The sequence below is a fragment of the Lissotriton vulgaris genome, chromosome 2_1 (assembly GCF_964263255.1).
Source record: "Lissotriton vulgaris chromosome 2_1, aLisVul1.2, whole genome shotgun sequence".
Taxonomy (NCBI): Eukaryota; Metazoa; Chordata; class Amphibia; order Caudata; family Salamandridae; genus Lissotriton; species Lissotriton vulgaris.
Window position 1 is genome coordinate 1,706,628,413 of NC_141687.1, and position 72,089 is coordinate 1,706,700,501.

The window sequence follows — 72,089 nt, forward strand, 5'->3', positions numbered from 1 at the left end:
ATCTAACTGCACTGATTTCAACAATGTTCTTCTTTCCTCTTTTACTGTCTTGCACGTGCACATTTGATGGTACAGGCTTTCTGTGTGGTACCTACATAGGCGGCATGTCATTTCTTGCTGTTTACTTTTCCATGTCGGAATCAGGTCTTTTGAGCAATGATCGCCCAGTCTGTATGCCATGAATTTCATTTTTAGCGATAGCCGGAAGTGAGCTTCAAGATAAAATTGCGGTTTTAATCTTTTATATGAAGTGATTACAGTCAATGCATGACGGCGTTTGGCCAAAATCCTTTTGTCTTCTACCAAGGATAGTAACTTTGCATTTAGTTTACAAATTTTGTTAAATGCTGTTTGTTCCAAATGGCTGTTCCAAATTTCCTCGATGTTTAGTATTTCCAATGCAGTTCGCAAGTAATCACCCCTAGTGATTGGTTCTTTTTGGTCATATTGTTTCTTAATTTCCACCCAACATAGCTTATTCAATGATCCTGTTTCTGATGCTCTAAGTTTCCAGCACCATTTTGCGAAGACAGCTTTCCTTTGGTAGACTTGGTTTTGTAGACCAAATTCCAGGCGTATTTGCGCTGGGGATGATCCTTTAAAAAGATTGAACACAGATTTATTTACTTTTGTCTGTAATTTATTTAGGATGTCAATTTCTTTCCCGTGCCATATTTCCAACCCGTAAGACAAGGTTGGTAGCAGTTGGGCTGCCATTACTTTTAAAAGGTGACCATATGAGGGGCATTGTAGTTTCTTTTGAAGCAGTTTGTAGGCGAAGGTGAGCGATTGGGCTTTAGCTGTGATTTCCCGTTTTTGATCCACCAGGGACATGTTTCTGCTCAGTTTAATACCCAAATATTTGTATGTAGTTATCTCCTCAATTTGTGTATTTTTTGCATACCATTTGAATGTTCCTCGGCTTGGGCCCGCCGTTCTCACTATCTTTGTTTTTTTATTATTCAGTTCCAGGCCTTCTAGGTCGAAATAATCGGTTAATTTGTTTATGACCCTTTGTAGGCCTATCGAGGTTTGACTTAATACCACAATGTCATCGGCATATTGTAGAAACTGAATTGATTTGTTTGCCAGTTTTGGTGGATGTCCGTTTACATGTTGCAGGTGACTATTTAAATCTGCTAGGTATACGTTAACCCCTTCAGTGCTGGTGACAAAGCAAGCTCGTCATGGGCGTTTGTAACGCCCATGACGAGCTGACTTTGTCACGTAACGCGCGATTTTCACATTTTCAGCGCGCAGCGGGAAAACCGCTAGCGCGCATGCGGTTAAATAGGCTTGGAGAGAGCACGCAGCCCTGTTTTAGGCCATTTCTTATGTTTGTTTGTGATGATATCCTTCTCCCATCTCTAAGCTTTACTTTGGCCCATGTTTCACTATATAAAGCTATTATAATATCTATTCGTTTCTGCAGGAGGCCCCATGATTCTAGTTTTTTCCACAGACTGTATCTTGGAACTCTATCGAAGGCGGATTTTAAATCAATATAGCATGCCAGTAAACCTGCCTTCTTTTTTTCTGCTCTTTCTATTAATAGCGCCAGTACTGAAAGATTTGGGGTGCAACCCATGCCTTCCCTAAAACCCGTTTGGAACTCCGGAACTATTTTGTTTTTGTTTATCCATTCCTGTAGATGACGTAATATGCAAGATGCGAAAAGCTTTGCCTCTACATCGATGAGGGCTATCAGCCTGTAGTTCCCGGGTTCCATTCTGCTCCCATTTTTATAAATAGGGTGGAAGATGTTGCCATACCAGGACCGTGGGATCTTACTGTCAATAAACAGTTGGTTAAAAAATGGAGTGAGATAGTTTGCTCAGAAGTCAGGATCTTGTTTAAATAGGGCATTTAGTAGCCCGTTTGGACCTGCGGCGCCTTCTGCTTTCAATTTTTATATCAGAAAGGTTGTTTGTTTCACTGTTGTTAATGGGAATAGGTCTTCAGGTTCCCCACTAGTTGTATCTTCTTCCCGTTCTTCTTTTTCATGTGTGATTACTACACTTCCCAATACTGTTCCTTTTGCTGTATTGTTGTTTAATTCTTTGCACAGGAATTGGTACGTGTGGGTATTGTACAGGCTGTCGATATATTGTAGCCATGTTGTTTCACTTATTCCTATATTTTGCTGCGCTCCTGTTCCTTTAGATAATTTATTGATTATGCCCAAAAATTCCCTGCTGTTTGGTAGTTTACTTGTCCATAGCAGATCTTCCTATATTTTCCCAGTATGGAGCCTTTTTGCCTTTCTACATTCTTCTTTGTATTCTTTTCTCATTTTCTTTATCTCACTATTTTCTATATCTTTTCCCAGTCCGTTTGTTGCAGCCTTTAATCTTAATATTTTAGCAATTTACCTTTTTTTTTAATCTCTTAGCTTTGTGGTATACCATGGCTCTTTGTTGGAATCATATGTAAGTTTCACTACTGGCTTTGCCGGAAATTTTTCTAGCACAAGGGTGTGTAAGTTCTCCCAGTTTTTTGCGAATGAATGGGATTCCAGGGCCGCCGTGTTGTCTGCGTGCATAAACACTGTTTCCATTATCTCATTAATTATGGGGCCTCTCCAGTTGAGTTTCCTTAGATTATATATTTCCGGGATTATAGCTAGTGACGCGGTACTCGCTTTTTGTTGGATGTTTAAGCTTAGTATAGTTTCTTGCTGGAAATGGTCGCTTTCCGGTCGTGTTACAATGCCGAAGTGATTGACCAGCTGTATGAGGTCTTTGCTAATTAATGTGAAATCTATTATGGAGTTTTTGTTTCCACATGAAAAGGTGATTCTTGCAGGTTGATCGCCCTTCGTGTTTCCATTTAGAGTCACTAGTCCCAAAGATTCCAGATCGTTCCATATTATTTGGATTTTGCTTTTATTACCTTTGACTCTTGTCAGGTTACTATTGAAATCACCTGTGATTAGCATCCCATGAAATTGGTGTGTTGTTTAATGTTTTTATTAGGTTTGTTAGCTCTAACAGTTTTTTGATTTTTGTAGACTTCTCAGGGTGGATGTATAAGTTTAAAACCAGTAGCTTCAACCCTACTCCATTTATAGGTTGTTTATTTTCTAGTTTTGTGACTTGTATCCAATTTACCCCTGACTCCATTACCTCTGTCGTCCAATTGAGTTAATTTGTTATGTATGTAGATAATCCCCCACTTGGGTGTCCATACTTTGCGATTTTTTCCGCCATTACGTGATGTTCTTCGTATCCCGCAATTTGTCTGGGGGTGACATTCCATGTTTCCTGCAAGAGAATTATGTCGAATTTACTCAGGAAGGAAATAGTCTTTTGGTCTTGTTCCATTTCTTTGAAACCATGGACGTTCCAAGAGCAAATTCTTATTTTTCTCTCCAGTTTCTTGCGTTCCTCGATGTTTCGCACTTGCTCTTTGCGGTATGAATCGCTTCCATCAGGATCAATGAGAATTCAATACTTGTGGCATCCAGGACCAGTCCTGATCTCCCTCCGGCTGATGGTTTAGTTGTCCTGTTTTCGTACTGTTAAACGCGGGTTCCCTCCTTATTTGTTGGTTGATTGTCTTATTTCTTGCTCCTATTAAAATGGAGAATGTTTTTCCTTTTGTGTTTGTAGATTGAGGTACCACACTGTTTAATAGTGGGTATGGATACTTTATGGGCGTAGGATTCACCATGCAGCAAAGTCTGCTCTTGTGGAGAAGATGAGCTGAGTTAACTCTTTTCATGCCCATGTAGTGCTACTTATTTCCCAGTCTGTCTCTTTATTCATTTGAACAAATTCTACTGCTATGAGGTCATTTGATGTTATTCCCCTTAATTTCGGAATCTCTCCAAATAGCCTCAGTATGTTCCCCCGGTTCAGCGTGTCCATTTTGCCTTTTGTCGGGTATTCTGGCTTAAATAGTAGTTTACAGCCTGTCTCTATAGAAACCGTTTGGAATTTCTGATTCTGACTGAATTCACTTTTTTCCTCTGTTTGATCCCGAGGGTTATTTTGTCTTAGGCGTTTGCCAATGGATACTTCTGATGGATTGGACCCTAATAATGTTGTTGCTTCTCTGTAATACCATATTTCTGGCTCAACGGATCTGTGACTCGTAGTTGGCCTCTCAAAATCCCTTTGTGTGATTCCCGGGGTTGCGTTACATATCCTTCCTTTATTTCCTACTGTGATTGTAAAATGGGTTTTCATACTCATGGATTGATCTGCTTGGGCCTTGCAACTCATTTCTTTTTTAGTTTGATTTGCTTGTTTTTCGTCGTTTCACCCTGTGATCAATTTTATCTGATCTTGCGCCATTAAATCGCATTGGGTTTTTTGTGTTTGGACATTTACCTTCGGTTTTTGCTGTTTGTGGGCTGATCCTCTTTGATTATTTACTGGATCGTCCACTATACTTGTTATTTTATTTGTTGATTTTATTTCTCCGTTCTCTTCATTTTTTGATTTCCTTTGTGTATTTGACGTTGTCGTCTTATGCCTTGAATTTTCCGATGGCTCTGTATTTCCTTCTATGTTTGCCTCTTGGTTGTTTGATTCTATTGTGTCAGATTCTTCTCTCTGATTAATTATACTCTTGTTCCTCTTTTGTGCAAATATGGCATAATTTTGACTGTCTTGTTTGGTTTTAGTGGCGTTCTTCCTTGCTTTCCGTGCCCGTTTACGTTGTCTTTTGGTTTGAGTTTCTATTGTGCCAAGTGACAAGAGTGCTTTGTTTTCGACCTGTCCTCTTTTGTTTATTTCGCTTACTTCAGCTAAGTTTATGACTTTTTCCTTCTCAATGATTGAACTTGTTCTATTTTACTTTTTGATCTTTGAGGCCTCGCCCTTATTTTCTTGGTGGGGGGTTCCTTCGAGTGTCCTTGTTGTACATGTCACACGTAGGATTTCTGACAATATTTCTGATAATGAGGCCAGTTTATCTATTATCTTCCCACAAACGCAATTTTGTTCCATTGATTTAGTTTTTGATTGGTTTTCTTTTTTTGTTTCTTTTGAGATATGGGCTGAAATTGTATCCAATTTTGTATTTATTCCCGCTATATGTGTTGCGATTAGATTCATTAAATCCACCTGCACATCTAGTTTGTCAGATTGGAAGTTTAGGACGTTGATTGCTTGCTGTAAACTTCTTAGTAATGATTCACTCCAGGGGACAGGCTGTATGTTTATTGGTTGCATCGGGGCCCCTGTGGTAGAATCAAAACCGCTGGCGGAGGAAATTGTTATTGGCGAGTGATTTTTTGTGTTTCCTTGTGGGTGGCCACTTTTCTCATTTTTATTTTCCATCCATCGGATAGGGCTAGATGTAAGTTTTTTGGGGGTTAAGATAGCTTTCCGTGTTCTCCTTTTTCTCTTATTTCCAGTGGCTCTGTGTCTTTATTTTCCACTTGCCTGTTTTCCCCCGATTTCTCTGCATTTTGTATATTTACTTCTAGCATCTTCAGGAGTTCATCTTCCTCAAAGATTGAGATGGATCTTGTCCAGTCTATCTTTTGTACCTTTCCTTGGGATTTTGTTTGACACTCAATTTGACTTTGATTGTTTTTTAAAGTTAGATTTTTTTCATTTTCTTCGTTGTTTGCCTTGTCCGGTGTGGACATGAGTTGGCAGATTGGTGCATGAATCTGTGCTGTAGTTTTTAGTAACCAATTTTTGATCGTTGATTTTTCTTGGGTCAGTATGCTTGTGCTGCCTTCTAATTCATTACTTTTTTTGTATTGTGGCTGTAGTCGTGATTGTTGTTCTTGTTTTTCTCTCAATGGATCCCGCTCTGCCTGGCCATTTCCTTCCTGTTTGTTCCGTGTGATTAAATTTATTGGTTTTATTGGGCTTTGTAAGCTTTTTGCTTCTTCAGTTGTTGCATAGATTGCCGCCATTTGGTCTTTTAAAAAATGGAATTTGTGCCTTAAGTTTTTCTTCCCGAACTTAAATCGTTCTGGCGTAGGGACTGGAATTAGGCTCTTTTGCTTCTTACCGGCAATCTCCTTTGTTTTGTTTTGTTTGCTTGCTTGATTTGATCTTTTGTAGCCGCTCTTCTCTTGTTTTTATATATAGGTACTTGTCAGATTTTTCCTGACCGCATGGTCTTAGTTCAGTTATTCGATCTGGTTGCCTACTAGTGGTCTGCCTCGGGCTACCAATTTCTCAAAATATTACGGATGTTCCAACGATGTTCAGAAGCCTCCTGCTGGTGTGAATGATAATACAGCTCTCTCTGGCGTTCTGGTGGACTGTCCTAAAATGCTGATTATCTCAAGTGACTCCCTGTATTTATACTATTTTCGATGCCTCCTGTTGGTTAGACAACATTAGACAAATGTTTGTGACTCACTCTGACCTTCTGACGATGATACGGTCCACTCCCACTTCCACTCCACTCCTGCATCCTATGGCTCCCCAAAATGTCCTGTGGGCAGGGGGCTTAGGAGACTGGGGAGTTAAGGGCTGGGGTATCAGAGGTCTGAGTGTCTAAAACATGTGTACTTAATCAGCCAATTATTCTATCTGTTTTTGGTTAGTACCCATGACCAACCGTACTATTTCTCCACCTCCCCAGCCTGTGTGCACTTTTTTCCTGCAGACTCAGTATTGGACCACCAGCACCGCTCGGTCACCTGATCTTATATGATCACCAACACGGCTCAGCACCAATCACAAGCAGCACATCGCGGGTTAGTGGCGGCGGCGTGAAATTCCGATGAAATTCAAGTGTCAAACCCCCGAGTACTGCAGGTACTGGGAGCACCATCCGTCGGGGTCTAGCAGTGAAGATCAGTAGGGGACATACAGGTAGGTGTAAAGGCAGCCCCCACTATATAATGGCTCGATCAGCAGTGCATTGCAGTTGAAATGTCCTGGTCCCCTTCTTGAATGAATGCCTTCCTTATGGCATTGAGGTCTTGTTTAGTATGTCTACTGTGTTACCCGTTCCTCCCTTTCGCCCCTTGTATATCCCCACGACATAAGAGAGTAGTTGCTCACCTCTGCCGGGGTCAGGGGTCTACTGTCTGCTGTCTGCTGTCTCTCCGGACCGCCCCTCTGAAGTTCCTCTGTCAAATGGTGATCTCCAGTAATCTGCAGTGATCACCAGGCTCTAAGCACCTGGATGTCCCCGGCGATTCTCGCGGCACCTGTGCCTCTGGGGTAACCCTGGTGCCTTTTGTTGGTTGTATGATGATTTTTGCCAGCTGCCTGGGGCCTGAGGTCTTTCTGCTCGCCAAAATGCCAAATGGTCCTTGTAGCAGGACCTTGTAGCTGTAGCAGCCTTGCCGGTATGCTCGCTGTTACTCCCAATGTGCTCCCGCTTGCCACCGTCAAGTGTCCTGCGGCTCCGCGGCCCCCGCCGAGAGCCTCTCAGCAGGTCCCGCCTCCACTTGGTCGTCCCCCAGTCGCTTCCGTGTTTGGCCGCGGTCAGGCGAGAAACCACACCGAGGTACTTAGGAACGGGGGGGGGGTCCGGCTCGGAGCAGCAAGCACGAAGCAGGTCAGGAGCAGAGGGTTCGCAGGCTCTCTCCCGGCTTCAAACGCCTCAAGCGCCTCAAAAACAGCTCAAGCGGAGCACAGGAGGTTCCGCTCCTCCTCGTAGGTTTGTCCTGCACAGTGCATAGTGACGGCTGCTCGCGGCGGCGGCTCGTGTCTATGTCTCCCTGCCTATGTCTCCCTCTGTCTGTCTGTCTCTGTCTGTCTCTGTCTGTCTCCCGTTATCTGTCTGTCTCCCTCTGTCTGTCTGTCTCCCTCTGCCTGTCTCGGTCTGTCTGTCTTCATCTATCTGTCTGTCTCCCTCTGTCTGTTTCTGTCTGTCTCCCTCTGCGTGTCTCTCTGTCTGTCTCCCTCTGTCTGTCTCCTTCTGTCTGTCTACCTCCCTCCCTCTGTCTGTCTTGCTTCCTCTGTCTTCCTCTCTCTCTCTCTGTCTCCCTTCCTCTGTCTACCTCCCTCTCTCTGCGTATGCCTCCCTCTGTCTGTCTCTGTCTGTCTGTCTCTCTCTATCTGTCCGTCTCCCTCTGTCTCTGTCTGTCTGTCTCCTTCTGCCTGTCTCTGTTTGTCTGTCTCCCTCTGTCTGTCTATCTCCCTCCCTCTGTCTGTCTCGCTTCCTCTGTCTTCCTCCCTCTCTCTCTGTCTCCCTCCCTCTCTCTGCCTATGTCTCCCTCTGTCTGTCTGTCTCCCTATGTCTGTCCCTGTCTGTCTGTCTCTCTCTATCTGTCTCTCTTTGTCTGTCTCCCTCTGCCTGTCCCTGTCTGTCTCCCTCTGTCTGTCTACCTCCCTACCTCTGTCTGTCTCGCTTCATCTGTCTCCCTCCCTCTGTCTGTCTGCCACCCTCTGTCTCCCTGCCTCTGTCTCCCTCCCTCTGTCTCCCACCCTCTGTCTCCCACCCTCTGTCTCCCACTGTAACTGTCTCCCTCCCTCTGTCTCTCCCCTCTCCCTATGTCTCCCTCCCTCTCTCTCCCAATGTCTTCCTCCCTCTCTTTCCCTCTGTCTCCCTCCTTTTTTCTCCCTCCCTCTCTCTGCCTATGTTTCCCTCTGTCTGTCTGTCTCTGTCTGTCTCTGTCTGTCTGTCTCCCTCTGTCTGTCTGTTTCCCTCTGTCTGACTCTGTCTGTCTCCCTCAGCCTGTCTCGGTCTGTCTGTCTCCCTCTATCTGTCTGTCTCCCTCTGTCTGTCTCTGTCTGTCTCCCTCTGCGTGTCTCTCTGTCTGTCTCCCTCTGCCTGTCTCTGTCTGTCTCCCTCTGTCTGTCTCTGTCTGTCTCCCTCTGTCTGTCTACCTCCCTCCCTCTGTCTGTCTCGCTTCCTCTGTCTTCCTCTCTCTCTCTCTGTCTCCCACCCTCTGTCTCCTCCCTCTCTCTGCGTATGTCTCCCTCTGCCTGCCTCTGTCTGTCTGTCTCCCTCTGTCTGTCTCTGTCTGTCTGTCTCCCTCTATCTGTCCGTCTCCCTCTGTCTCTGTCTGTTTGTCTCCCTCTGCCTGTCTCTGATTGTCTGTCTCCCACTGTCTGTCCACCTCTCTCCCTCTGTCTGTCTCGCTTTCTCTGTCTTCCTCCCTCTCTCTCTGTCTCCCTCCCTATGTCTCATCCCTCTCTCTGCTATGTCTTCCTCTGTCTGTCTCTGTCTGTCTGTCTCCCTTTGTCTGTCTCTGTCTGTCTGTCTCCCTCTATCTGTCTCTCTCTGTCTGTCTCCCTCCCTCTGCCTGTCTCTGTCTGTCTGTCTCCCTCCCTACCTCTGTCTGTCTCGCTTCCTCTGTCTCCCTCCCTCTGTCTGTCTGTCACCCTCTGTCTCCCTCCCTCTGTCTCCCTCCCTCTGTCTACCTCCCTCTGTCTCCCACCCTCTGTCTCCCACCCTCTGTCTCCCACCCTCTGTCTCCCAATCTCTGTCTCCCACTCTCTGTCTCCCTATGTTTGCGTCCCTTTGTCTCCCTCCCTCTACATCCGTTCTGAAAAAAAAAGCAACACAATAAGCCAGGTAGCAAAAAAGCCTCTTGGTTCAATGACAACCTCAAGAACTCCAAAAAGAACTGCCGCACCCTCGAGAAAGCCTGGCGAAGAAACCCAACCACAGACAACATGACCGCCCTCAAGGAGGCCACCCGCAAACACCACCAGCTGATCCGATCCACCAAGAAATCAGCATTCAAGGAGCGACTCGACAAGAACGCCCACAACAGCAAGGAACTCTTCAGCATCGTCAAAGAGCTTACCAATCCCAGCGCCGACACCAACGACATCACTCCCTATCAAGGCCTCTGCGACTCTCTAGCCTCGTTCTTCCACAGTAAAATCGCTGACATACATAACAGCTTCGGCGACCAGTCCACCCCCCTTACCACCGAACTGAAGCCCCCCACCACCACCCTTGACGCCTGGAGCCCGATCAGCACCGAAGGCACCATCCGCTTGACGAACTCCATTCACTCCGGATCACCAACCGACCCATGCCCCCACCACATCTTCAACAAGGCCGACTCCATCATCGCACCCCACCTCCGGAATATCATCAACTGCTCCCTCAACACCGCTACCTTCCCGGAAAGCTGGAAACATGCCGAACTCAGTGCCCTCCTGAAGAAACCTACATCAGACCCCACTGAACTTAAGAACTACCGCCCCATCTCGCTCCTCTCTTTCCCTGCCAAAGTCATAGAGAAGGCCGTCAACAATCAGCTCGCCGCCTTCCTCGAGTCTAACGGCTTCCTCGACCCCTCACAGTCCGGTTTCCGAGCCAAACACAGCACTGAGACCGCCCTCATCGCAGCCACAGACGACATACGATCACTACTCGACAACGGGGAAACAGCTGCCCTCATCCTCCTGGACCTCTCCGCAGCGTTTGACACGGTCTGTCATAGCACCCTTGTACAACGCCTCAACAACATCGGAATACAAGGAAAAGCATTGGATTGGATCATATCGTTCCTCGCCGGAAGAACCCAGAGAGTCCGCCTCCCCCCTTTCAGATCAGAGGCCACCGAAGTAGGTATGGGCGGATTTTGCGGATCCTCGATCCGCGGATTTTGCGGATTTGCGGATCGTAGACACGAGTGGGAGTCCATGTACAAAATACCCAACCCTCCACCTGGACGTCCCACTCTATCCTGTCTAGCTAGGGTATAACCATCTGGCACTGCCTCTACCAGATCCGGCCCAGAAGAATCTTTAGCCCACGTTTCGGTAATAAAGACCCAAGAGGGTCTACTGTCCAGAACAAAGTCCTTAAAGGAGACATTGTTCTTAACTTGAGATCTCCCTTTGATCAAAAAGCCATGGTCTCGTCTAGTCCGACTTACAGATTTATCTGAGGAACCTACGTTAGGGGACCGGGGAGATAGCGCAGTTCCTGCGCAACTTAATCTAGAGCATCGGCAAGGGGGCGAGTTTTGGATAGCCTCGGGGGTGGACGAGTAGTGGCAAGGTAACCAGGAAGGTTTAAGATCCACCAGGACCTGGTGAGAATACCTGATACAACCGCAGCCACTATCGAAAAAGCTGAGCCCACCCTCGTCCAGCTCGTCCTTAGCGCGGATGGGCGCAGACGGGCGCAGACGGGCGCAGACGGGCTGGACTCTGGCGTGACTCCGGCGTTACTGTGGCACACTCGCCCTGCGCATGCACCGTGCGCTAGGATGCTCATGATGAAGTAGAGCTCAAGCCAGCCAACCTGCCTGCTGGAGCGCTAACCTACTATGGCATCCAGCGTCCCTTTCGGACCCCTAAGACGGCGTGTAGGCTGCCGAGGAGCGCACAGGAGAGCCGCTGAAATCGCGGCGTGGCCACAATTTAAGGTGCAAGAGTGTGGAAGTACGTTAAAAACAGGGCATACAATTAAAATAAAATATTAACTCAAATACAAAACGGGATAATTAAAATACAGCACAGCGCTTTAATCAGAAGCATTACACGCAGCAGTGGGTTGCCTTATCAAGGCTGACTTACCCTTTGTTCAGTCTTTAACCCCTTCCATGCTCATGACGAGCTCAGCTCGTCATGAGGTAGCCTGGAGCTGTGCTCATGACGAGCTGAGCTTGTCATGACACCAGCAAAATGGCAATTCCCAGCACAGGAGGGGAATTGCCTTAGCAGCCATAGTGTTCTTCGCGCTCACCTCGCCTCAAGCCAGTCAACCTGCCTGCTGGAGCGCTAACCTACTATGGCATCCAGAGTCCCTTTCGGACCCCTAAGATGGCATGTAGGCTGCCGAGGAGCGCACAGGAGAGCCGCTGAAACCGCGGTGTGGCCACAATTTAAGGTGCAAGAGTGTGGAAGTACGTTAAAAACAGGGCATACAATTAAAATAAAATATTAACTCAAATACAAAACTGGATAATTAAAATACATCACAGCGCTTTAATCAGAAACGTTACACGCAGCAGTGGGTTGCCTTATCCCTCTCTGTCTCCCTCTGTCTCCGTCCCTCTGTATCCGTCCCTCTGTCTCCCTCCCTCTCTCTGTCTCCCCCCTCTATCTTCCTCCCTCTAGCTCACTGTCTCCCTCCCTATGCCTGTCACCCTCTGCCTGTCACCATCTGCCTGTCACGCTCTGTCACCTCAGCCCAGCTTCCCGGGCACACACAGCTGCACCCGAGTACTTCACAGGTCTTTAAAGGACCCTTTACTTGTTAATGGGGCTTTGTTGTGAATCTCCCAGCCCCCCTAGAGCAAAGTGTCTCGGAATCTGCGCTGCTGTGGCTGACTCCGAGACAGTCTTTCTAAGGAATGCCTCCTAATTAACAGTTATGTGCTAAGTGCCTCATCCAGGGACACACCCACCACTTGCAGGCGACACAGTAGAGTGTCGGGACACACAGTTTGGAAAGCTCTGCCTTAGATGTTAAAGGGGCAATACTTTACTACATTGAAAGAACAAAATCCTTTGGGAAAACCAAACAACTTTTTGTAGCTTTCTCCCCACCTCATAAAGGCAATCCTATATCCAAAACAGGAATTGCAAGGTGGATTGTAAGATGCATACAGATATACTACCTTAACCATTCCCCCTAGAGCTCATTCACACGCAAACTAGGGGCCTCTATGGCATTCTTAGGGAACATTCCCCTAGATGACATATGTAAGGCAGCAACTACGGCCACACCACACACCTTCACAAAACATTATTGTGTAGATTTGTAGGCAAAACAGCAAGCTAGTGTGGGCTAGGCTGTATTAAAAACACTTTCAAGGGGCGTGGCCAAGATGGCGGCGGAGTAGGACATGTAGCAAAGTCCCTCCGGCGCTGCCACCTGCTTAGCCTTGTTAAAGCCCCTTGAGAGGCTCGCTATTGCCGCCCTACCTGCCCGCTGTGAGTCTTAAGGCAGTGGGGCAGGGTCCGGTGGCGCAATTTGACCCCCCGGAGCACTGTGGCTGCGGAATCTGGCCGCGCGGCCTGCAGCGTGGTGAGGCCCTGGGATCCCCGGCCTGGGCTGGTGGGAGTGGCTGACTCTTGAGAGCTGCTGGGAAAGGAGCGGAGACCGGCAGCGAGCCCGGCAGCGGCACGGACCGGGGACTCGCCGGCGAAGTAGCTGCTCTGCCGCGCTGCTTCCTCCCGACATTTGCTGGCGGCATTGCCTTCCTGCCTCACGGCCTCGTGGATCGTTACGGGATAACCCGAGGTGAGCGGGACCGCTCGGAGACTGGCAATTGAGGCTGGGGATCGGCGGCCTACAGAAGACGGTCGGGGGGATATCGCACTCCCCCCTCGCCCCCTCGAACAGAACACTGCTCTGGCATAGGGAACGCCTTGCTGTGGAGGGGCTCGGCGCTCGACCCGAGGCCTGTGAGCGGCCTGCATCTGCGGGGGGGCCGGGTTTGGGGAACCCCCGTGGTGAATCGGAGGAGGCGAGACCTGCCCGGCGGTGCCGATCGTAGTGGGGGACTGCGCCTCGCCGCTGCCTTGTTCGGGGACGGCACTGGGAGTAGCGTTGAACCGCTGGCATGGAAGATGTGGCCTCCAGAGGACGTATATTGAACCCTGAACCCTGGCTACTTGCGAGGGCCTAATCGAGCGGGTCCCAGGAGCTTGGTGCGGCTGGTGGCTGCGGGGGCCCCCGGGCCTGGTTCCGGGGCTAGTGGCGGCTGACACCCGTGGGGTGAGCCTCCGAGGGGTGCTGCAGGCGGGTCGATCCCTGCCCAGAGGCCCTTACGCACCGGCGGCACTGCGGGAGCACTAGAGGGCCACCTGGCCTAGAAAGGAAGGAGCAGCAGCGGGTTGCTTACACAAAACAGCAAGCTAGTGTGGGCTAGGCTGTATTAAAAACACTTTCAAGGGGCGTGGCCAAGATGGCGGCGGAGTAGGACATGTAGCAAAGTCCCTCCGGCGCTGCCACCTGCTTAGCCTTGTTAAAGCCCCTTGAGAGGCTCGCTATTGCCGCCCTACCTGCCCGCTGTGAGTCTTAAGGCAGTGGGGCAGGGTCCGGTGGCGCAATTTGACCCCCCGGAGCACTGTGGCTGCGGAATCTGGCCGCGCGGCCTGCAGCGTGGTGAGGCCCTGGGATCCCCGGCCTGGGCTGGTGGGAGTGGCTGACTCTTGAGAGCTGCTGGGAAAGGAGCGGAGACCGGCAGCGAGCCCGGCAGCGGCACGGACCGGGGACTCGCCGGCGAAGTAGCTGCTCTGCCGCGCTGCTTCCTCCCGACATTTGCTGGCGGCATTGCCTTCCTGCCTCACGGCCTCGTGGATCGTTACGGGATAACCCGAGGTGAGCGGGACCGCTCGGAGACTGGCAATTGAGGCCGGGGATCGGCGGCCTACAGAAGACGGTCGGGGGGATATCGCACTCCCCCCTCGCCCCCTCGAACAGAACACTGCTCTGGCATAGGGAACGCCTTGCTGTGGAGGGGCTCGGCGCTCGACCCGAGGCCTGTGAGCGGCCTGCATCTGCGGGGGGGCCGGGTTTGGGGAACCCCCGTGGTGAATCGGAGGAGGCGAGACCTGCCCGGCGGTGCCGATCGTAGTGGGGGACTGCGCCTCGCCGCTGCCTTGTTCGGGGACGGCACTGGGAGTAGCGTTGAACCGCTGGCATGGAAGATGTGGCCTCCAGAGGACGTATATTGAACCCTGAACCCTGGCTACTTGCGAGGGCCTAATCGAGCGGGTCCCAGGAGCTTGGTGCGGCTGGTGGCTGCGGGGGCCCCCGGGCCTGGTTCCGGGGCTAGTGGCGGCTGACACCCGTGGGGTGAGCCTCCGAGGGGTGCTGCAGGCGGGTCGATCCCTGCCCAGAGGCCCTTACGCACCGGCGGCACTGCGGGAGCACTAGAGGGCCACCTGGCCTAGAAAGGAAGGAGCAGCAGCGGGTTGCTTACACCGCGTGAGGAGTGCAGTGAGATGGAAAAGACCGCTAAGAGCTAACCTCCTGCTCCCGGGCCATTGTGGGGGAAGACGTGGAGAGGTTGGCTTCGGGGACGGAACATTTGTGGCCTGCGGTGGCCCCTGGGCCTGGCACCAGCTCCTGGACATATATATTGGTAGCGACTGGCATTGCCTGGCCACACCACCTGGATCTGTCTGCCCTGCACCGGCGTGTGCTCCTATAGACGCCACGGTGGCGGCAGCGCCCCGGGGCGACCTGTGGAGCCCCACGGCGACGGTGAAGAGTCATCTTTGACGCACCATCAGGAAAGGGTTCAGCCGGCGGAGGGGTAATGTCTACCAAACAGCCTAAGGAGAAGCCGGGCAAGGACCCCCCTCCGAAGGGGAACCAGCAGACAACGTCCCCCGGCCCCAGTGTCTCACCTAAGCGGAAGGACGATGAGGCGCCCGCCACTAAAGCTTTTATGCTTGAACGTTTTGCCGCCATTAAGGAGGACATCTCTGAGCTCCGCTCCCAGCTGGCTTCGGACCTTCGTGAGGTGAGGAGAGATGTGGATGGCATCGGAGAACGAGTGGCTACCTTAGAGGAACATGACCTGGGTGTGGCTGGCTATGTGCACCAGCTCCAGCAGGACGTGATCCGGCTCACCGAGCAGAATCTAGACCTCCAGGCCCATGCGGAAGACTTGGAGAACCGGTCACGTCGGAACAACATCCGCATCTGGGCCGTGCCCTGGGACGGGGAGGCTGGACACTTGAGGGGATATGTGGAGGCCCTCCTCTTGCAGGTCCTGGGTGAGGAGGACGTAAGCGAGATACGGATGGACAGGGTCCATGGGGTCGGATTGCCACGACGCGGAGGGGGCCCTCCCCCAGATATTCTGGTTTGCATCCATGACTTCCAACTGAAGGAACACATACTTCGAAAGGCCCGGGAGACCCCATCCTGCAATTCCGGAACCATCATCCTCAACTGTTCCAGGACCTGGCGGCATCAACACTACAAAAAAGGTGTGAGTTTCGCCCTGTGACCACCTTCTTGCGTGAACAAAATGTGTACTACTCCTGGGGTCATCCCTTTCGGCTCATCTTCAGATGGCAGAACAGGTTGGTTCAAGTCAGATCCCTGCAGGCGGCCAAGGACCTTTTGGGCCTGGGGGACACTGCCCCCACCCCGAGCGCTGGAAGCTCCCCATCGAGACGGAGACGGCGATCCCTGTCCTGGCAAAGAGTGGGACGAGAGGCTATGCCGAGGAGACCTGATCTTTCAACTAGCCTGCAGGAGAGAGGTGCAGCAGTGGCCTCCGTGGCGTCGATGACGGTGGCACCATCGCAGGATAGCTCTGGGGCGGCCTAAGCCCATGGGTGGACGTTTGAATGGCGCCGGAGGGACTCCCCCTCTTCAGGTACCGTGGGTTTTGTTGTACTTTTGGGAAGACACCCCGGACCGGGACTTTGGGGACACACTCAAGGGTGCCTTGACCCCCACTCCCTGGGGGAACCTTCAGACGTCCACACACTGGGACTGTCAGGATTGTTGTTTTTTCTTGTAATTCCTTTTCTCCTTGTTGCCTCTTACTGTTCTGCTGGTTCTGAGGCGGAATTCACAATTCTTGGGAAGGGGAAGGAAACAAGGGGGGTTGTTGGGAGTATTGGGAGGGCAGGGGTTTGGGAGAGGTGGTGGTGGTGACCGGATGGTGTGGTTCGATGTAGCTTTTGACTGGTGGACTGCTGTGTGTTTGTCTTTTGCTTGTACAGGCCCGGGCCCGGTGGCTCTATGTGCTTACCACTCTGATTGCGTGGCACTAATGATTCCGTTGGGTTGGACTCCTGATGTACTTGATAACGAGGAGGCGGGGTGGATTCTAAGGTTGCTTCAGCTGAGATCTGGCCGGGTGGTGGAGTTGGAGATTGGAACGGGAGGTTCGATGGGGAGTTGGTTGAATGTTGTTCCTTTGATGTGTGGCTTCTTTGAGCTGCCTTGCTGTGGAGTACTAGCGTAGGCCGCCATGGGGCCGATCCGTATGGGAGAAGAGGAGAGGTCCCTTGACGGTATGCATGTAGTGGGAGTAGAGTCAATGCCTTGTAATGCCTCTTAGTATTGGAACGTGGAATGTGAAGGGCTTGAACTCCCCGCAAAAACGCCAAAAGGTTTGGAAGTATCTGAATGATCACCAGCTAGATGTGGTGGGTCTCCAGGAGACTCACCTAGCGTGCAGGGATGAGCTTTGTCTCAAACACAAGCAATTCCCCATTATTTACAGATCATCTGCTTCCACTAAACACAGGGGGGTGGCCCTTCTCTTCCATTCATCCTTTCATTTTCAGCCTATGGGTGTGCACAGTGACAAGGATGGCCATTGGTTGATGGTCAAAGGTCTGGTGTGAGGTAGGTTATGCACCTTTGTGGTGGTCTATCCCCCGAATGCAGGCCAAAATGGCTTTCTCCAGGACCTGCTGCAGAGAGTGGGAGACTTTGTTGAGGGAGTCCTGTTCCTGATGGGGGACTTTAATCTGGTTTGGAATAGGGAAATTGATAGCTCTCATACTCAGAGGTTGTTCTCCACTGAGACATAACGGCTTATAGGTGACCTGGGGCTGGTAGATGGCTGGCGCTCCCTGCACCCTCATTCTCGGGACTACACCTTCTTTTCCCATGTGCACCACTCCTATTCCCGACTGGACCACATGTTCTTTAGTCAAGCCCTCAGAGGAGATCTCCGTGACTCCAGTATATTCCCGCTTTCTGTTTCTGATCATAGCCTGCTGGTGCTCGGGTTAAAATGGTCGGCGAGAGGTGACGGGCAGCGCAAGTGGTATTTTCCAGCCTCCCTTGTCCGGTATGATCCCTCGTGCAAGGAGCTGAGGAAGGCCATCCGGATTTATTCACTCTCAATCCCGTGACTGACACGTCAGTGTTCACCACCTGGGACGCCTTTAAGGCGTCACTCAGCGGCACCTGCTTGGCCCTCAATGCTAATCTCAACAAGTTGCGGCGGAAAGAGCGTGAGGAACTGGAGAAAGAACTCGCTGCTCTTGAACAAGCGCACAAGCTGAATTCTTCCAGGTTGACCCTTCGCCCGTTGACTGCGGTTAGGGGGAAGCTTAGGGCCCATTACAGCAACAGAGCGGAGTTTACCTTGTTTCGACTACGACACCTCTCCTACTCCCAGGGGAACAAGGTGGGGAGACACCTGGCTTGCCAGCTTCGGGACAAGAGGGAAAGGGATTACGTAGGGGGTATCCGGGATGATGCAGGGACGCTGCAACATCGGGACAAGGCCAAAGCTGATCTCTTTGGATGCTTTTAAGCCGCGCTCTATGCAGGGGAAGCCTTAGACTCTAGGGACCAACAGGAGTATCTGGATGGTCTGCCCCTACCTCAGGTATCCAAGGAATGGAATGAATTACTTGCTGCCCCAATTACAAGGGAAGAAGTGCTAGATGCCATCAAAGCTCTGAAACTCCATAAGGCACCTGGGCCAGATGGCTATACTGCTCTCTTCTACCAGACGTTCGCGACGGAAGTGAGCGACTTTTTGGTCACTCTTTTTAACGACATGGCAGAATCCGGTGAAACGCCGAGATCAATGGCCGAGGTCGTCGTTTCGATTATCCCCAAATCAGGGAAGGATCTGACTAAATGCTCCTCATATCGCCCGATAGCCCTCCTTAATATAGAAGCCAAATAGCACTCCTCCATCATTGCAAGTAGGCTCCAAGACTTGCTGCCAGCGCTCATCCACCCAGACCAATCCGGGTTTATTAAGGGCCTTCAGACCCACGATAATACGAGGAGGGTTATCCACTTAATTGAGAAGGCTAACAGATTCCGAATACCTGCGGTCCTGGTGGGTCTTGACGCGGAAAAAGCCTTTGATCGGGTGGACTGGGGCTTCCTGTTTCACACCTTGGCTGCCTTCGGCTTCTCTGCTAAGTTCCTTTCGATGATTAGAGCGAACTACAGCAGCCCCCACTCTAGAGTAGCGGAAATGGCCACGTTTCAGCGTTTTTCCCACACTCCCGGGGCACCAGACAGGGCTGCCCCCTCTCCCCCTGCTCTTCGCCTTGAGTATTGAACCACTGGCACTAGCGGTGCGGGAACACGAGGGGATACGGGGTCTCCCCTTCTCTGAGGAACAGCACAAAATTACCCTCTTTGCTGATGATGTTCTCTTGTCTGTTATGGATCCGGCTCACTCTCTCCCACACGTCCAGAAGGTGTTACTGCGCTTTGAGGAGGTGACCGGCTTCAAGGTGAATTACGATAAATCTTATGTTCTCAATCTAACACTCTCCCCAGCGGAGGTAGATAGAGTGCGGCCACTCACGCCACTGCCATGGGCCTCCAACTCCATCCTGTACCTAGGGGTCCGGTTGACTCCCTCGATAGGGATGTTGTACTCTGCGAACTTCCCCCCGTTGCTGGCAAAGACCCGTGCGGACTTAGACCGCTGGCAACCTAAGTATATATCGAGGCTTGTTAGAATCCACGCGCTCAAAATGGTACTCCTGCCCAAGTTTTTATACCTCTTCCAGGCGCTACCTATACCGTTAGATGTGGACTTTTTCCGGCGCCTCAAAACCCAGATGCTTCGCTTCATCTGGCAAGGGGAACAAGCCCGGTTCTCTTTTGCTACTCTGCGTCGGCCACGGAAGGAGGGGGGAGTGGGCCTCCCCGATATGCACTTGTACTACAAAGCCGCGCAGTTACGAGTTTTGGTGGAGTGATCCCAGCAATTCTCGGAAAAACACTGGCTACATATGGATAGGAGTGTAGCGGGGAGATCAATCTGGGATCTGGCGTGGAAGCCTAAGAAGGATAGACCCAAGAACGCATACATCAGTACCCCCACCGGCACTACCCTGAAGGTCTGAGACACAGTGTCTAGTGATGAACGTTGGACTATATTCCCATCCCCCTTTACACCAATTCACTTTAACCCGGCTTTTCCGCCGGCGTTGCAGGAGGGCCCTTTCGAGGTGTGGAGAGAGGGGGGCTGTAGAGCTCTCACGCACTTGTTTCATGGCTATACTCTGCTCACCTTTGACAACTGTATGCGGGACTATGGAGTCCCACCACCCGAGAGATTCCACCATGTCCAAATGCTTCACTGGGCTATGTCACCAGCGATCATTGACACGGCCACGAGGCCTCCCTCTGCCTTTGAGGCTTTCATCTTACGAACCACCACCATGAAGGGCGTTATTTCCTTTCTTTATAACCTACTGCTCACCTCCGCCATGTCACCTCGCCCCAGATATATGGGACATTGGGAGGAACTCCTCGGACGAGATATTTCTGAAGGGGAGTGGTCGGGCCTGTGGCGGGACATCCCTGCACATAATCACTCGGTGGAATTGAGGGAGGCCCATCTTCAGACTCTCATGGACTGGTATCTGTACCCGGCCAAGTTACATCGCATCTTTCCGTCCTCATCCGACAGATGCCGGAGGGGCTGTGGTTTGCTTGGGGACTTTCGCCATATCTGGTGGGACTGCCCGATCATCCGCCCATATTGGGAGGAGATCCTCTCCCATATTAAAGAGATCATTGGTTACCCAGTAGCTGACTCAATGGCCCAGGTACTGCTGGGTCTTCGAGACCTGGATCTCGAACACCAGACCCGAGCTGACAAAAAGATCTTGTGGCTGTGTATAGGGGCTGCCAAGCTTACTCTAGCAGCGGCCTGTAAGAGACCGGAGGCCCCAGCGATTTCCCGGTGGCATGCAAAGTTATGGAAATTACTGAGCATGGAACGGGTAGCGGACATCTTCCTGGGCAATTTCCAGAACTTTATATTCCGCTGGGGGCCCTTGGTCCGTTTCCTTTCAAAGGGTTTACTGTCTACAGTTTGCCTGCCCACGGTGCGGGCTCTCCATCTATTTCAGGTTTGAATATGGCATCAGGAAGAGTGAATGAATGTGCGTTGTCACCACCACCGGGGGAGGGATGGGAGGGGTGGGAGGGGGGTATGTTCTTTCTTGTTTCATTTTGTGCTGCACCTCGATGATAACTGAGGCATATAGGAGGCCTGTGCAGCAGGGGCATGTATAAGTACTGCTATTCCAACCTCGCAGAGCACCCCACCCCTCGAGGTTTTGAACTGTGATCAGTATTATCCTGCAATTGATCTGTCCTATTACCTCATTGAACTGCTGCCCTGGCGGACTTGTAGTCACTCTTTAGAAGTCATCATCCTTGCTATCTGCCTCTACTTATGCCCCCTGCGTGGGAAGTTGTGCGGGATTGTCGCTTTTTCTTTTTTTCTTTTTTTCTTTTTTTTCTTTTTTTCTCTCTGCTTCTGTTCTCTCTAATAAATCAAAATAAAGATTTAAAAAAAAAACACTTTTAAACTACTGCAACAGATACAGGTAGCCACCGCTAAGTAGGATACTGCTGTATAGTGTATGCATAGTGTACAATCTGCAGCTCATATGCCTCGAACAGAAAATGCTACTTACCAGTATGCATCTGTTCTTGGCATGTAGAGCTGCAGAGTTGTACATGCCCACCCGCATACCCGCATACCTCTATCTGTTCCAGTATTATCTAATTTAGATACATCACTCATGGACATCTTTCTACTTCTTACTACTCCATCTAACCCTAAGTGGCAAAAATAATCTAACGATAGAGCCGATGCCCATGCGCATTGTCTACCGAAGGAGGTGTCACCAGTCTCATGACTGCAACACTTCTTCGAAGACAAAAACAACATGCAGACATCTGAGCCCAACACCAGATGGCGATCTATGCATAGTGTACAATTTTGTAGCTCTGCATGCCAAGAACAGAGACATACTTGTAAGTGATACAAAAACAATGGTCCTTAACCTATATTTTTAAATGATATATAGCAATTCTACACTTATTGTTACAAAACAATTTCTTGAGCATGCAAACCCCGAAACCGGTCCTAGGATGCTTGTTTCCAGTCTAGGGAGGACCTGATTCGGCAATTTGGGCTGGACTGTTCCCATGAGGCACAGGGTCAAGACTGATTTGCATATGGCTGGGTTCAAACTGGAATGGCATGGTGAGCAAAAAAAACGATGGATTTAGGCTCAGATCTCTGTACTAGAGTGAATGTATGACATTATTCTGCATTCTGTCCATCAACTGGTGTTTTTGCATTTGTCACCCCGAGTGGTACGGGTATGCCCGGACGTGGGTCTTGTGCTCTCCATGCCACTGGAATAAAGCTATCCTGGCTGAAGAGAGATGAAACCCCATAACCGGTCCTAGGATACTTGTTTCCAATCCAGAGAGGACCTGGCATGGCAGTTCGGGCTGGACTATTCCCAGGAGGCACAGGGTCAAGACTGATTTGCATATGGCTGGGTTCAAACTAAAATGGCATGGTGAGCAAAAAGCTATGGATTTAGGCCCAGATCTCTGTACTGGGGTGAATGCATGACATTGTTCTGCATTCTGTCCATCAACTGTTGTTTTTGCATTTGTCACCCGAGTGGTACTGGTATGCCCAGACGTGGGTCCCGTGCTCTCCATGCCACTGGAATCAAGCAATCCTAGCTGAAGAGGGGTGAAACCCCGAAACCGGTCCTAGGATGCTTGTTTCCAGTTCAGGGAGAACCTCGCATGACAGTTCGGGCGGACTGTTCCCATGAGGCACAGGGTCAAGACTGATTTGCATATGGCTGGTTTCAAACTGGAATGGCATGGTGAGCAAATAAAAATATGGATTTAGGCCCAGATCTCTGTACTGGGGTGAATGCATGACATTGTTCTGCATTCTGTCCATCAACTGTTGTTTTTGCATTTGTCACCCGAGTGGTACTGGTATGCCCAGACGTGGGTCCCGTGCTCTCCATGCCACTGGAATCAAGCAATCCTAGCTGAAGAGGGGTGAAACCCCGAAACTGGTCCTAGCATCTTTGTTTCCAGTTCAGGGAGGACCTGGCTTGGCAGTTCGGGCTGGACTGTTCCCTGGGTCAAGACTGATTTGCATATGGCTGCGTTCATACTCGAATGGTATAGTGAGCAAAACCACAATGGATTTAGGCCCAGATCTCTGTACTGGGGTGAATGTATGACATTGTTCTGCATTCTGTCCATCAACTGTTGTTTTTGCATTTGTCACCCTGAGTGGTATGGGTATGCCCAAACGTGGGTCCCGTGCTCTCCATGCCACTGGAATCAAGCTATCCTGGCTGGAGAGGGGTGAAACCCCGAAACCGGTCCCAGGATGCTTGTTTCCAGTCCAGGGAGGACCTGGCTTGGCAGTTGGGGCTGGACTGTTCCCATGAGGCACAGGGTCAAGACTGATTTGCAGATGGCTGGGTTCAAAATGGAATGGCATGGTGAGCACAAAAATGTCGGATTTAGGCCCAGATCTCTGTACTGGGGTGAATGTATGACATTGTTCTGCATTCTGTCCATCAACTGTTGTTTTTGCATTTGCCACCCATATTTGTAAGGGCATACTGGTAAGTAGCATTTTCCTACTCCACAAAACAGTAATCCATACTATACTGATTTAGTATTTGGAAGGGACTCCCAAAACATGCCCTTTCCAAATACCAAATCACAAATGCAAATTGCAATTCAGTAACAAATTACCGAAATGCATTTTGCTCTTTGTACATTAACAGCAGCTATGTACATCTGGCCAAATTTCTAAGAAAGGGCGATCAATTCTTCATATCCTTGCAAGGGCACACCAGTAATGAAGGGAGCCATTGCACGATGGATAGCAAAGCTGCTACACATGGTAGATAATTCTTTACCTAGGGCACACTCCACAAGGAAGAAGGGAGCAACCCTGGCCTTCCAAGTAAACATTCCCATCAGCTAAGATACAGCAATATTGACTAGAGGTACACACAGTCTTGAGTGATATACTCTCCATTCCCCTTTCACCCACACCTGAGATTGCACTGATGGGATACGTCGCAAAATTTTCTAAGGGCTTTCGTAGGCTGGCTAAGAGAGAGATAGCTGTGCATTGGGGCAGCGGGCGGGTCCCCTCTCCTCGAGCGTGGCTACAAAGTTTGGCATTCTGTAATGTTAGAGTACAGTACCCTTCTCTCCCCCACCTCTAGACCGGTTGATATATGGGAACCCTACTGCGCCTACATTTCCAGGCAGCTAACAGCACAGGAGGCCCCGACACAATCTAGCATCACCCCGACTGGGGTGGGTTGACCTTACCCAGTTTCTGTATCAGAGGAATACGATGCTGACTTCTGCTTGATAATCCAGCTGTCACTGCTGTAGTAATGCTACTCGATTATTATGAGGATTTGTAATGTTATACACACTCCTGCTCAGTGACTCGTCCTGGACATACTTTCAAATTTAAGCTAGCAGTGTACCCTCTCTGCATACCATTACTTCGCCAAATATTGATTCTGTGTCTACATTTCTTTAACTTTTTTTCTTTTTTATTATTACCATGTATTGCTACAATATGGTTATTGTTGAACTTAGATACGGTTTTGCACCACTCTCAATACTCCAGGATTGTATTGCTTTATTCTGTTTTTGTTTCTTATGTTTTTGCCCATTCGTTACCTTCTTTTGTCATGTACAAGTGTCTATAATTTAAATAAAGGTTTAAAAAAAACATTCTCATCAGCTGCATCTGCATGGCGGCCACATGGCCATCCACACACCTTCATTAAACACTAGTGTGTGGACATCCAGATAAAAAAAGGATGCACAGGAGAGACAGAGTACTTCAACAACTGTTTGCAAACTCGAGCATATTTCAACCCGACGTCTTCAGGGAAACCAATACTACTACAAAATCAATGCACAGCACGAGAATCTAGGAAAGGATTCATGGTGAAAAACAAAATGGTTAACAGTACCAGTATGAGTAGTTTTGCAGCTTGAAGAGTTTTCTGGATTCACGTGTGATTCACCTACCACCCAGGAAATATGAAGGGACAATCAGGCAAGGTCAACGCAATGAGAAGAGTTGAAGGTTCCAACTTCTAAAGTCGCCAAGGAGAAAAAGAATCTGCAGATGCCAACCACATACATGAACTTCCAGGGCGCATGTCTGACATCCCACATGATTGACTTACCACCAAATAAATGGTGGTTAATGGCGTCCAGAAAAGAAAACGAAAGATGATTCTAGACCTGACCACTAGAAGGCAGAATATACGAACCATGTCATTACTCTGTAATCCTCATCTGAGGGAATTACTTCACCATGATGTTCTAATACTGGAGTAAGGTTATGATTCAGCGAGGTGGCGATGACTAGGAGGGTGACACCTCCTCTGCCAGGTACCAATGAACATGTGCCCCATAGTTATCTTCTGGGCAGTTACCACCCTGAGACTGGATTACCAAAAGTGTCTGCTCACTCCTTTTCTGTAGTGTTTGTAATGTTCTCGGTCCCCCCCCCCAAAGATGACGCTGCAACCTTGGTACTGGTTCAACTGTGCTTTAATAGATACTTCTATTCCTAAAGAGCGCCGAGCCTCTACTGCCCGTACTGGCTCTTCGCGCCAATGATTTACGCAGCGCGCGCAGCCTTATGCGGGCGTGGCACGTCACGTGGCTTACGTGACGTGCATACACTAGAGCGCGCTACTACATATCTCCCCTTTTTTCCAACGCACAACTATAACTCACAGTCCACTGTTCATTTCATAGTCTCTGAATCTGGCTGGTTTGACCACCACCCTACCCCTGCGGGTCAGTCTTACCGGGGTGTTGGTGGTCTCACATTCGTTGCTTCCTTCACTCGCCTGCGCGACCGCGCCTCCTTCTCTCTCATTACGACATCCTCCTGCCCTCTGCTCCTGATCATGTATCACTGTCTCTAGTTCTTGTGGGCCTTCTCCGCCCTCCCCGGCCGTGGTCTCCGGGGTCTCCTGCTCAGTCGATTCAGTCTCTTCATCACCAAAGTCTGTGGCGCTTTGGTCCCAGTTCAAGATTTTATTGCATCTTGCCATGCGGTCCTGCGACCACACGTTTCCGTTGCTCAGCAAGGCTGCCCTGCCCAGGACTTCTTTCACTTGCAAGGGCTTGCTATATTTGCTCTCCCCCTTCCTCTGAGCGGTGGCCAACCTTACTCGTACCCATTCTCCTCTCTCCAGGCCAGTACTCCGTACATTTCTTCTGTTGTCGTAATGTTTGGTGTAGACTGCCTGAGCCTTCTCAAGGTTGGCTCGCACCACGGCGGGGGACCATTCGCTCGTGACTGTTTTCTCTTTCCACACTCTGTTGTCTTGTGTAAATGGTTCGCGTCCTCTCAATATCTGAAACGGGCTGTAGCCCGTGCTTGTGGGAGTGATCCTATAGGTCCAGACCATGTGCCAGATTTCCACTTCCCAGTCCTTGTCCTCGGATATGGCAGCTTGGATCGACCCCATCACCACCCTGTTGAACCGCTCCACTAAGCCGTTCCCGGCGGGGTGGTATATGGCTGTGTGTTTGGCTACAATGCCATTCCTGCTCATGAAGTTATTCCACCTCTCTGACTTGAACTGGGGTCCATTGTCGCTAAGCACCACCTTAGGGATACCTTCCCTCACAAACGTATCTGCCAGGAACTTGATGATGGTTTTTGGGTCCATGGTCTCTCCTATCATTATTTCAGGCCATTTCGAGTACCGGTCCACCATGACGCACACGTACTTTTGGATTCCTCGTATGTCCAAAATGGGGCCCAGGATGTCCACACTCAATTCCTCCCAAGGGTTCCTTGGCAATTCAAACTTTCCCAGTTCGGGGCGGAGTGGCTTAAGGGTCTTATCGGCCCCTTGGCATCTACTGCAGTTTCTTACATGCCTGTCCGCTCTCAAGTCCATTCCCGGCCACCAGTAGTCTTGTCTGGCCCTCAATCTCAGTTTGCAGATTCCAAGATGCCCTTCGTGGAGTGCGTCTAACAGCTTGTTGATGATGTTCGCGGGTGGTATCACTTTCTCACCCCTGTGCACAAACACTCCCTTGTCGTCCATCGACAGTTCTTCTCTGATTTCATAGTAGGGTTTAAGTTCCACTCCGAGTAGCCTCTTCTCAGGCCATCCTTGGGTGACGAATTTCTTGACTTCCTTCAACGCCAAATCCTCCTCATATGCTTGTTTCCATTCTTGGAGGCTGATGGAGGCCTCCTGATCTTCGGTGAGTGCCACCCATTCTTCTATTCCTGCATTGTTCTCTTCGCTCGGTTCCATGGCGGCTGCCCTGCTTAAATAGTCCGCCACTCTGTTCTTGTTTCCTGGTATGTGCTCTACGTCGTACCTGAACTCTAGTAATTTCAGTGACATTTTGGAAATCCTAGGTGTTGCCTCGGCGTGCCCACTCGACGTTAGCACCTTCAGCAGGGGTTTATGGTCCGTTCTAAGTAGGAACCTTGTGCCCCAGAGGAATTGTCTGAACCTCAATGTAGCCCACACCACTGCCAACATCTCCTTCTCTATTACGCTGTACCTCTTCTCGGTGTCCGACAGCGTGCGTGATGCGAAGCTTATGGTGTCTATTTGTCCTTGTCCCCTGTCCTGCATGAGGACCGCCCCCAGTCCTTTATCGCTGGCGTCCGTGGTCAGGACTGTTCTTCCTTGGGGGTCGTACCCTTGGAGTGGAATGGCCTCAGTGATTGCCTTCTTGACTGCCTCAAATTCACCTTGTGCTTCTTCTGACCATTGAAACTCTGTGTTCTCTCATGTCAGTTGTCTCATGTGGTGAGTCTTCGAGGCGAAATGTTGCACAAACTTTCTGTAATATTCTGCCATGCCGATGAATGACCTGACTTCGTCTTTGTTGGTAGGTGGGGGTGCCTCGCAGATTGCCTTGACATTTTCAGCCTTTGGGGTCACTCCCTCCATCCCTATTTCATGGCCCAGGTACGTCACTGATTCCATTCCTATGCGGCACTTGGACCATTCCGCCGTGAGGCCTTTCCCTTCCAAGATCTGTAGCACCTTCTCAAGCTTTGCGTCGTGGTCCGGCTTGTCTCGGCCCATTACCAGGATGTCGTCCTGGAAGTACTGGACGCCGGTGGTTTTCTGGAAGAGCTGGTGCATTAATTTCTGGAAGACCGCTGCCGCTGAGGCCAACCCGAATGGCATGCGGCGGCATTGGTAACAGCCAAACGGGGTGATAAACGATGTGAGGTGGCGGCTTTCTGGATGTAGGGCAATCTGATGGTAGGCGGACGTTAAATCGATGGTGGAGTACCATTTGATGCCCCGGGTGCTAGCCAGCATCTCCTCAATTCTCGGTAGAGGGAACTTTTCCACGACGATGTTCTTATTGAGCTCTCTGAGGTCAACACACAGCCTGACCTTGCCGCTAGGTTTCTTAACTACCACCAGGGGCGCCAGCCATTCCGCGCACGTGATGGGTTCAATTATCCCTTTCCTTTCCAGGTCCTGGAGTTCTTCTTGGACTGCCTCCCTTACCGCAATGGGGATATTCCTGGCCTTGTGAGCCACTGGTACCGCCTTGTCCTTCAAGATTATTTTGTGCGAGAATTTCTCTAGTTTCCCCACCGTGCCTCCAAACACCTTGGGGAATGCGTTGCTCCATTTGTCCAGGTCTGGCCATGTTCCTTGTTCCGTTAACAAGATCTGTTCCTTGCCTCCAGGATCTAGCTTGATGCCTAGATCGCCCTGGTCCAGCCACCCCAGCACGGAGGGACCTTTCTCTGACACATAGAGTTTGCAGTAGGCAGATCGGCCCCGGAACTCAAATTTCAACGGTCGAAAGCCCGCCATTGGAATGCGGTCCCCGTTGTATGTGACCGGGCAGATGTCCAGTCTTTCCAGCTCTGGGCCTAACCGTGGTGCAAACTTCTCCTCCCACACTGCTCTCTGGACGATGGTGTACGGTGAGCCGGTATCGGCCACCACGCTGATCGTGATTCCTCCTATGGCCATATAGACAGGTTTCATAGTTCTTTTGCCATCTATGCTCATAATTTGTCCATCCACTCCCGGTATCTGATCATATATGCATAATACCGTGACAACATCTTCCTCCGTTACCTCTTCCTGGGTGCCGCTGTCATGGCCAACTAATCTCACCATGCTTTTGGAGGCCTTTTTTCTGCACACCTTCTCATAGTGTCCGATTATTCCACAGTACATGCATTTGGCGCGAAACGCCGGACATTTCTTATCGTGCGCTTCGTGTGCCCAGTTTCCGCACCTGTAGCATGGCTTCCGGTTGGTTCCTGCTTGCTTTCCTGGCGGACCCCCATTGCTACTCCACCTGGTGTTACCTCTGTCCACTGCCTTCTTGATCTGGTGGTCTTTACGGGGCTCCTCCCTTGTTCACCATGGCGCTGGACGCTGTCTCTCCTGGGCGTTGCTTTCTTTGTTGGAAGTTAAATCTGTCCACCGACACGCACACAGCCGGTCTGAAATGTTCCTTAAGGACGTCGATCACATGGGCATACACGTCGTCGTCTGTGCTGGTTCTTTGCTTCGGCACCAAGCTTTTGTAGACCATCAACCCCTCGGGGCCTAAGTTCAATAGCAAGATGCGTTTCTTCCTCGATGGTTTAAATGTCTCTTCATTCTCATCTTCCAGGACCCCGATGAAGTTGTCAATATACTCTCTCCAGTCCTCCCACTTCATCAGCGGTTCTCCCGGTCTGGGTAGAAACTGCACCGGCGCCATCGCATATCCCGTTTGCACACTCATCCTTTCGCTCTTGACCGTGGGCTGGTGGCTCGTTTGGCCCCTGGGGCTTCCCGGCGCGCTGTTTTGTTCTTCCTTATCAGTGTGGTCCTGGGGACTACCTGCGTCAGCCCCCTCGCTCTTTACTAGGGTATCCAGCTCGTTCCTTTGACTCGGTGGACGCTGGCCCTGTATGGCGCACTTCTTGCGGTGTCTTCCTCGGTTCTATCCCTTTTCCAGGCCGTCATTCGACTCCTTGGGATCTCAGAGTTGCTTGGCTCTGCCGCGCTCCTTAGGGTACCTGTTTGGTAGTTGCCGTCCTGCTTGCGTCTCTTGCCGCCGGTGTTCGCTGTGTCCCTCGGCGTGGTTGGTTTGCTGTGGGGGTTGGGGATCGGCTATCCCACCCTCGTCGCCATTGTAATGTTCTCGGTTCCCCCCCCAAAGATGACGCTGCAACCTTGGTACTGGTTCAACTGTGCTTTAATAGATACTTCTATTCCTAAAGAGCGCCGAGCCTCTACTGCCCGTACCGGCTCTTCGCGCCAATGATTTACGCAGCGCGCGCAGCCTTACACGGGCGTGGCACGTCACGTGGCTTACGTGACGTGCATACACTAGAGCGCGCTACTACAGTGTTGTGCTAGCTCAGCAGAGTAGGGAGATTTTGGGTACCCAAAATCGAAACTTTTTCAAGAACATTGTCATCTAACCGCACACATACATTCACTTTAAGATAATCTATACAACCATGTATCCGGAGTCTCCCTGTTCATACACAGCCAAATGTTAAGTGAACCTTTCCCAGCTCTTTATGCATTGTGCACACACCAGATGAGAAACATGATCTTCAAAAGTGTACCTTCAGGGGTAAGCTCCATTCTGCAGCTATGCGGGGTCTAAAAGTCCCCCCTTCACTCATGGGAAACTCCTTGTGCGCGTGCCGCTCTCTCTGGTGTTCATGATTTGCGTTTTTTCCGAAGCCCTCATTACCCCCGGACATCTCAACGTAAAAACAATTGTGTTTGCAGTGTTGAAAATATTCGACCATCCTTTTTCCCTTCGGCATATCTGCCTTCACTCTAGCTATATTATCCTATGCTTGCTGTCCAAGCCTTGGCACGCGCCCCTACTCACAATTGTGATTCTTTCACTGTGCAGTTCTGTTAATTATTAGTGTTGGCTCAGTGGTCCAGAATTCAGCTCTCAGTAACTTTATAAAAGTAAAACAAACAACCTGCTGACGCTCGTTTGAAACTACGGCTGCAAGCACCTTTATTTTTCCAGCAACTGTGTCCCGGAAATGCATAGCCACTCCCCTAAGGTCACCTCAGCCTCGCCTTACCCAATTAGGAAGCCTAATTCACAGAGGCGAAATGGAATGCTGCAATTGTTAACCCCCCCTGCACTGTGCGCCAGCCCTTCCCATTATCCTGAATGCTGCTCCACTGACCGCGCCCTGGGCCAATTCCTTAGCACCCCATTTAAAACCCATGCACTGACACTTTATGCAGCCACTCCCACAAGGCTAATGTCACCCTCCTCCTTACTCCTCGCTTTCCCCTAGAGGGCGAGGAATGGTCCTCGCCCAGCTTTGCACATGCGCAGGAAGACTCTTCGAATTCTTTTTTTTTGTGCTTGTCTCGAAATTTTCAAGACAAACACTCCGTGGGTGCCCGATCTTATTCTTTTTTTACGGGGAAGGCAGGGGAAGACCTTCCCCTGCCTCCCCCGCCCGCGTCATCAATGACATCAGCGCGCGAGACGTGCTGACGTCATTGGAGGTTCCCTTTCTCCTCCGACGCGCAGGGAAGCCATTTGGATGTGAACGAAAGAGGCATAGGGGGAAAGGAAAGGGTATTCCTTTCCCTCGATGTCTCTTTTGTGCATTCCTGCTGCACGATCGTGCAATCATGCAGCAGGAATGCCCACTAGACGTTTTTTTTTAGTTGGCAGTGTTTGTTAGTTCGGGGAGCGGCCCTTGGGCAGGGGTCACTCCCCCTTTTGGGGGCAATTTACCTGGCTTTGTCTGCACCCCTGGGGTGGCAGAATTTAATTATTTTTTATAAAATCAAGGCACTGGGGCAATGCCCAAGGGAGTGAACCCTTGGGCAAGGGTCACTCTACTTTTGGGGGCCATTTTGCGCAGCCCTATTTTTTTTTGTTTTGGGGAGTGACCCCTTGGACAAGCTTGTCTCCTTTCTGGTGAAGAATTGGCTTGGTAGTTTAGTCTGCCCTGTTCCCATGATGCACTGGGTCAGGGACAGACTGATTTGCATATAGCCAGGTTCTGAGCTGGGATGGTGCAGTGAGATAAATAACGGTGATGGATCAAGCCCTGATCTTTGGACTGGGTAAGAGTGGTCTGCTTAATTCAGACACTCTGTTCATCACCACCCCCTTTTCTGAATCGTTTTTGGCCACTATAGGTGTGGCAGGGTATACTCAGACATGAGTCCCTTTCTCACTGCACCATCAGGATTCAAGCAAGCCGGGCCGAAGAAGGCTGAAATGCCAGAAACCGGTCCCCGGTAGCTTGTCTCCTTTCTGGTGAAGAATTGGCTTTGTAGTTTAGTCTGTCCTGTTCCCATGATGCACTGGGGCAGGGACAGACTGATTTGCATATAGCCAGGTTCTGAGCTGGGATGGTGCAGTGAGATAAATAACGGTGATGGATCAAGCCCTGATCTTTGGACTGGGTAAGAGTGGTCTGCTTAATTCAGACACTCTGTTCATCACAACCCCCTTTTCTGAATCGCCCTTGGACAAGAGTCGCTCCTCTTTTGGGCGCAAGTAAGAAGGCTATCTATCTCTTTATTATTTACAAGAAGAACATTTGACTGTAACTCTAACTGGGAAATTGTCTGATATAGATATTTGTACAAATTTAGACTGTCCATGTTTGTTTGCAAAACATAAGATCTTTCAAGTTTTTATTTCTCTTATGTGCAAAGAGAGGTGTTGGTAATTTCACATCGGTAGTGGGGTTACAATTTAAAATATTTATCAAAAAGGAATCCTTTCTGTGTATTAAACTTTTGGTTGGTGACCATGGGGCCTACACATTACACCGGTGTAAGGAGGACGCCGTCACGAGCAGGTTCGCCTAGATTCCAATTCTGAAGGTTGGGAGAAGATAGAATTGACAAAATCCCCCTACCCTACAGTGTATCCAACAGCGCTTAATGAAAAGGAGATAACGCTGTCCTTCAGGTGACAAAGGGATACTACAGCCCTTAACCGGTACAAAGACACCACTTGAGAAGGTGCAGGGAAGAACAGCCTGAATGCCAACATTAGGCGTAAAACCAATTGGCACGGCAAGATAACCTAATGTAAACGGTGCACATTGAAAAACGTACCTGCTTCACAGACACCATTGAATAAGTGTCGATCAGACTTTTAATAAAGTCTATGACCCCACAGACTATGATGTGAGTGGCCTAAATCGCAACGTTATAAGGAAATACAGTTGTCCCGAAAATTAATAGAAGGACGTCAATCCCTATACTTCAAAAAGAAGTAAATAATCTTTGGTTTTAAACTTCGTCCGTCCTGAGGAAGGTGCCATAATTGTAACCAACGCACCGAAACGCGTCGACAGTGGGACTTTTTAATGTATATGAATTGTATGTATTTTGTATTTAACTTGTGAGTATAAAAGTATATGGGTTTAATTGGGAGTGACTCTGAGATAGATACCGTAAATCGGAATTGTTAGATAGTATATATAAGATTGTACCAGAGCACCCAATCATAGTACTAATTGAATGCAATTTTAATAGTGGTTTTATCAAGTATAAATGTTTTCCTATGACAATAAATTTTGAGAGTAACAAAAAGGATATTCTAGTGTGGAGTACTAATATTTACCCAATATTTATCTAATGTCACAATTACAAAGTAAAAGGTATTGATCTAAATGTGTAGGCCCCATGGTCACCAACCAAAAGTGTAATACACAGAAATGATTCCTTTTTGATAAGTATTTGATACCCAGTCCTTTCTGGTCCCTGGGAAACTCTCTATTTTTGGAGGTACAATTTAAAATATGCCAGTTGGCATTATTAATGCCAACTGGCATATTTTAAATTGTAACCCCACTATCGATATGAAATTACCAAAACCTCTCTTTGCACATAAGAGAAATAAAAACTTGAAAGATCTTATTGTACATTCGCGTTTTGCAAACAAACATATGGACAGTCTGAATTTGTACAAAGATCTATATCAGACAATTTCCCAGTTAGAGGTACAGTCTAATGTTCTTCTTGTAAATCTTGTGAAAATATCTTGGGTGGTGAGTCATTTGAACACAATGGATGTCATATGAATGCCACAGACATGTGGAATTGTAAGACTGCCAACTGTATTTATTTCATTCGTAGCCCATGCGACTTGGGCTATGTTGGTGAAACATCGAGACCCATACAAGTAAGACTGACTGAGCACCGATCAGCAATACGCACTAATAAGATCTTGGCTCCTTTAGTGAAACATTTTCAGGAGAAGAAACATAAGCCGGAAGAATTCAAGTGGCGAGTCATAGAGAAAATTAGATTACCTGAAAGTAAAGGAGGCAGTAAAGTAAGAAAGAAAAGGGAAGTTTTCTGGATTTTTAGTTTGAATACTTTTAAAAATGGGCTGAATAGCGATATTCCATGGGAGAATGCGATAGTCTGAATACTGGTCCTTTTTGATAATACTCGCCCTGATCCTTATATGAATCTGGATATAGTATGCAATGCCCTTGTAGCTATTTATCTTAGGGTGTAGTGCGATTATTCTTATTATAGAAAATTGGTACATAGTGTTTTTACTGAGGCCCCCCCTAGGGTCTGAGATCTTGTTACAATATTAGATCAATAGTGAAGATGATTAGGCTCTTTAGATTGCACAAATAACGTTAGATATCTATTATGTTTTCGAATATGAGATTTTTTTCTTATAGATTAAGAATCAGCTAATCAATCATGACATATGTGTCAGGATAGAGGATCTCGCAAGATCGCATGTGTTACTTGTAGTGTTATCAAGACTGCTGTTGTGTGGACTGCCTCCTAACTCCATATGGGGGTTTACATTTTCTTGACATCCACGTGGCCGATTACTACAAATGTTGTAATTAGGACCGTATATTGAGTGGTCTATATATTTTTATCGTTGGTTGGATTGAGTCATCCCATAGGTATCGGATTCGTCTTAATATCTTCAATACATAACATCTTTACATATCGAGTATAGGTCTTTTCTTTTTCCTACCCAAGATGGAGGCTATATCCAGCTAACTTCTACACTAATAGTCCCCCTTTTCTCTGCGATTTGAACCTTACCTTAAGCGGTTTGCATTTTTACTGGTGGGCCAGTTAAATCAACTTAGAAGGCACTGGATTCAGCTTAACGATTTTAATATATAACATCATTATCTATCCGGCAGGGGTTACTCTCGGTTCCCTACCCAATATGGAGGCCATAACCACTGACATTCATACCAACAGTCCCTTCTCGATTTCTGACTTTTCGACGCACGGTCCGTTATTGATTGCCGTCATTCGTGCGTCAACTTGGGCGGTTTGTATTCTTCCTGGCAGGCTATTTAAACTGCAGCAATTTACGGCAAGTTTGTTCATCATTTTCTAGCCGAAGGCGTACCGGGACCTTCGTGCGTTTCTCTGCAATATCTTGCCAATTGTTTTTAAGGTAAGCGGCCTGATAGAGTGATTCCAGTCGCTAGAGGATTTCAGGTGCAATTCTTACCTTGTTTATAACTTAACTTACCACACTCTATTTGAGAGTGGGTTTAGTACGAAACTTAGCTGAATTTCTGTATATTTTTCCCTCTCTTCAGAAATTTGACTTGTGACAGAGAGTTGAGGTCATCACCCTCGCCCCACTGAGCAATATATAGATGAATCGTTTGGTCTGCGAATAAAGAGATAGTGACTTTTAAGGTAGGAATGTAGTAGTCACCTGCCTTGATTGATATACTGCCTGTTGGACTTGGCCTTTTTCCCCCAAAATTTGTCGCTTTTGACCCCCTTATCTGGATTGTCTCCCCCATGGGATTAAACCTGTATAGGCCATGAGTGGTGTGAGACCCCTTTTGAAAAATGTAATTACCTGACATAATGTGAGCACTTGTAAAAACCCCCATTTTAAAACTGCACCTGACTGAAATGTATTGCTTTTAAAATGGATGCCATGGCCATGGGTTTTGCCACTGGACTGACATAGGTTGGCGGTCTAGTCATTAATACCCAGCAACCCCTAGCTTTTGGAGGGAAAGCCTGGCACCCAGGGTGCTCACCCCCTCCCCTAGAACCAGTTTAGGCTAGATGTGCCAACATTCTAGAAGGTCCTGGCACTGCCTGGGAGGAGGGTATAAATAGGGGGAAGTGTCACCAGAGAGTCAGTCAGCGCTGGGACAAGGAAGGGAGGGGGACCTGCTGTGAGGTGCTACCGCCACATGGGCCTGTGAGCTGGGCCCTGTACCCCTAAAACTCCCCCCTCTGCTGCCCCCTGGGCCCCTGACAAAGGAGGGCCCCTACCCAGGTCACTGACGCCGTTTTGGACCAGGTACCACGCCAGCGCTGCATGAGAGAAGCGCCCAGGAGGTGAGGAGTGGGACTGTCTACCCCCTCTTGTAAAGCTGTGGCCCTGTGGAAGTGCTGGGTCGTGAGGAGCTACCCGGGGAGGATTGTGCCCCCGTGGGACTGTGGACGGCTGACTGGCATAAACTGCGATATTGCCCCCTAAGCGCTGTGGGTCCAAAGACTGTTGCTGCCTGTGGAGCTGCCTGGGGAGGATTGTGCCCCCAAGGGACTGTGCCCTGTGATTGAGGTGGCCCCCGAAGTGCTGTTGGCCCTGAGGACTGTGTGGGCAGAGGAGGGAGTGGTGCGCTGTGAATAGCGCCATTCTCCTGAGGAGAATCACGCTGGAGGAGCCTACCCTCGTTTCAGCGCGCTGTCTGCCGCATTATTAATTAATTAAGAAGGGAGCCTACCCCTTGTCGCAGCCGGAGATCGCCGTCGTGGCCCGGGCGCTGAGGAAACTGTGAGGGGAGGTGGCGCTGAGGAGCCTACCCTCGTTTCAGTGCACTGTCGGCCCAGTGATTGATTAATTGCGGGGGAGCCTGCCCCTTTTCGCCGCTGGAGATCACCGCCGCGGCCCGGCGCCGCCTTGAGGGGACCCCCGCTGTTGGGTTGTACGTTGCGGCGGCCCCCGGTGCCAGAAGAGGGCCGCCGGAGTGAGGAGAGGGCCGCGCTAGGCCCTGAAGCCAGCCCCGACCAACCCACGTGACGGGGGCACCCGGCCGTGTCATTGGCCGCGCCCCCGTCTTTGCCGCGTAGGGATTGGCTGCCAGGCGGGCAGCCGGAAGAGGCCGGGAGAAGCTCCGGCGAAGACTGCCTTAATGTCCCGGGCCCCCGTGAGGATAGAGGGGCCCGGCTTCCGTGAGAAGAGAAGAGCGGGGACCTCGAGGCACGGGTTCGGTGCCTGCCCTGCCCCCACCTCCGAGATTCCGTGAGGAGCGAGTGCAGCCCGGAGAGACCGGCAAGCCTCGCGGAGGCTGCCGTCGGGACGCTGTTGGTGCCTGCCCCCCCGGAAGAGAGCCCCAGCGTCGTGTCGATCGAAGACAGAAGGGAGGGGGCCGCGACGCACACTGTCGGTGCCAGGCCCCTCCCTGGTGGAGATCCGCGTGAACAGCAGGGAGGCGCCGAGAAGAGCGCCAGAGTTGCGCAGGCCTCCCCCTGATAGGCCCCCTCCCAAACGAGGGGCCGGAATTGAAGAAACGAGCCCCCCTCAAGGAGCGCGAGACAGGGGGTGGTGTGGAGAGAGCGAGACGGGCAAGGATTGCCCAGGCACAGCGTTGGTGCCACCCAGCCCACGTACCATGAGGAGGGGGAGAAGGAGCGACGAGGCACAGGGACGGTGCCAGCTCATCCCCTGTCCCTAGTGAGGGACCAAGAAGTTAAGTTAAACCCCCCTTCAGCCGCCCTGAAGCCCTGCCCCAGTGAGGAAGAAGGGCCTGGGCAGCTGGCTTACATCATTGAAGGGCCTCCAGAGGTCGGGAGAGTCCTGCCCCAGAACATCTGGAGCCACGGAGGAGGAGTCGCCAGCATTCGCAGGAATCCCGGTGAGTGGGGTTTTGATTATCCTGTGTGGAAGTCGGGGCACAGGGTCGGTGCTCACCCCAGGACTAGGGCTCGCCCCTGGAAACTGTTCTGAGCCTCGCTGGCCCTTTTGGTCCCCTTTGAGACTTCTAGACTGGGCCGGGACATTACTGAGGCCCCCCCCAGGATTGGTACAGGGACAAGTTAACCCCTAGCTAGGTGTTGGGCCCTGCAGAGTGAAGGGCTGGGTAACTTAGCCTGGTTGTTAGTGGCTTGTTTATTCCGGGGTCCTGCAATGGTTAATTGCCATGTTTAATCCTAATTAGGATACTTGTTGCCCTAAGGTAACGCAGCAGTTCCATGTGACCTACCAAAGTGTGGTGCGCTTCCGTGCCTAGTTTGAATTGTAGGCTGATTATCTTGCTAATAGTATGCCTACACTAAAGTGATGCCCAGGTGCAGTGGGATTCAAGCCTGGTTTAGATGTTGTTGATACCAATGCACTGCTTAATGTTTGTGTTGCAGGTTGCAGGGGGGCTGAGGATTCATGTTCCTGTCTGGTATTATATGATGTTTTTCCCTTACAGGGGTTGGGTTGGCGTTGCCACGCTTGAGGTGTAGTTATGCTAATATGCAACTTACAATTTCAGCCAACCTCCCAAGGATGAAGGCCTGAGTAGGCCCTGCCTGATGTGTAGTTCCCTAGGTGGAGGGGGGAAGAAACCTGATGTTTTATTACAGGTGTTCCTGCCTAATGTTAATGCCTATTTTGGGTTCTTATCCCTAATGCTTGGTTGCATGGTTAATGGGCGAATACGCTAAGTGCATTTTTCCCTTATATAGGTGTCACTGATGTGCGTGCCAAATGCTAACCTTTTTATATTTCAGCTAGACACTTTGGACTACTTCCTATGTAAATAATCCCCCCTTTATTCACTTGGCTCTGGCGCCAATTGGCGTCATGTTGTGACACTACTGTTTTGCATTCTTTTGCCTTGCAGGTTGGAAACACTACTAAACTACATATCTTTTTCCAACTCAAACTGGTGTCCTGCCTCTTTTGTGGTGTGCCTGGTGTGTTGACTGAGGGTACTGCGTGAATGCTTCACATGTCCTCGAAGTTTGGCCTGCCCGCTTGATGCCATGCTACCCCCTTGGAGATTTGGGTAACCCCCATTTCCAACATTTGGTGGCAGAGCGGTGGGATAGGACTTGTGTTTGCGCAGTACCACAGCGGCCACGGGTTACACTGCAAATAGAGCTTTGGATGTAATCTGAGCCTTGTTGTGGGGATTATTGTTTTTTTTTATTGCTTCCTCCTGAAGAGTGTTCTGAATTGTCCCCTTGTTCCACTGGGAGGGTGTGTCCCGGGTGTACCTCGCCACGATGGGGTTGATCTACCAGGAAGTGGAACTGATGGAGTACACCGAACAGGAGGTGATAGACTTCCTCCTGGAGAGAGGGATACCCCCAGTAGGGAACATTAGGAGGAACCTGTTTCTCTATGAGGCCCTCAGGAGGGGAGAGCCCTTAGAGATTGATGGGGACTTGTCCGACTACCCCCCCGAGGTTTTAAAGGGTCAGTGGGTTAGAGACCAGAGAGAGGGCTCCCCATCCAGAACCCTGGGCGGTAGTTACTCTGATGAGGAGGAGGAAGAGTTTGAGAGGGCGGAGACGCCAGTAGCTGTGGAGGACACCGAAGATAGGGAGTCTCGCACTGGGTCCAGTCCCGGGGGCACTGCCCCATCCCTTTCCCTGTCCCCAGAAGAATGGGTAGATAGGAGGGAAGAGAGGGAGTATCAGCTGGCGCTGGCAAAGCTCAGGCATGCCGAGGGCTTAGCGCAGCTGAGGGTAGAAGAGCAGCGACTAGAGACTGAAAAAGTCCTAGCGCTGGAGAGGATGGCGGAGGCGGAGAGGGCCTTCGCCATGGAGAGATCAGCTCAGGTGGGTAGTTTGTCCCCTGAGAGTGGTTTTAGGAGTCTGGATTCACCGAGGTGGGTGGGATCCAGTGGTGGCAGCGAGTGTAGGTCCAGTGCAAGGAGTCCCACTCCCGCAGCCCAGGAGACTGTGCCTGATTCCCCAGAAGAGGAGGACGGGTTAGTGTTTAGGGGCAGGGGAAAGCTGTCCCATCAGTCCTGGGGAGAGTTCGAGGAGGAGTGTTGGACTGTACTGGAGGATTGGGTGGTGAGGAGAGCAGTGGAGGATTGGGAAGGGCTGTGCCATGCCGTTATTCGGGAGCACATGCTGAGGAGTTGTTTCCCAAGACTGCGTCACCATCTGTTGCAGTGCGGGTTCTCAGACCCCAGGGAACTTGCACGGGAGGCAGACCTCTGGGTAAGTGCCAGAGCGTCTGGGAAGGCTGAGGGGAGTGATCCTGAAGGGAGTGAGACGGGGAGGTGTCCCAAGGTACCCCAGCTGCGGCCACCAGGCCTGGAGTGTTCTTTAAGAGAACCCCAGCTTGGGAGGCTAGGCAGCCCCGATGTGTCATCCAGAGGGAGGGATCCCCTTATGTCAGGAGAACCCGGAGCATCATTAATCAGAGCTTCGGTGGTTCGGGGGTCTGACCAGTCACAGGGTCTAGATCTTGGACTGGGGTTCCAGGTTCAGGAGTTGCCTGGCCTGGAGGGTGGGGTTCCTGTAAAGCAGGTCCCTACCAAGTTGACTCCCAGGGGTACCACTTCCAGTGGGAGGGTGCGGAACTCTGGGAGGGGGTGCAGAGGGAGGAAGGTCTCTTCTCTGTCACCAGCTCAGCCACAGGGCGCAGATCCCGGGTTGGGTGGCCAGGGACAGGAGTTGCCTGCCCTGGTGGGAGGGACATCTGTAATCAGAGTCCCCCCGGAAGTGACTCCCAGGGGTACTTCTCCGGGTAGGAGGGTGCAGAATTCTGGGAGGGGGTGCAGGGAGAGGGAGGACTCGCCCCTGTCACCGGTTCAGCCTGTGAGTTTCGACTCCAGGTTGGGGAGAGAGTTGTGTGAGGGTGTCCCCAGGCGTAGGAGATGGAGGAACCCAAGGAGGAGAAGTAGGGGGAGGGGAGCCTCGCCCCTAAGGGCTGGTCATTCTGAGGGTGTAGACCCCAGGTGGGTGGACCAGTGGAAATTTGGAGAGAAGAGAGTGGTTCCAGAGTATCACAAGCCTGAGGCTAGAGCCTCCCACTCTAGGAAGGAGAGACATCCCACTAGGGAACACCAGTGGGGTGGTTCTGTTGGTGAAGGGAGGGTTGCGAAAGAGAACCATTGGGTTCCAGAGTGGAGGAGAGACTGCAGGTGCTCCTGTAGTTGCAGGCCTGCGTCCACCTTTTTCCGCCCCAAGCAGGGAAGCCCATCAAGGCATTGATGTGTCTACCCTGGCTTTTGGCTGGGGGGGAGTCGTGTTGGACTTGGCCTTTTTCCCCCAAAATTTTTCGCTTTTGACCCCCTTATCTGGATTGTCTCCCCCATGGGATTAAACCTGTATAGGCCATGAGTGGTGTGAGACCCCTTTTGAAAAATGTAATTACCTGACATAATGTGAGCACTTGTAAAAACCCCCATTTTAAAACTGCACCTGACTGAAATGTATTGCTTTTAAAATGGATGCCATGGCCATGGGTTTTGCCACTGGACTGACATAGGTTGGCGGCCTAGTCATTAATACCCAGCAACCCCTAGCTTTTGGAGGGAAAGCCTGGCACCCAGGGTGCTCACCCCCTCCCCTAGAACCAGTTTAGGCTAGATGTGCCAACATTCTAGAAGGTCCTGGCACTGCCTGGGAGGAGGGTATAAATAGGGGGAAGTGTCACCAGAGAGTCAGTCAGCGCTGGGACAAGGAAGGGAGGGGGACCTGCTGTGAGGTGCTACCGCCACATGGGCCTGTGAGCTGGGCCCTGTACCCCTAAAACTCCCCCCTCTGCTGCCCCCTGGGCCCCTGACAAAGGAGGGCCCCTACCCAGGTCACTGACGCCGTTTTGGACCAGGTACCACGCCAGCGCTGCATGAGAGAAGCGCCCAGGAGGTGAGGAGTGGGACTGTCTACCCCCTCTTGTAAAGCTGTGGCCCTGTGGAAGTGCTGGGTCGTGAGGAGCTACCCGGGGAGGATTGTGCCCCCGAGGGACTGTGGACGGCTGACTGGCATAAACTGCGATATTGCCCCCTAAGCGCTGTGGGTCCAAAGACTGTTGCTGCCTGTGGAGCTGCCTGGGGAGGATTGTGCCCCCAAGGGACTGTGCCCTGTGATTGAGGTGGCCCCCGAAGTGCTGTTGGCCCTGAGGACTGTGTGGGCAGAGGAGGGAGTGGTGCGCTGTGAATAGCGCCATTCTCCTGAGGAGAATCACGCTGGAGGAGCCTACCCTCGTTTCAGCGCGCTGTCTGCCGCATTATTAATTAATTAAGAAGGGAGCCTACCCCTTGTCGCAGCCGGAGATCGCCGTCGTAGCCCGGGCGCTGAGGAAACTGTGAGGGGAGGTGGCGCTGAGGAGCCTACCCTCGTTTCAGTGCACTGTCGGCCCAGTGATTGATTAATTGCGAGGGAGCCTGCCCCTTTTCGCCGCTGGAGATCACCGCCGCAGCCCGGCGCCGCCTTGAGGGGACCCCCGCTGTTGGGTTGTACATTGCGGCGGCCCCCGGTGCCAGAAGAGGGCCGCCGGAGTGAGGAGAGGGCCGCGCTAGGCCCTGAAGCCAGCCCCGACCAACCCACGTGACGGGGGCACCCGGCCGTGTCATTGGCCGCGCCCCCGTCTTTGCCGCGTAGGGATTGGCTGCCAGGCGGGCAGCCGGAAGAGGCCGGGAGAAGCTCCGGCGAAGACTGCCTTAATGTCCCGGGCCCCCGTGAGGATAGAGGGGCCCGGCTTCCGTGAGAAGAGAAGAGCGGGGACCTCGAGGCACGGGTTCGGTGCCTGCCCTGCCCCCACCTCCGAGATTCCGTGAGGAGCGAGTGCAGCCCGGAGAGACCGGCAAGCCTCGTGGAGGCTGCCGTCGGGACGCTGTTGGTGCCTGCCCCCCCGGAAGAGAGCCCCAGCGTCGTGTCGATCGAAGACAGAAGGGAGGGGGCCGCGACGCACACTGTCGGTGCCAGGCCCCTCCCTGGTGGAGATCCGCGTGAACAGCAGGGAGGCGCCGAGAAGAGCGCCAGAGTTGCGCAGGCCTCCCCCTGATCGGCCCCCTCCCAAACGAGGGGCCGGAATTGAAGAAACGAGCCCCCCTCAAGGAGCGCGAGACAGGGGGTGGTGTGGAGAGAGCGAGACGGGCAAGGATTGCCCAGGCACAGCGTTGGTGCCACCCAGCCCACGTACCATGAGGAGGGGGAGAAGGAGCGACGAGGCACAGGGACGGTGCCAGCTCATCCCCTGTCCCTAGTGAGGGACCAAGAAGTTAAGTTAAACCCCCCTTCAGCCGCCCTGAAGCCCTGGCCCCAGTGAGGAAGAAGGGCCTGGGCAGCTGGCTTACATCATTGAAGGGCCTCCAGAGGTCGGGAGAGTCCTGCCCCAGAACATCTGGAGCCACGGAGGAGGAGTCGCCAGCATTCGCAGGAATCCCGGTGAGTGGGGTTTTGATTATCCTGTGTGGAAGTCGGGGCACAGGGTCGGTGCTCACCCCAGGACTAGGGCTCGCCCCTGGAAACTGTTCTGAGCCTCGCTGGCCCTTTTGGTCCCCTTTGAGACTTCTAGACTGGGCCGGGACATTACTGAGGCCCCCCCCAGGATTGGTACAGGGACAAGTTAACCCCTAGCTAGGTGTTGGGCCCTGCAGAGTGAAGGGCTGGGTAACTTAGCCTGGTTGTTAGTGGCTTGTTTATCCCGGGGTCCTGCAATGGTTAATTGCCATGTTTAATCCTAATTAGGATACTGGTTGCCCTAAGGTAACGCAGCAGTTCCATGTGACCTACCAAAGTGTGGTGCGCTTCCGTGCCTAGTTTGAATTGTAGGCTGATTATCTTGCTAATATTATGCCTACACTAAAGTGATGCCCAGGTGCAGTGGGATTCAAGCCTGGTTTAGATGTTGTTGATACCAATGCACTGCTTAATGTTTGTGTTGCAGGTTGCAGGGGGGCTGAGGATTCATGTTCCTGTCTGGTATTATATGATGTTTTTCCCTTACAGGGGTTGGGTTGGCGTTGCCACGCTTGAGGTGTAGTTATGCTAATATGCAACTTACAATTTCAGCCAACCTCCCAAGGATGAAGGCCTGAGTAGGCCCTGCCTGATGTGTAGTTCCCTAGGTGGAGGGGGGAAGAAACCTGATGTTTTATTACAGGTGTTCCTGCCTAATGTTAATGCCTATTTTGGGTTCTTATCCCTAATGCTTGGTTGCATGGTTAATGGGCGAATACGCTAAGTGCATTTTTCCCTTATATAGGTGTCACTGATGTGCGTGCCAAATGCTAACCTTTTTATATTTCAGCTAGACACTTTGGACTACTTCCTATGTAAATAATCCCCCCTTTATTCACTTGGCTCTGGCGCCAATTGGCGTCATGTTGTGACACTACTGTTTTGCATTCTTTTGCCTTGCAGGTTGGAAACACTACTAAACTACATATCTTTTTCCAACTCGAACTGGTGTCCTGCCTCTTTTGTGGTGTGCCTGGTGTGTTGACTGAGGGTACTGCGTGAATGCTTCACATGTCCTCGAAGTTTGGCCTGCCCGCTTGATGCCATGCTACCCCCTTGGAGATTTGGGTAACCCCCATTTCCAACACTGCCTTAAGCAAATCTATAACCCTATTAACGTTGGGATTCTGCTTTTAGGAAACCCCCTGCACCAAACGGAGAAGCGTTATCAATTACTGAGCACCACCAAGACAAGGAATCTATTACAACATTACTTTTATACCTGGTATGTGTTCTATCGCCCTTTGCTTGCTTTTTTCTCATCTCTTTATTAGGGTTAGACGATCAGATTAAATATTACGAGACATTCTAATAGCTACCTTTATATTTTTTTATGTAGATATCAATTGACCTATACTGGTGGTTAGAGTGGGACGTTCGCCGTGTGCGCCTTTCCTATTCGTTTTCCCCTTTTGAAAATGGTATCCATCCGAATTATATGTGACATTTGTATCCTTCCTACTAGATTCTTCCTTTTTTTTAATTGAAACAGTATCTTATTAGAATGCCATTAGCTAGATACTTTGCAACTCCTTTTAGTCCATTTTGACCTGGTGACCGTGGAAGAATTTTCTTCCTTTGTGCTTAAACCAAATATTCTTTTGAGTTGGCATTCATGTGATATTCATTGAGTCAAACTACTAAATCTCTGTGTGACCCACTATCAAAGATCATTTGGATTGACAATAATCACTTCCTTATATATGTTACTGCAGAGTCAGGATCATATTGTTTCCTGAACCTCCCTATTCTATTAACGGACTGAAATTGAAAATATTGTCAAAACCCAGTGACTTCTTGTATTTATAGTGAGTTCTCTTTATTTTCTCATGTACGTTGAAATCATATATATGAAATCATGTCAAATCCGTTGTTCCAAAATATTTATTGGTTGTCATATTGAGATTTTACCTCTTTTTGTATCATGCGTAAATTGTTCACCTGATAATATGATGTATTTATACCTTGTCCTTAAATGATATGATTATGATGAATCCATGTTTTCGATTGTTGTGAAAAGAAAAACACTCTCATTCTATGGTGCGATTATACTGTGTCTGTTGCAATTATGCTTTGATTAAACCCCTGTTTTCCCTCCATTTTTCCCCTTCCCTTTATTTCCCATCACTCCATGATATGTGGGTACTCTGTGATGTTCAAATATACATTATCAATTGTTTGTCCGGAATCAAGTTATGGCGGGGAATTAACAGTAATGACAGTAGGAAGAGTTTCCTATAGAAATTTTAAGGCTATGATGAAATATATGAATTTTAATGAGAATTTTATGTTGATTTAATATTATTGGACTGTTTGGTTATAATATTTCTTTTTATACGTATGTTTCAGAATAAAACTGTGTGGCTCCTGAAGAAGGCGTTGTGTACGCCGAAACGCGCGTTGAAAGTTCAATCGCCACTGCTTTTTTTGGACAGCAATTAAATATTTTTTGTTTGGTTGTCCATGATTTTATAATTAGCGTCTTTTTATTATATGTATGAATTTGTATGAAAATATGTATTTATTTGTTATCATATAGTATTTACTTTTTGTTCTACTATATGATTTTTAAACTTGTTAATTAAAATTCAGTCCTTTTTAATTTTCCTTGGGTTCTTCCTTACTGTCATTGTTTGCCACTTGTTTTTCCAATATATGACTGCCTAAGGAATTTTATTTCACATATAGTTCTATGGGGATCCATTGGGGTGGAGGGTCACCAGCCTCAAGTTGGGGGGTGGAGACTCTGCTACACCGCGACAGGTGCTTCATTGTTCTTTGAGGTATGTTGTGGGGGAGGGGGTAGGGGTCACGGGGGAATGTTTGATGTTGAAACGGGGCAGGAATGCACGGTCCTGGTGATGTCGCAGTGGTGGCTGAGTGTGTGCACACATGGCGCGTATGGTGGCTCTTTGGTACGGAAGGCCTTTGATGTCGAGCCCGGATGATGGGGCCGATGGGCCCAGGGGCACACTTTGTGTCCTCAGTTGGAATTTGAGGGGAGTATTAGACAAGATTAAGCGGGGGCGGTCTTGAAGCAGGCCAAGCGAATGGGGGCGGATGTGGTAATGCTACAAGAGACGCACCTATTAGGTAACAAGACCCTTTGCCTCCAAAGATAGGGTTATACTCAGGTCTTTAATGCTGGCTTTGATAGGGGCTCCAGAGGGGTGGCCATTCTTGTACATCGTAGGGTTCCATACGTCCATACCACTCAATGGGGGGATACACAGGGTCGATATATATTTGTCCAGGGTGCCCTGGGAGAGTAGTCCGTTGTGTTAGGTTGTGTCTACGCCCCACCCCCGTAACAGTGGTCTCTGGTGGCAAAGATAATTGCGGTGTGGGCGGATATCCCAGATGTACTAGCAGTAGTGGGTGGTGACTGGAACGATGTTGTAGACGGTGCACGAGATAGGTACAGGCCTGGGGGGGGGGGGGGGGCAGATATACTGCCACGTGGGCTGTCGGACCATTCCCCAACGACCGTTACTATTCGTCTAGATCGGCGGCGACAGCCATTTCGGTGGCGCCTTTCCGTATGGCATCTGCAACTAGTAGACTATCAAATACACATGAGGGAGGCCATCGCCCATTATATGGCTGAAAACGTGGGGACGGTGGCGGACGAGGTTACTTTATGGGAGGCCATGAAGCCCACATTGAGGGGCATTGATATTGCTTGGTGTGCGGCGGCCAAGAAGAGGCGTAGGGAGGATCTGGATCGGGCCGAGACAGAGATCAGGGACCTGGAGCGGCGCAGCAGCCTGGAGGGTGAAGGCCAGACAGTGGGGCAATTGTTGTTTGCTCAACAATCTTACGCCTCGTTAATATTGGATGAGGCACGGCAGATGTGGATGGCGACCCGCAGTCGCATATACCAATGGGGCGATAAATCAGGGACAATGCTCCATAGACTGTGTCAGGGCCTGACTCAGGCTCAGCCTCCCGAGGGTTGTAGATGACTCTGGATCTCTGATTACAGAACCTAGGGCGCTAGCGGAGAGCTTTGCGACATACTATGTGGATCTGTTTCAGTAAATTTATGGCTTTCAGCATTCAAAATGTTGCTGTAGCTCCCGGATTTGTCTGAAGACACAATCAGTCCCACCTTCACCCATGGGGAACTCCTTGTGCGCGTGCCGCTCTCTCTGGTGTTCATGATTTGTGTTTTTTCCGAAGCCCTCACTACCCCCGGACATCTCAACGTAAAAACAATTGTGTTTGCAGTGTTGAAAATATTCGACCCTCCTTTTAACCTTCGGCATACCTGCCTTCCCTCTAGCTATATTATCCTATGCTTGCTGTCCAAGCCTTGGCACGCGCCCCTACTCACAATTCTGATTCTTTCACTGTGCAGTCCTGTTAATTAATAGTGTTGGCTCAGTGGTCGAGAATTCAGTTCTCAGTAACTTTATAAAAGTAAAAAAAACAACCTGCTGACGCTCGTTTGAAACTACGCTGCATGCGCCTTTCTTTTTCCAGCAACTGTGTCCCGGAAATGCATAGCCACTCCCCTAAGGTCACCTCGGCCTCGCCTCCCCAATTAGGAAGCCTAATTCACGGAGGCGAAATGGAGTGCTGCAATTGTTACCACCCCCTGCACTGTGCGCCAGCCCTTCCCATTATCCTGAATGGTGCTCCACTGACCGCGCCCTGGGCCAATTCCTTAGCGCCCCATTTAAAACCCATGCACTGACGCTTTATGCAGCCACTCCCACAAGGCTAATGTCACCCTCCTCCTTACTCCTCGCTTGCGCCTAGAGGGCGAGAAATAGTCCTCGTCCAGCTTTACACATGCGCAGGAAGACTCTTCGACTTCTTTTTTTTTGTGCTTGTCTCGAAATCTTCAAGACAAGCACCCCGTGGGTGCCCGATCTTATTCTTTTTTACGGGGAAGGCAGGGGAAGACCTTCACCTGCCTCCCCCCTCCCGCGTCATCAATCACGTCAGCGCACGAGGCGCGCTGACGTCATTGGAGGTTCCCTTTCTCCTCCGACGCGCAGGGAAGCCATTTGCTTCCTACACGTCGGAGGAGAAAGAGGTAAGTTTTGGGGCTGGGGAGGAGGGGATGTGAACGAAAGAGGCATCGGGGGAAAGGAAAGGGTTTTCCTTTTTTCCTTTCCCCCGATGTCTCTTTTGTGCATTCTTGCTGCACGATCGTGCAATCGTGCAGCAGAAATGCCCACTAGACGCCAGGGATTTTTTTTTTTTTTAATTGGCAGTGTTTGTTTGTTCGGGGAGCGGCCCCTTGGGCAAGGGTCTCTCCCCCTTTTGGGGGCAATTTACTTGGCTTTGTCTACCCCCTGGGGTGGCAGAATTACATTATTTTTTATAAAATCTAGGCACTGGGGCAATGCCCAAGGGAGTGACCCCTGGGGCAAGGGTCACTCTACTTTTGGGGGCCATTTTGCGCAGCCCTATTGTTTTTTTTTGGGGGGGAGTGACCCCTTGGACAAGGGTCACTCCTCTTTTGGGCGCAAGTATGAAGGCTTTGGCTGCCCCCCAGGGGGGTCAACATTTTTTGTTAAATTTTAAGATGTGCTGGGGAGTGGCCCATTCGGCAAGGGTCACTTCCCATGGTGCCATTTTAGGAAGCCCACAATGTTTTTTTTGTCTAGGGGAGCGACCCCTTAGACCAGGGTCGCTCCCCTCTTGGGAGCAATTAGGAAGGCTTTGTCTGCCCCCTTTGGGGGGGCAAATGTTTTGTAAATTTTAGGATGTGCTGGGGAGTGGCCTCTTGGGCAAGGGTCACTCCCCTTGGGGGCCATTTTACGAAGCCCATCCTTTTTGCTTTGTTTGCCCCCCTGGGGGGGTAGATTAACATTTTTAAAAATGTATTTGACACACTGTGCCAATTGACTAAATGTAGTGTGGAGTGGCCCCTTGGGCAAGGGTCACTCTCCTTTTTTTTGTGCATATATTTTGCCTTGCCATTTTAGTATGCCCATGATGTTATGTTTTAGTTGGTGTAGCTCACTCCAGCACCCCAGTTCAGACATGGCCATATGCAAATTAGTCTGACCCTATGCCTCATGGGAACAGTCCAGCCCAAACTGCCAAGCCATATTTTCCCTGGCCCGGAAACAACCATACTGGGACCGGTTACTGGCTAATCAGCCGTCATCAGCCAGGTTAGCTTGAGTCCAGTGGCAAAGTGAGCAAGGATCCCACGTCTGCCAACTTAGATCAATCAAAGCGCACAGGGTCAGTATGATTTGCATATGGCCATGTCTGAACTTGGGTGGTGAAGTGAGCTAAACAATGATGATTGATTAACCAAGATCAGTTGACTGGGGGTGAGTGTTAGATTTGCTCAAGCGCTCCGTCCATCATCCCCTTTGGTATCACCTTGAAGGGCAGTTCTGTTTTTTTTTTTGTAGGGCCACTAGGGCACCAGGGTTTATTGTTATATTGGGGATCCGCCCCTCGGACATGGGTCGTTCCCCTTTATGAGAGGATGATTGTGGCCTTTTCTGCCCTCTTTGAGTTGCAGGGTAGCAGTATATGTTTAGTACCATCTGTCCCCAAGGGGGGCAGAAGCCACTAAACACCAGAGTTAAAAAAAAAAGAAATTGGTGGGGTGGCCTCAAGGGCAAGGGTTGCTCCCCTGTTGATTTTATACTGTTAGGCCCACCTACCCCTCAGCTTGGCAGGTGGACTGGTGCAGTTTTTGTGCATGTGATTCTAATGTTTTTTTCTTCTTTTTAAATCTAGTGTAAAGCTTTTGATTCCTGTTTGCGGTTTTGACAGTGGTTGTTCTGCAGTTTTGTGTAGCTGTATTTTTTAGGTAAGAAAAACATTTTGTTGTATGTACTCCAAATGAGTAATATTGCAATGTATGAATTATGTGTAAGTGGCGTCATAGTAGCATTTAGTTAGAGTTTTTAGTAGGAAAATGTTTGTGATGTGTCTTGCATTGTCTTATGTGTATTTTGTTTTCTCTTTCTTTTTTAGTGGGATATTGTTGATCCATACTGTGTCTGTGCAGAGTACGCGGTGGTGAGTTTTGCTGCTTCTGGCAAGTGAGTGGTATTGTTTTGGAGTTAATAGGTATTTTTGATAAAGGTGAATTTTGTTCATTGCTTATTTTACATAGTGTTTGTTGTTGTTGACTTTTGTGACAAGTTACCTTTATTAGTAATCATTATGGGTAGCCGTGGAATGACTGCTCAGCAGATGGTTGGTATCCTTCTTGAATCTTCCTCTGAGCCGGATTATGACACTGACAGTGCGTCTGAGGGTGAGGAGGGAGGGAAAGATTCTGGCAGTGAGTTTTCTCTCCACGTGGAATCCTCTGATGATGAAGGTTCTCTCAGTGCAGATCAAGTGCCTGTTTTAGAGGAGGATACTGATGTGCAGATGGTGCAAGAGGCATCTGGTTTGCAGCCTGAGGCTGCTAGGCTTCCTACTGGAAGTGCTGGACTCTGGGTTGATCCAAACATGGTGCAGCCGGTGTTGCCTGCCTTTAGCGGTGATGCAGGGTGTAGAGTGGATTGTGAAAGTTTTTTGCCTATACAGTAATTTCAGTTATTTATGGATGATGTATTTTTGGGTGAGATTGTTGAGCAGACTAATTTGTATGCTGAACAGTTTTTGAGGGACAACAGTGACAAACTTAGGCCCCACTCTATAGCTACCCGGTGGAGTCCCACAAATCTGGAAGAGCTGAAAAAGTTCTTGGGTTTGACTTTATTGATGGGGCTCGTAAGGAAGCTGAACCTGGCTTCATTTTGGTCTTCCAGTCCCTTGATGGCAACAGCCATATTTCCAGCAGTTATGACTCGTGATCGGTATTTACTTTTGCTACGCATGCTGCATTTTGTGGATAATTCTTTGGCGTTGCCACATAGTCACCCTGACTGTGACCGTCTTTTTATGATTCGGCCTGTTCTTGATCACTTTGTTGATCGATTTTCAGAGATTTACATTCCAGGGAAAGAAATATCTATTGATGAGTCTTTGGTTTTGTTCAAGGGTTGTTTGGTTTTTAGGCAGTACATCCCTAGCAAGAGGGCACGCTATGGAATTAAACTGTATATGTTGTCTGAGAGTAAGACAGGATATGTTTTTAGTTTTCGTGTGTACACTGGTAGAGATTCTTCTATTGACCCCCTTGGTTGTCCGTCCACTTTTGGAGTTTCAGAGAAAATTGTGTGGGATCTTGCTAGAAGACTGTTCACCAGAGGCCACCATTTGTACCTTGATAACTTCTACACAGCTGTGCAATTGTTTAAGGAATTGTTTAAAGTGGACATTTTTGCATGTGGCACAATCCGCTCTAACCGCAAAGTTTTTCCAAAAAAGTTTGTTTGCAAAAAACCTCAGAGGGGTCAGTGCAGTTCCTTGTTTAGTGAAGAACTACTAGCAGTGAAATTTGTGGACAGGAGGGATGTGTACATGCTGACTACCATCCATGATGAGAGTACTTTACCTGTGCCTGTTTGGGGTCAGGTTGCTGAAGTGCAAAAACCTGTGTGCATTCAGGACGACAATAAGCACATGGGTGGTGTTGACAGAGTAGATCAGAGGTTGGAACCTTACACTGCTATTCGGAAGGCTTATGTTTGGTATAAGAAGTTGGCCATCCATTTTTTCAACTTAGCAACTTTCAATACTTTTATTGTGTTCAAGGAGTGTTCTCCTGCGTCAAAGTTGACATTTCTTCAGTTTCAGCACTCTGTGATAGCTAGCCTTGTTGTTGTGGAACAGGTAAGTGTTCCTAGATTTGGAGTGTTGGAGGATGTGGCTTGATTGAAAGATCGCCACTTTCCTGATTACATTCCTCCCACATCTACAAAAGACTTTCCCACTAGGAGATGTAGAGTCTGTTGGCTAAGAGGTTTGCGGAATGATACTCGTCATTTCTGCCCTTCTAACCCTTGGCTGTGTGTGCCTGCTTGTTATAGAGCTTACCACACGCAAAATAATTTTTGGGAGTATCCATGAGTGGTAAAATGAACTGCCTGGTCTGTATTGTTTAAAAATTGTATTCTGTTTTAAGGTTGACATTAGTGCTGTGTATATAGTTTCATATTTTGTGTTAGTAGATTTGTATCTATTTGCAATTTGTTTGTGTTTGTTTTGTCAAATAAATTCAAAATGTGATGGCAGGGGGCGTGGTTTGGACGGCCAGCATGGCGGACGCAGCTTAGCTGAGCTCCGTTCCCGCCGGCCGCTGATCCGCCGAATGATCCTGCTTTCCCCACCCACAGTTACCCCGAGGGTGGTATCCTGTACCGGAGGTTTGCGGGCCCCCGCCAGTGACTTTTCAGCTGCTTTGGTGTACCGAGGAACGGCGAGTTCCAGTGGAGAGGCATACGTGGTCTGTAGCAGCCGGGGCGCTTGAGTTTGGTGACCCAGGCCGGAGGAGTGCGGCGGCCCCCGGGGCACAGACATAGAGCGGCGGGCCAGCAGCAGCGACGGAGGACCGTGCTGGACCCTGAGCTGTTTCGGGGTGCCTGGGGCCCCCGCCGGCAGGCGTGACCATTGCCTGCTCGATCGGCGCTGTAACATAGGAGCGGGGAGGTGAGGCACAGTCGGGCCCTGGAGAGGAGGCGATCCCCTCAGTGCAGGGCAGCCCTCCCCTCATTGATCCTGCAGTGGGGCCTTCCTCTACGGAGCGAGTGGCTCACTGGGGGGCCCCCGACGCTGGAACATTGCGTGGCCCTCTGGGAGATGGCAGAAGAGAGTGCGGCCTGCGCCCTTGGACAGAGCAGGGGACCTCGATGTTCGCGAGGCCCGGCGTTGGACTCGAGGAGGCTATGGGGGCTTGGTCCTAGCGAACACCTGCAGGGGGCCGTTGCTGGATCATTGCGGCCCCTGTTACATCCTCCCGGGGACCCCCCCGCTGTCAGAGCGGACCCCAGGGGCTAACGGGCCCCAGTCATGGTTGCACGGGCGGTGGTGGGTCATCCGACCCGGACAGTGAGGTGGGGGCTGGTGCTTGGAGCGCTCCCTCGGAGATCTGCCCGACCCTGGCGCTGTAGGCGGCCCAGCCCGAGTGGCGTGGACCCAGCAATGTTCACGGTAAGGAGGTGTGCAGTTCCCCCATGGCGTCGAAGTGAGGGGAGGGCTGGTGGTCAGTGTCCGGTGAAAGGGCCTGGGGCGGGATACACGGTGGCTAGGTCGAGCCGCGGCGATAGCAGTGGTAGGAGTGGACGGGCCCCGAGGCCCCCCTTGGATCTATTTCAGATTGCCTCCCTGCAGGTGAAGTGACGGTGGTCCCTGGAGGCCAGTTGCTGCGATATCGGCCCCGCTTCTGTTTGTGGTTGATGGTGGAACGGAGATTCGCAGGAGTCCACACAGGCAGTTGATGGAGTGAGAGTGGCCCCTGGATTGGAGTAAACGGGCAGGACGTGTCCTGGGCCGTGGCGGAAGGGCTCCTGGCCCGACATATCGGCGGTCGGACCGGGCTGCGGTGGGCGCTGGGGCAGACTGGCTAGCTACGATCTGGTGGGTTCAGCCGACGGGCCTCTGAGCGGGGCCACTTGGGCGGCCATGACACCCGGTGCAGGTGGTGGAGGAGCCCCTAAACTTGGCCCGCTAGACAAATTCACTGGGCCCAGTGGAAATGCGGGGGCCTCCAGTGGACCTCAGGATGCAGGTCCGGATAATGCAGCACTTATAGCGGCCATCACACAATCCCGAGACATTTTGGATGCAAAAATAGGGGCGGTGGGATCGGATGTCACTCTGCTGCGCCAGGATCTGCTGAATGCAGTCTCCCGCATCACCGAGGTTGAGACACGCATCTCAGGAGTAGAGGACGACGTGACCACCCTTAAGCGCAAGGTGGCCAGCATGGAATCTCTTCAGAAGGGCCTGGCGCTTCAGGTGGAGGGTGCTGAAGGGCGAGCCAAGCGCAATAACCTCCGTTTTGTTGGCCTGCCAGAGGGCTGTGAGAAGGGGGACATGGAGGGCTTCCTGGTGCGGTGGCTCGAGAGTTGGCTTCCATCTGACATTTTATCCCGTTGCTTTGTAATTGAGCAGGAGCATAGGGCTCTCATGCAGAAGCCGCCAGTAGGGGCACGACCGCGGCCTGTGATTGCTAAACTCCTAAATTACCATGACAGGGACATGATCCTCAAGCAGGCCAGAGTGAAGGAATCATTGCTATATGAAAACCATTGTGTCCTAATCTTTCCAGACTACACCTGCTTGGTGCAGCAACAACGACAGTCATTTACGGCGGCCAAGACCCGGCTGCGTGATTTGAAAATACAGTACGCTCTTCTGTATCCGGCCCGGCTGAGGGTCGTGTATCAATCTCGCACGCACTTTTTTGACTCCCCGGAGGTGGTATTTACTTGGACTGATGAAACTGTGCCGGTGAGGGTGCATACGCCTCCGGGGTTGGACTCGGACTCCTCTCATGGTGGGCCACAGGCGCGGCCCCCCCCCACCCCCCCCGGGAAGCACGGCGCAACGACAATTGGAGGTCCAGGTCACGGCAGCGGTCTGTGTCACGTGCGGCCTCGGAGAAGGAGGCAGGAGCAGCCGGGAAACAGTCTAAGGCAGAGGTCTTCAAACTTTTGGTTGCCGAGACCCCCCTGTCAACATTTTCTAGCATAAGGACCCCCACCTGACAAACATTTCTAAACCTCTAGATTATGAGGAAGGTGAGGACCAAATTATGCGACAGGCTTCACTAAATTGTGTGAGTAGAAAATGTAAATAATGTTCTGTGATGCTGCGTATTTTGGGGTAGCATTGCTTTATTATTTAGAATTTTTTTTAACACAGTAATACTGAGGAAAGATTTCACCCCATCAGTAACAGTTTATAACCAAAATACAGCAATTAATATCAGAAAGATGTCTAGTCAACCTCTGTGAAGGGCCTCCCAATCCGCAGGAATACGCGCTGCCACATTAGAAGCTCACCTGGCCATGGCCGGGAGCAGCAAGGGTGCATTCAAACCGTGGTGGTCTTGTGCAGAGTTAAGCAGTTTACCCATGCCCTTTTCCTCTCACCCCCTTCCTTCCATCCCTCTCTTCTCTCCTCTCCCAACCCCGGATCCCTCTCTCACATTACAGGCAGATGGTTACTAGCCCCAGGACACCTTTTGGTAACAGTAGCGCACTACAAATGTAAATAATAGGCAGAAGCAGGGCATCCACTAGACCAGAACTTCGGGTGGGGGTAGGGGTGGGGTTAACACTCCCAGCCAGGGATTGTCCAAGCATTGGTCGCACACGGTGCAACAGTCTTCCCACCTTCTCCATGAATTCCCTCACTACCACTCACCAACAATACACCTCATCACTCTATAGCACCTGTCTGACAAACATTTCATTTTTTTATAGCGCTACTCATAGTTTACTCACACTCAGTTCTCTGATGTGCATGGTACATCTTCTTTGTACCAGGCACTTTAACCTTCTGTACTGTGTGGGTGACAAGAGTGCCCATGTGACTGCACGGTGAGCAATGCAACAGTGTGAGAGTATGGTAAAAGGAGTGAATGCAGGGTGAGTGAGGTGACCATATGAATTTGGGTTCGGCTGTAAGTGCAGAGTGGGACGAATTAGTGCATGGTTAGTGATGGCCTTGTTTGAGTGAGCTACAGATTGAGCAGTAAGGCAGTAAGGGGGGGACAGGTGAGTGGAGTGTCACATGAGTGCAGGGTGAGAAGTGTGCTCGTGTGACTGCAGGGTGAGGTACTGAGTGAACAATGCAAGCGAATTTTTAGTGCAGAGTGATCACTGTGAGAGCAGGGTGAGCGGGTGAATGTTGTGAGTGCATGGTGATCAGTGTGAGTGCATGGTGATCAGTGTGAGTGCATGGTGATCAGTGTGAGTGCATGGTGATCAGTGTGAGTGCATGATGATCAGTGTGAGTGCATGGTGATCAGTGGGAGTGCATTGTGATCGCTGGGAGTGCACGGTGAACGTGAAAGTGAAGGCGAGAATGAGAAGTGAGTAGTTTGAAAGCAGGGTGCATTCCCAGAAACTTGAAGCGTAGGGTTCAACTATTGCTATAATGGCATTAATCAGGGTTCGAGGGTGGAGGAAATAAATAATGTGCTGATCCTGCAACAAACTTCCAGTCTAAGGATTAGGGTTACCAGCTCATTATCACCTTCAGCTGTATATTTTGCACTTATCTGTGAATACTCAGAACAGCAAATATAAATAGAAAGCACTTTTAATTGTTAGCTAAGGATGCCTCAATGATCCATGACTAATAATTAAAGAAAATAAAGACAGAAAAGTCACATCACTAATTAATACCTACTTTTTTATTTATAACTCAATTTAGTGTCAAGAGCAGGTCTCTGCAGGATCTTTAAACAACACATAGCAGGCATATTTCTTTTGGCAACCCAACTTTATATTTCTTTACATTAAATGCATTCTCACACTACAGCAGTAAGTGTAAAAATACAAATGTAAGGAATAGGCAGAGTGGGGGCCCAGGGGGTACTGGAACCATAAAAAACTAAGCTTTGGTAATCAGTTAACAAAGGCATGTAAATATGCTAATGGTCTTTAAAGACCTGTGAAAAACTCAGGCCGGAGATAAGACTCCAGACACTGCCCAGCCGAGGGCCCAGGAGCACGAACTGCACTGCAGCAGCCCGGGCTGAGACACAGGATGGGAGAGGAGGAGGGCTGAAGCCCTGGAGGCCAGGGCAGAAGTGACACTGTGAAGGCGCGACCCCCTTTGCATCGCTCCACGGTCCCCCTGGGGGTCGCGCCCCACAGTTTGAAGACCCCTGCTCTATGGGCACCTGAATACTTAGAATGACATGGGGTCGATGTCTTTGTTTCTGTTCTGCCTTCGCCTCCATGGACTTTGGGTCCTGCACTGGGAGGAGTTGGGGCCCGTCAAATTTGGGGGGGTAGCGTGTTAGAGGTGCCTGAGTGTTTCTGTGAGTGCCTTGTGGGTGACTTGGGTGGGGGAGGGATATCTACGGGCGGGGGGACCCCCTAGTTGTGGGTTGGTAGTTGAAAGTTTGTGGGGGGATGGGTAGTTCTATGGGGATCCATTGGGGTGGAAGGTCACCTACCTCAAGTTGGGGGTGGAGACTCTGCTACACCGCGACAGGTGCTTCATTGTTCTTTGAGGTATGGGGTGGGGGAGGGGGTAGGGGTCACGGGGGAATGTTTGATGTTGAAACAGGGGGATGCACGGTCCTGGTGATGTCGCAGTGGTGGCTGAGTGTGTGCACACATGGCGAGTATGGTGGCTCTTTGGTATGGAAGGCCTTTGATGTCGAGCCCAGATGATGGGGCCGATGGGCCCAGGGGCACACCTTGTGTCCTCAGTTGGAATGTGAGGGGAGTATTAGACAAGATTAAGCGGGGGAGGTCTTGAAGCAGGCCAAGCGAGTGGGGACGGATGTGGTAATGCTACAAGAGACGCACCTATTAGGTAACAAGACCCTTTGCCTCCAAAGATATGGTTATACTCAGGTCTTTCATGCTGGCTTTGCTAGGGGCTCCAGAGGGGGGGCCATTCTTGTACATCGTAGGGTTCCATACGTCCATACCACTCAATGGGTGGATACACAGGGTCGATATATATTTGTCCAGGGTGCCCTGGGAGAGGAGTCAGTTGTCTTTGGTTGCGTCTATGCCCCACCCCCGTAACAGTGGTCTCTGGTAGAAAAGATAATTGCGGTGTGGGCGGATATCCCAGATGTACTAGCAGTAGTGGGTGGTGACTGGAACGATGTTGTAGACGGTGCACAAGATAGGTACAGGCCTGGGGGGGGACAGTGGTAGCCGCGGTACCAAGTTGAGTGATACGATCAGGAATCTGGGCTGGGTAGACACCTAGAGGAATTTCCATGGTACACGGCGAGAGTTTACCTTTCTTTCCGCAGTCCATAAATCCTTCTCTAGACTGGATTATTTAATTGTCCCTATGGCAGCTCAGGGCAGGGTTGAGACAGCGGATATACTGCCACGTGGGCTCTCGGACCATTCCCCAACGACCGTTACTATTCGTCTAGATCGGCGGCGACAGCCATTTCGGTAAGCGCCTTTCCGTATGGCATCTGCAACTAGTAGACTATCAAATACACATGAGGGAGGCCATCGCCCATTATATGGCTGAAAACGTGGGAACGGTGGCGGACGAGGTGACGTTATGGGAGGCCATGAAGCCGACATTGAGGGGCATTGATATTGCTTGGTGTGCGGCGGCTAAGAAGAGACGTAGGGAGGATCTGGATCGGGCCGAGACAGAGATCAGGGACCTGGAGCGGCGTAGCAGCCTGGAGGGTGAGGGCCAGACAGTGGGGCAGTTGTTGTTTGCTCAACAATCTTACGCCTCGTTATTATTGGATGAGGCACGGCAGATGTGGATGGCGACCCACAGTTGCATATACCAATGGGGCGATAAATCAGGGACAATGCTCCATAGACTGTGTCAGGGCCTGACTCAGGCTCAGACCCTCCCGAGGGTTGTAGATGACTGTGGATCCCTGATTACAGAACCTAGGGCGCTAGCGGAGAGCTTTGCGACATACTATGACGATCTGTATGCCCCGTATGAATGTATCTCAGTGGATCTGATTGACAAATTTATAGCTGATGTGCCGCGGAGAGCGGTCACAGATGAGGCTCGTGACCGCCTCGATCTCCCACTGACGGAGGATGAGTTGGGTGTTGCTTTGAAGGGGTTGAACACAGGTAAGGCCCCAGGCCCTAGTGGCTTCCCCAGCAAATTTTTTTTAACATTTCACTTACAACTTGGGGCCCCCTATAGAGCAGTGGTGGAGGAGGCTAGGGAACGTGGTTACCTGCCCCCAGATTGGAGACATGCTGAGGTGTTGGTGTTTCACAAACCTGGTCGGCCCTCGGAGTAGCATGCTTCGTACCGTCCAATTTCTCTTTGAAATGTGGAGGCCAAGGTCTTGGCCAAGGCGTTGGCCAATCGGCAGTTTCCATACCTTGCTGATTTCATGCACCCTGACCAGGCTGGCTTCAAGCCCCGACGGGCGACGCAGCATAATATTAGACGGGCTAATGTTGCTGTGGCGGCGGTTTGCTCCACTGGGGTGCAGGCGGCGCTCCTCCTGGCCGACACGGACAGGGCATTTGATTCGCTTAGCTGGATATATTTGTTCTCGCTCCTGCCCCGACTGAATCTAGGGCCCGTTTTCGTTTCCTATGTGCGATTGCTTTACACGGATTTGACTGCCTCCGTTCATGTGGCGGGGTTGTCGTCCCCGAGCTTTGCCATAGGGAGGGGAACCAGGCAGGGCTGCCCCCTCTCACCCTACTTATTCGCCCTGGCCATGGAGCCGCTGGCTACGTGGGTCCGTGTGGATGCGCAGATGCGGGGTTTGAGTGGGAGCGCGGTCTGTCAGACAGAATCGCGCTCTATGCGGACGATGTCCTGTTCTTCTTAATGGACCTTAATAGGTCGGGCCCCGCCTTATGAGCATCTTACAAATTTTTGGCGAGGCGTCGGGCCTCTATATCAATCCGCGTAAATCTACCCTCTGGGTGCTGGGGGATGGCCCGGCAATCGGAGACTGGGCGTCAGCCCTTCAGACTGCAGTGCAGGCATTAAATATCTTGGGGTGATCCTGGCCGAGATCTCTGCTGTATCCTGGGAGCGCAATGTGGTGCCGGTTTGGGAGCGGACCCGGGCAGATATTAAAGTATGGTCCCGCATTCCACTGACGACCTACGGTAGGTCGGCCATCTTTAAAATGGTGGCTCTGCCTAGACTACTTTATCAGTTGCAAAATCATCCTTATCCTATCTCACCCTCCTGGTTTAGGCAAGTTAGGAGGGTTGTTAATTGCATTCATTTTATGGTTTTTGATGTAAAAGACATGATGGATTGCAATGCGTTATGTGTATCTACTTGATTGGCAGTTGCCTCTGTGAAACAGAGCTCTGCGATTTCTATGTGATCTATCAATAAAATCTGTTTTAAAAAAAAAAAAATGTGATGGCAGTGTCTGTGGGCTGGCGCTTGGCTGGCAGTGTGCGTGGACTGGCGCTTGGCTGGCGGTGTGCGTAGATTGGCGCTTGGCTGGTGGTGTGCTTGGATTGGTGCTTGGCTGTCGGTGTGCGTGGATTGGTGCTTGGCTGGCGGTGTGCGTGGATTGGTGCTTGGCTGGCGTTGTGCGTGGAGTGGCGCCTGGCTGTCGGTGTGTGGAGTGGCGCTTGGCTGGCAGTGTGCGTGGAGTGGTGCTTGGCTGGCGGTGTACGTGGAGTGGCACTTGGCTGGCAGTGTGCGTAAAGTTGCGCTTGGCTGGTGGTGTGCGTGGAGTGGCACTTGGCTGGCGGTGTGTGTGGAGTAGCACTTGGCTGGCGGTGTGTGTGGAGTAGCACTTGGCTGGCGGTGTGCGTGGAGTGGCAATTGGCTGGCGGTATGTGTGGAGTGGCGCTTGGCAGGCGGTGTGTGTGGATTGGCGCTAGGCTGACGATGTGCATGGCTTGGTGCTTGGATGATGGTGTGGGTGGACTGGCGCTCGGCTGGCGGTGTGTGAGTACTTACTTTCTGTTGGTTACTACACACACTGCTAGCTGAGCGCCACTCCACACAGTCCATCACTTTGTGTAGTTGCTGTGTCAGGAATGTGGGCGTGTGAAAGTGATGGGCCTTTGAATGGCGCTGTCTGCTGGTGTGAGTGTTGTAATGTGATGGGCCCGCGGCTGGCGGTGTGAATGTTTTGTATGTGTCACACGTATGAAAGGTGTATGAATGGCATGTAAAGAGGTTGGTGCCTTGACATGGCTTTACAGCTCACAAGCTGTGAGTCAATAGTTCAGTTTCTCATCCTTTCAATTATTAACAGTGTATTTCATTTTTGTGAAATGACTTGCTAATACAATTGTATATACTGAATCATCACTCACCCTCGTGCCAAATCCAACCAGTATGTGTGTGTGCTTAAGGATTAGATGGCTGTGCAGTAATATTTGTCTTTTTTCTCCTTCTGAAGCAGGGTGTACCTTGTCCCTTTTTGTGAATGTTGTAATGTGTTGTTTTTGCTCCCGGCTGGTGTGAATGGTCTTGTGTGTATCAGGTATGAAAGGTGCGTGAATGGCCTGTAAAACGGTAGGTGCCTTGTCGTGACTTTACAGCTCACGAGTTGCGAGTCACTGGTTCGGTTTTTATGCATTTAATTATTGACAGAGCATTTAATTTGTGTGAAATCTCTTGTTAATAAAATTTTATGTACTGAACCATCACTCATGCCAAATCCAACCAGTATGTGTGTGTGTTTGAGGAATAGATAGCTGTGCTGGAATGTTTGTCTTTTGAGTGTCTCTGTTAAGGTGTACATTCCATCTAAAAATAACCTACTAAATGTAGATATTATTGTTAACCCATGGGAGGACATAGTGATGTCACTCTTGTGAATTCCAAGTTATTTTTTTTATCCACAATGTCCTGCAAACTTGAAAATGTCTGTCACAAATTCCATGCAATATTGTCCAAAAATCTCACGCTGTAGAACTGAACATATAATTAGGTCAAAACAATTTGGTTTTGCAAGGGAGGTCACCTGGGTTTTTGGTGCTGTGCTCGGCGGCCATCTAGGGAAACCTACCAAACCCACACATTTCTGATGTGGGGGAAAGCGTGGCATCACCGGGCTCACACAAATTTCCTACCACCCAGCGTTTCCCAAGGTGTCCCGATAAAAATGGTGCCTCATTTGTGTGGGAGGCCCAAGTACCCCCGACAGGCAAGGGCCCAAAAAATAGTGAGGCGACTTCAAAATTGCCTGTCAAAACCACCTGCTTTTGCAAGGGGGGGTCACCTGGGTTTTTTGCCCCGTGCTCGACGGCCATGTAGGGAAACCTACCAAACCCACACATTTCTGGAAAGTAGACGCCCGGGGGCTTCCAAGGAGGTATGGCTTGCATAGATCATCCAACGTTCCCTTACCCAGAATCCCTTGCAAACCTCAATTTTAGCAGACAAAATAAGTTTTCTCACACATTTTTGTGTGGGAAAGCAAGGCATCACTCGGCTCACACAAATTTCCTACCACCCAGCGTTCCCCCAGGTCTCCCGATAAAAATGGTGCCTCACTTGTGTGGGAGGCTAAAGTACCCGCTACAGGCAAGGACCCAAAACGTAGTGAGGCAACTTCAAAATTGCCTATGTCAATGTCACCTGCTTTTGCAAGGGGGGTCACCTGGGTTTTTGGCCCCGTGCTCGACGCCCATCTAGGGAAACCTACTGAAACCATACATTTCTGAAAAGTAGACACCCGGGGGCTTCCAAGGAGGTATGGCTTGAGTGGATCCCCCAACGTTCCCTTACCCAGAATCCTTTGCAAACGTCAATTTTAGCTGAAAAAAATCAGTTTTTTCACACATTATTGTGTGGGAAAGCGTGGCTTCATTGGGCTCACACAAATTTCCTACCACCCAGCATTCCCTCAGGTCTCCCGATAAAAATGGTGCCTCACTTGTGTGGAAGGCGCAAGTACCCGCAACGTAGTGAGGCGACTCAAAACTGCCTATGTCAAAACCACCTACTTTTACAAGGGGGGTCACCTGGGTTTTTGGCCTCGTGCTCGACGGCCATCTAGGGAAACCTACCAAACCCACACATTTCTGAAAAGTAGATACCCGGGGGCTTCCAATTGTTATAACATCACCCCTGTGCTGCCCCTAGTATTTCGATCTTTCTTCTTCTTGTTTATCTTGTGAATCTTCTCCCCATTCTACTTTCTCTTTGAGATTTTATTTCTGCCTCATTTGAATAAGGAGATCATCCTCCGGCTGACTGCATTGTACATTTTATTCCGCCACATGATCTTTAATAAAGCAGGAAATTTCATTTGGATCTGTGCTCCGTGTGGTCTCAGTTCGGGCATTCTGTAACCCAGTTCCCGCTGCCTCTGGGCTGTTCTCCCACCAATATCTGATCGAATTAAATATGGGTTTGCCCGGTGATGAAGGACAGACTGGGATAGACATCTTCCCAAAATTATCTCCTTGATACTATAAGACTGAGTTGTAATATCATGCTGCCGTAGGTGTAGTGGAGGACAATTCAGCCATAGGCAGTTCTCCTGGGGCCCTAAAGGCGGTTTCATCGTCAGGTATGAAGGGAGGGTTCCTCGGGGGTGGGTTTGGGAGGGTTCACTGGGTGGCAGGGAAAAGGCAAAAAATGTCCTCATACGTAGTAAAGCGATCTTATTTACTTAAAGCTCTGGATGTGTGGGAAATAGGAGCCGGGACATGAGTAGGTCAACAAGCATAAAAATCCTCTCCTGGAATGTGAATGGAATAAGAGAAGGGAGGAAACAATCCAGGGTCTGTGAATATTTAAAAAACTCAGAGGCCCATATTATGTTATTACAAGAAACCCACCTAGAGTCGAATTCTTGTAAAATGTTATTCAGGAGGTTGGGTTGGGTGCAGGAAATATTGTGTTCAAGACAGAAAGGGGTAACTAGGGGGGTTGCGATAATTATTAGGGCAAACAGGGGGATAAGATTGTTGAAATGGAATACCGATCAGTCAGGTAGATTGCTTGTGGCAACCCTCACGATTTGCGGCACTCACTACACCTGAGCCGTTAACTATGGCCCGAATGATGACAATCCTGGCCCCCTCTTGAAATTGGGGGCAGGGCTACTTGAGACATCGGCTCCTGTAATTCTCGGGGGGATTTTAATTTGGTGTTTGATTATGCCTTAGACCGGACCTCCAGGGTAAAGTATCATGCTCCCACCAAATCTATCTCAGCACTTGGAAACATTATGAAAGACTTTAATTTGCTGGATGTGTGGAGATCCAAATCCGGCATTACGAGAGGTTACTCATTCTATAGCAAAAAATTATAAACAGTACTCCAGAATCGATTACTTTTTAACGGACCAACGTTTGCTGGTAGATATCATTCGGTTTGCCATACTCCAGTGGGGATACCTGATCATTCAGTAGTCGAATTAGCTTTCACATTGAGCTCTAGACCCATAGATATTAGGTGGACACTAGATAGGACGCTCCTCTTGGATGATAGAGTAAAGGCAGAGGTAAAAGAAAAAGCCGCTGAATTTTTCATCTTCAACATTGTCTCCTCTACCGATCAAATAGTTTGGGAGTCCTTTAAGGCCTTTCTTCGCGGTCTGTTGAGTTCCTTAATGGCTCATAAGAGGAAAACTATTATAAAAAAAAGTCAGACGATCTGAGAGCAATAATAGAAAAAGATCTTGAGCTACAGTCGGCTACTGTTTCAGACAGGGGGAGGATCCTGGAGCTGGAGTAGGAGCTGCTAGACGTACAAATATCGTTCAAAGTTGCTGAAGATAAGATCATTAAGGAAAGGTGGGAGGTCAGCAAATTGAAAAATTTTGAGTATGGAGAGAAATGTGGGGCCCTTTTGGCTTGGAAGTCTAGAACAGAGAGATCCAGGAATAACATTAAAGTGTTAATCCAGAGGGAGTCAGGCTCCTCAATTATGGAGGATGGGGCTATCAGGGAGGAAGCCAGGGTGTTCCTGAAAGGGTTATACCATGAAGATATGAGCGTAATGTCAGAGGAGGCCCAGGTCTGGTTGAGCCAGAGAGATCTACCCCAAATATCAGAAATAAATCAGATTTATCTGGCGAGCGAGATCACGGAGGGGGAAGTAAGAGAACAACTTAAGAAAATGAGTTGTGGTAAAGCTGCTGGCCCAGATGGTCTACCAATCAAGGTTTATTTAGATTGTTCTGAGACATTGGTTCCTGTGCTTACCACACTCTTTAACCGCCTCTTCATTCAGGGGTATTGTATCCCCCCTTAATGGTCTGAAGCCACGTTAACTCTTATTGTGAAGCCCAATAAAGACCCCAAAAAGATAGAATCTTACAGATCTATCTCTCAATTAAACTTGGATTTTAAGCTCTATTCTGGGATATTGGCTACTCGACTTGCCAAAATTATAAAATCGATTATTCATCCTGATCAAAGAGGGTGTATCCCAGGGAGGCAGTTAAACGAGTTAACATTCCAGGTGATAGGAGCAATTGATTTTGCGGAAGAGAGGGGGTTGCCACTAGCCATAATAGCGATCGATGCGGCCAAAGACTTTGATCAGGTTAACTGGTCATACCTTTGAGCCGCTATGGTCGGTTTTGGTTTCCCTTCCATCTTTATAGAGGGAATTAAATCACTTTACCAGAGTCCACGAGCAAAAGTCCTGGTAAAGGGAGGTCTGTCAGATTGGTTTAAAATCTCCAGTGGAACCAGGCAGGGTTGTCCCTTGTCCCCCCTTTTGTTTGACATTTATATTGAGCCTTTTGTTAGCGCAATTAGAGCTGATCAGGTAATTCGACCCTTTAAAATAGCAGACTTGGAGCTTAAAACAGCTTTTTATGCGGAATACCTCCTCTTATATACTTCCAACCATGTTGAGGCAATCTTTAGGCTATTTCAGCTTGCCGAGGAGTTCGGAAGGATTTCTGGATATCAAATTAATAAGGGGAAAACAGGAATAATGGGGTGGAATAATTGTACGGTCATTCAGGGGGCCAAACACAAAATTAGGTATTTGGGAATCCATCTGACTCAAAAATTGAATTAATCCCTAAATTCAGTTGGCAGATAGTTGTGAAAGAGATCATTAAAACGCTAACAAGATGGGGTAATCTACCACTGAACCTATATGGACGAGTTCATCTCGTGAAAATGACTATACTTCCCAAATTAACCTTCCTCCTTAATATCATCCCATTACCCTTTGCCCCGAAAGATATTATGAGCCTACAAGAGAAGATCGGATCCTTTATATGGGCTTCAAAATCGCCCAGGATAGCCTGGAAGAAATTAAGGAGGGGGTTGAAGATAGGTGGTCTGGCCCTACCCGACTTATTTTTATATTGCCATGCCTTTCACTTAAAAAAATTTAGGTTACTGGCCAATAAATTGGACTCTTCTTCACAGGGTCGCCTCTTTCAGGCGTTGTTGCATGACCAACCACAGAGCCAGGAATATTTCCTTTTTAAATTTGGCAACCAGAAATACTACAAAAAAGTCAGATTTAAGATTCTGCAGACAGCGCTTAGGAACTGGTTTTATGCCCGGAGAACCTTGGGGATTGGTAAGTACAAACAAACATTGTGCACATCTATCTGCAATAATTCTGTCATTTCTTGGTCCATTGCCAAGCGAGCATTTACATTTGTGACATTTCGTTTTGTCGGTATACATGAGGTACAAGTAGAAATACATAGGGAACAGAGCATGGGCCACATTGTATACAGAGGCAGCAAATGAAGAGAATAGCAAGAAATATACATAGGATTGACAATAATTTCCAGCCCAATACAGTAAACATAGTCCACAGCCATCCAGTCAAAGTCCATGTTCCTGAATCCTGATGAATTTCAGTGGCTATTTTGTACAGCTTGAAAATTGCTTCAAAAATTGAAGGGGCGTGGTCAGGGATATAGACACAGCAGCTGCTTCCAATGATGTGGCATGCTCCACCATGATCAGCCAGGATGACGTCAAGGAACATCCCATTTTGGAGCACCACAATTCTCGCAATTTTAGTTCTTCTGTGATATTTCCAAGTGCCATGGCTGTCTGATTGGTTACAGCCTCTACAACACGTGTCAAACGCCTTATCTTTCTGCTGTTTAAGGTCACACCAACAAAGAAGAACAGTCCCAAATTAAAGTCAATGTACTGCTGCAGTGCAGTATCAGTTTGATCCATTTCATCATGATTTATTTTCCTCTTAGATCGACTCTTGGAAATGCCATTATACTGTTTATAGTCTTTGTGGTAGGATGCAGTGCTAAGAACACAGGTGGTAGCAAAAAGGACACATAACAGCTTCCAGACCACCCAATCGGTAGGTGGTAATAATCCTTACTTCCACAAATTAAATAGGTGTTATGTGAGGACAAAAAACTACTACTGTTTATTCCAGTAATGTTCAATGTTATCGTACAGTCACTTTTTCCCACTGGGATACTGACAATACTGCTCACACAAAGGTCTGCTCAAGCTCTAGTAACAGCCGTAGCAGGAGGTCCATTCCCCTTTATAGTTCGAGTGTTAGGGAAAACATAGTGCACAGAGAAATTTCCTTGATGATACTCTTCCATTTCCCATACAGTTCCATTAGCTTGTGGATCTCCTTCCTCATCAGGGTAACAAACTATATTTAACTGAAAGTTTAGTCTTCCATATCAGCATAAGTAATGTTAACAACTTCAGAAGCCCACAACAATGCAAACCAGGCTCTACAGGAGCCATTATGTGAAAACGGCAAAGGAATGAAAGGCATTCCTCCCTTTTTCTGATGAACTGGCATCATTCCACACATCCAACAGTTGGTGATGTTCGTAGCATTGTGGGTGTTATGCAATATTTGAATGAACGTATTTTTGAGATAGGACACTCTGTGCTTCTGCTCATGATAAGGAAGAGTGAAACAGTTGTGCTCAATAGGGACAGGAGTAGTGGCAGTCAGTATATTTCGAGCAGAAGCTTCTCCTTCTACAACCGATGTTACTGTAGCAATAAGAACAACAATTGAAATAAGTTCAATAATGAACATACTCTTTCAATCACAGACTCTTGCAGCAGTTGATTCATTTTCCGCAGGCATGTTCATCCTGTGGTTGAACAACAGAACAGATGATTCCCTACGTTCCTGAGCAGACATTGGTTTCTTCGCTGAGATTGAGAAGAATAATCACTAAAAGAGTACCCCCCTTTGTAACTCAGTCTTTCACTACCCAGGGCTGTGGCTCAAACAGTCTTTTTCAGCAACCAAATGTGTCTTTCTTCCGGGGTTCCAGCTTATATCGACATGTACCAGGGATCGTGTGGTCTGGGAAGACTTCTTCAGGTCCTTCAGGTGATGTAGCTTGTCCTTTCTCGGTGTCCAGAATATTGCAGTGATCTGCCAACACAGCTGGGCTCACTAGGTCCCGTAACACCTTCCGACAATGTCTTGTGTGTACCCAGTTCTTCTGATTGGTCACTCAAACCGCAGTCCTGTTAGCCAAGAGCACCTGCTCAGGGCCTCGTAATCTGGGTGCCAGGGATCTGGCTCTCTGGAAGGACTTTGTTAGCACCCAATCTCCAGGGCGCAAGGCGTGGCCCTCACCATGTGACCTGTCTGGAAGAATCTCCTGAACCTGTTCATAAATAAAAGACAAACTGTCAGTCAACTGAGACAAGTATTCGTTCATCAATACATAGGGTACATCATGTATAGGGCATGGCTTAGGTATCCCCAAAATATTCATTGGCCTTCCAAAACCCACCTCATATGGTGTGAGGCCAGATCGTGTATGTGGTACCAATCTAATGGATAGTAAAGCCAATGGCAGTACATCAGGCCCTTTCAAAGATATGGAAGCTTGTATTTTGGCCAATTTTAGTTTGAGGGTAGAATTGTAATGTTCCACTAGTCCTGCTGATTGTGGGTGTAAAGCAGCATGACACTTCTGCTTAACTCTCAACCCTTTCATGAAGTAATCAATAACTTGCCCAATGAAATGGGGTCCCTTGTCACTCCACAAAACTTGAAAAATGCAGAATCTGGGGGAAAACTCCTTTAGGAGCACCTTTGCTGTAGTAAGAGCTGTATTATCTTTTGTGGCGAATGCCTCCACCCATTTACTGAAGGCACAAACCACTACCAGATATACTTCAGATTATTACAGCGTTTAAGCTGGATATAATCCATTTGCAGGACTTCAAAAGGTGCAGTAGGTATGGCAAACCCTCCTGCTGGAGTTCGTGTTCCCTTTCCAGGACTATATTGAAGACAAATCAGACAAGACTGGACTATCTTTTTAGCTGTGCCAGCAATCTCTGGATGATCCCAAACTTGCATAAGTTGCTTTGCTATTGAGGATGCTCCAACATGTGCCGGCCCATGTGCCATGTGAATCATAGGATGTAAATAGGCTGTGGGTAACTTCCATTTTGTCATTTCTTTATTCCTCAAACAGCCCCCATCATCCAGTGTTCCCTCCCTAGACCATTGGTCTAATTCTTCAACAGAAGCAGATCATTGCATGTCCAGCACCTCTTGTCTAGCAGCATGCCAACGCTCAGCCTGTGACTTAATTACATACAAAGATGTAGTACTTCATTGCATTGCAGTCTCACAAGCTGTGTAGTCTGCAAAGGCATTTCCTTTCCCTATTTTATCAGTCACCTTCTTGTATGCACTACACTTAACAATTGCCACTTTTTTTTAGGATATGTCAAGGCAGTAAAGAGATTATGTACTAATTCCCCATGCACTATTTGTGTCTCATGTGAAGTAAGAAAACCTCTTTCCTTCCAGAGTTGCCCAAAATCATGAGCAACTCCAAAAGCATATTGGCTATCGGTGTAGATGTTAACAAGTAGATCTGCACTAAGCTCACATGCTCTTGTCAATGCCATCAGCTCGGCTGCTTGAGCCGACTTCTGTGGGATGCGAGCTGTCTCAACTACTGTCTGAAGTGTTGTAATTGCATAAGCAGCAGATGTCGTGCCATCAGGCAACTTCAGGCAGGACCCATCAACCCACAGTTCCCCATCAACGTTAGAAAGAGGTGTATCTTGTAGGTCAACACAACCCTTTGGTTGTTCTTCAGTAAGGGATATGCAATCATGTAACTCTTGTGACTGAGACTGAGTAACTGGAAATGGCAATAATGTAGCAGTATTCAGAGTCAAACATCTTTTCAGTGTGATATGAGGAACCAAAAGTGTCAGTTCATAGCCTGTCAAGTGGGCACTAGTCAAATGTTGTGTTTTTGTTGGATTTAGCAGAGCATCAACTGATTGGGGTACTAGCACAAGCAATCTATGTGACAAAACTATTCCCTTACTCTGACGTATGGACTCAGCCGTAGCCGACACTGCTTGAAAACACCCTGGCAGTGCACGGGCGACTGGATCAAGGACAGCTGAGAAATATGCACAAGGACACAGCTTATCACTGTGTGTCTGTACTAAAACTGAGAGAGTGCAACCGTCTCTCTTGTGTGCATAGAGTGTAAAGGCCTTAGTGTAGTCTGGAGTTCCTAATACTGGTGCAGAACAATGAGCTTGATGTAACTGTTGAAAAGCTTTCTAACATTCAGTAGTCCATGGGAGGGGCATCAGAGTATCTTTAGTCAAAAGGGCCAACAAGGGTTTAACAATGTGAGAAAAGCTAGGGATCCACTGGCTACAGAAAGAAGTAAGGCCAATCAGTGCACAATCATCCTTCTGAGTACGGGGCACAGACATGTCTAAAATAGCTTGAATGCGGTCTGGTGTACGTGCATGTCCCTCCTTAGACAGGAGGTGACTTAAATAGCTAACCTGCTGTCTTCAATATTGCAATTTCTTCAGAGAGACTTTATGATGATGAGATGCAAGAAATGATAGCAATAACAGTGTTCCTTCTTCACACTTTTCAGGGGTATCAGCAGCCAACAAGATGTATTCGACATATTAAATAAGCGCCACTCCTTTTGACAAAGGGAAAGAATCAAGCTGCCTTTTCAATGCCTAGCTATAAAGGCTAGGACTCTCTGTATACCCTTGTGGAGCTCTACAGATTTTGAAGGATCGATTATTCAAAGTGAAGCCGAACAAATAGCGGCTATCAGGATGAATAGGTATTGAGAAAAATGCATTTTCAAACCGATTACACTAAATATAGTGGCAGAAGGAAGAACCGCAGTAAGAAGTGTTGTGATGTCAGAAACTACCGGGCATTGGGGCATGTTGGACAGGCCACGTGAAGGGCTCGCTCCCTCCCCGCATGACAAGGCCCGAGCCCGGCCCTCCAGGTGTTACCCACAGAAACCACCCGCTCCCCGACTCATACGGGACTCCTGCCCCCGCACATCTCTGCCTCATGGGCCCGAATCACTACCGGCCCCCTTGCCCGGCCTGGGCGCCATCTTGGACACTGCACCACGAGGCCGCGTGGCCTCCAATCGACCCTAACCCTGGGCCTGGCCAGGCCCCGACATCCCGGTACCACCATCCACCCAGGAGGTGAACGGACCACTTGGCACTGGCAGGTCAATGGGAGAAAGAAGTGTTGATGGCTCTCCCCCGCCAGGTGCCGATCGCCCCCAGCTCCCCCAGGCGCTGGCTCCACCCCCCTGCTGGGTGTCTGGACTCTCTCATCCTGGACCTCCCGACCTCCAAGTGCGAGGGTCCGGACATCAAAGGGCGCCAGACCTATAACTGGGGCAGCTCCAGAGCAGGAAGGCAGTTGTATCCTGGAGTCGAGAGACGCAGTGAAGAACTCATCCTTGACGGACTACTGGCGCTGCCGTAGCCCTGCCTTGCGAACTACTGCCTTGCCTGCTGGCGCTGCCGCAACCTTCTGAAACCTTCATCCTCGTCGGGACCTGCTGGCGTGGCCGCGGACCGTTTGTAACTACCACCTTCTCGGGACCTGCTGGCTCCGCCGCGGCCCGATCATCTAGAACGCCGAGCTCGAGGATTGTGAGCTATCCATCTTATCATCGCATCTACCAGATTGGTAACAAGACTGTCCCGCTACCCCTTCTCCCCAAACCAAGAGACTAGAATCGAGGGGACCCCTGAGTCCAGACCTCCTTGTACCATTCCACCGTACTTAAAGATTGCTTATAAAGAACGTTAAACCTTATTTCTGTGTGGTGTACATCTGTGGGGGGAAGTTACTCATCTGTACGATCGCTGGAGACGGCTCTCCCCGGAGACCTCTCCCCTTGTCCTCGGCCGACCCTCCCGGTCCGTCTAACATTGGTGGCCAGCGGCGCGATCCGAATCATCGCGTAATCGTACAGAGAGTAGCTCACCCCACGACGAAACCACAATGACAACCAAAGAGAGCGGATCCACCGAGAAATTCCAGATGGAGAAATTGGAAGAGTACAGCCATCGTGAGCTGAAACAATTCTGCATTGAACTAGGTATCGCTACCACCGGTCTGAGTACTAAAGACGATTTCAAGCACGCCATTGAGTCATGGGCAGAAACCGGGGCCGTCAGACCCCCGGACCAAAATGTTGCAGCATCAGAGAGGAACACCACGGCTCCCGAGGAGCGAAGAACGGGTCTCTCG